The 72,089-nt window shown below is 42.1% G+C and overlaps 2 protein-coding genes across 3 annotated transcripts; both read left to right on the top strand.

Moving 5' to 3' along the window:
• Nucleotides 1–28,007: 28,007 nt before the first annotated feature.
• LOC129534922 (odorant-binding protein-like) lies at nt 28,008–36,629 on the top strand. 2 transcript variants are annotated; one of them, XM_088833833.1, is made up of 7 exons: nt 28,008–28,165; nt 28,924–29,063; nt 29,957–30,027; nt 32,383–32,493; nt 33,759–33,857; nt 34,065–34,106; nt 36,422–36,629. In XM_088833833.1, the coding sequence occupies exons 1-6, from the start codon at nt 28,085–28,087 to the stop codon at nt 34,082–34,084; spliced, it is 522 nt and encodes a 173-aa protein (XP_088689959.1). In that variant the 5' UTR covers nt 28,008–28,084; the 3' UTR covers nt 34,085–34,106; nt 36,422–36,629. The 2 variants fall into 2 exon arrangements, with proteins under 2 accessions (XP_088689959.1, XP_055249419.2); XM_055393444.2 differs by having other exon boundaries at nt 34,062–34,106.
• A 19,481-nt stretch (nt 36,630–56,110) lies between these two features.
• LOC129535081 (odorant-binding protein-like) lies at nt 56,111–69,057 on the top strand. The gene is made up of 7 exons (XM_055393669.2): nt 56,111–56,221; nt 56,767–56,903; nt 60,332–60,402; nt 64,396–64,506; nt 65,443–65,544; nt 66,791–66,834; nt 68,861–69,057. Exons 1-6 carry the CDS (start codon nt 56,144–56,146, stop codon nt 66,808–66,810), a joined length of 519 nt encoding a protein of 172 aa, XP_055249644.2. The 5' UTR covers nt 56,111–56,143; the 3' UTR covers nt 66,811–66,834; nt 68,861–69,057.
• Nucleotides 69,058–72,089: the final 3,032 nt, after the last annotated feature.

The following is a 72,089-nucleotide window of genomic DNA, read 5'->3' as shown; positions in this document are numbered from 1 at the left end:
ATATCTAGAATTATGACTAACAATATTCTACCAGAACATATCAGATTTTTAGGAACTCCATATATTCTCTAAACTATCATTTACAATATAACTTAAGATTTATTACTCATCTGAAAACACCTCCCTTGGCGTGTTTTGGGGGCCCTTTGAAGCATCCCAAAGTTAGATAGAGGTAATTTGATTTGAGAATTTTTTCAAAAGAACTAAAAAAAAAAAAATTTTTAAACACAACAGGCTTATAGGTCTCTGTGAGAGAAGTTATTTACTAAGCCAAAGTGATAATAAAAAAGTTCAAAGGCAAATACAGAACAGATTACTTAAAAAGGTAAAGAAACAACATTTGCTTTCAAAAGCAGAAATCTTTAGAAAACTTCCCTTTTTAAAAAGAAAAACAAATTTACATTTTGCATCTGCTTACTTTAAAATTTCATTTATTCAATTAAACTTGCTTTAAATTTACTCAGTGCTGAGTGATCAAGTACAAAACCCATTTTGGGGTTCCTTATCCACAAACCTTTGGTAACGTAATAGTTTCAGCATAATTTTAACTTCTAAGTTGTATAATATCTGGAGAGATCCTAAAGAGCAGAAGCCTTTCTACAAGTTCACTCAAAACTCCTGCTTCATTTGCATAATTTCCTCAAAATTTCTTCACATTGAGTTACTTTCCTTGCTCACAGATTTGTAAGAGATATATTAAGATTTTATTTAGCTTCTGTAAAACATCAACACAATTCAAATATTATCAGTTGAGTTCAGTCGTTCAGACGTGTCCACTTCTTTGCGACCCCATTGACCCCAGCAAGCCATGCCTCCCTGTCCATCACCAACACCCGGTGTCCAAACAAACCCATGTCCATTGAATCTGTGATGCCATTCAAGCATCTCATCCTCTGTCGTCCCCTTCTCCTCCTGCCATCAATCTTTCCCAACATCTGGGTTTTTTCCAATGAATCAGCTCTTTACATCAGGTGGCCAAAGTATTGGAATATCAGTTTCAGCACCAGTCCTTCCATTGAATATTCAGGACTGATTTCCTTGGGTTGAACTGGTTGGATCTCCTTGCCATCCAAGGGACTCTCAAGAGGCTTCTCCAACACCACAGTTCAAAAGAATTAATTCTTCACCACTCAGCTTTCTTTATAGTCCAACTGTCACATTCATATATGGCTACTAGAAAAAGCATACCTAAAGTTATATCTTTCTGTTCATTTCCAAGGCAAACCATTCCATATTAGAGTAATCCAAGCCTATGCCCCAACCAGTAACGCTGAAGAAGCCAAAGTTGAACGGTTCTATGAAGACATACAAGACCTTGTAGAACTAACACCCAAAAAAGATGTCCTTGTCATTATAGGGGACTGGAATGCAGAAGTAGGAAGTCAAGAAACACTTGGAGTAACAGGCAAATTTGGCCTTGGAGGACGGAATGAAGCAGGTCAAAGGCTAATAGAGTTTTGCCAAGAGAACGCACTGGTCATAGCAAACACCCTCTTCCAACAACACAAGAGAAGGCTCTACACACGGACATCACCAGATGGTCAAAACCGAAATCAGATTGATTATATTCTTTGTAGCCAAAGATGGAGAAGCTCCATACATTTAGCAAAAACAAGACCGGGAGTTGACTGTGGCTCAGATCATGAACTCCTTATTGCAAAATTCATACTTAAATTAAAGAAAGTAGGGAAAACCACTAGACCATTCAGATATGACCCAAATCAAATCCCTTATGATTATACAGTGGAAGTGAGAAATAGATTTAAGGGACTAGATCTGATAGATAGAGTGCCTGATAAAATATGGATGGAGGTTCATGACATTGTACAGGAGACAGGGACCAAGACCATCCCCATGGAAAAGAAATGCAAAAAAGCAAAACGGCTGCCTGAGGAGGCCTTACAAATAGCTGTGAAAAGAAGAGAAGTAAAAAGCAAAGGAGAAAAGGAAAGATATAAGCATCTGAATGCAGAGTTCCAAAGAATAGCAAGGAGAGATAAGAAAGCCTTCCTCAGCGATCAATGCAAAGAAATAGAGGAAAACAACAGAATAGGAAAAACAAGAGATCTCTTCAAAAAAATTAGAGATAACAAAGGAACATTTCATGCAAAGATGGGCTCGATAAAGGACAGAAATGGTATGAACCTAACAGAAGCATAAGATATTAAGAAGAGGTGGCAAGAATACACAGAAGAACTGTACAAAAAAGATCTTCATGACGAAGATAATCACGATAGCGTGATCACTCACCTAGAGCCAGACATCTTGGAATGGGAAGTTAAGTGGGCCTTAGAAAGCATCACTACGAACAAAGCTAGGGAGATGATGGAATTCCAATTGAGCTATTTCAAATCCTGAAAGATGATGCTGTGAAAGTGCTGCACTCAATTGCCAGCAAATTGGGAAACTCAGCAGGGGCCACGGGACTGGAAAAGGTCAGTTTTCATTCCAATCCCAAAGAAAGGGAATGCCAAAGAATGCTCAAACGACCACACAATTGCACTCATCTCACACGCTGGTAAAGTCATGCTCAAAATTCTCCAAGCCAGGCTTCAGCAATATGTGAACCATGAACTCCCAGATGTTTAAGCAGGTTTTAGAAAAGGCAGAGGCACCAGAGATCAAATTGCCAACATCCACTGGATCATGGAGAAAGCAAGAGAGTTCCACAAAAACATCCATTTCTGCTTCATTGACTATGCCAAAGCCTTTGACTGTGTGGATCACAATAAACTGTGGAACATTCTGAAAGAGATGGGAATCCCAGACCACCTGACCTGCCTCTTGAGAAACCTGCATGCAGGTTAGGTAGCAACAGTTGGAACTGTACATGGAACAACAGACTGGTTCCAAATAGGAAAGGAGGACGTCAAGGCTGTATACTGTCACCCTGTTTATTTAACTTATATGCAGAGTACATCATGAGGAACGCTGGGCTGGAAGAAGCACAGCTGGAATCAAGATTGCCGGGAGAAATATCAATAACCTCAGATATGCAGATGACACCACCCTTATGGCAGAAAGTGAAGAGGAACTAAAAAGCCTCTTGAAGAAAGTGAAAGAGGAGAGTTGAAAGTTTGCCTTGAAGCTCAACATTCAGAAAACGAAGATCATGGAATCTGGTCCCATCACTTCATGGGAAATAAAAAGGGAAACAGTGGAAACAGTGGCAGACTTTATTTTTCGGGGGCTCCAAAATCACTGTGGGTGCTGATTGTAGTCATGAAATTAAAAGACGCTTACTCCTTGGAAGGAAATTTGTGACCAACCTAGATAGTATATTGAAAAGCAGAGACATTACTTTGCCAACCAAGGTCCATCTAGTCAAGGCTATGGTTTTTCCAGTGGTCAAGTATGGATGTGAGAGTTGGACTGTGAAGAAGGCTGATCGCCGAAGAGTTGATGCTTTTGAACTATGGTGCTGGAAAAGACTCTTGAGAGTCCCCTGGACTGCAAGGAGATCCAACCAGTCCATTCTAAAGGATATCAATCCTGGGTGTTCATTGGAAGGACTGATGCTAGAGCTGAAGCTCCAATACTTTGGCCACCTCATGAGACAAGTTGACTCACTGGAAAAGAGTCTGATGCTGGGAGGGATTGAGGGTGGGAAAAGAAGGGGACGACAGAGAATGAGATGGCTGGATGGCATCACCGACTCAATGGACATGAGTTTGAGTGAACTCTGGGAGTTGGTGATGGACAGGGATGCCTGGCGTGCTGTGATTCATGGGGTTGCAAGGGTCGGACACGACTGAGCGACTGAACTGAACTGAATTGAATGTTGATGATCAAGACAGGTCTATATTAATTGGATCAACAAACTTAAAAATTAATGCCAGATACTAATTTAATATGCAATATACTGGTTCATGTGAATGTGACATCTGTTTAGCATTTTTTTTCTTTTATTTTGAATTGTTTGGTTTGTATATTTGTGAGCACTAACATTCACTTAAGTTAATTAAATAGAGCTCTTTTATAAATCAACTGTGGCAGCGTTATAAACACAAAGATGCATACACACAGCTACAAAGAGGCCTCAGTTTATACTTCAAAAATTCAGTCCTAAGTCAGGTAGGGCAATGTGGAAACCAATCAATTTGCAAAAGAGTTTAGATTCAAATAGGGTTTCTGACAAATGAAACAAGTCATGCTCACTTGGCTAGATGGCTGAATATTTGCAGAAAAAGATATTTATAATTATCTTGTACAAGTCAACTTCTAACTATGTTGCAATCTCTTAAATTGGCATGTACAAAAGGCAGCCCAGATGAGTGTTCCTGAGAAGACCAGATGGGACATTTTCATCTCAAAACTACAGGCAAATTCTTTCTAGGATGAATTTGTTTCCCCCGTGTTTAATATTCACAAGCTTCTTAAGACAAATGGGTAAGGTTTTGGAGTGGTAAAGGATTTTTGGAGCTACCCTTGGGTCCTGAAAAGGCTTCATTTGTAAAACAAAGACAGTTTTGTTTTTCTTTTTGAAAGAATTGGACACGGTTTCCTCAATGAAACTGAAGGACTTGACATACCCGTTACCTATGCGGGAAATCTTTACTTTTACTCATTTAGCTTAGGGGAGAAGACCTCTCGGGAAGGCTCAGAGGCAACATTTAGGCTCCTGTACATCAACCTGGACTGAAGGGGAAAGAGGTGAATGTACCAGGAAAGACAGACTGGGAAGTTTGCATAGTCCTGACAGGAAGGCAGCAGGTAGGGGAATTTGGGTCAGTGATTTGCTTGAACCAACATGTACCTCATTTGCACGGAAGTCCTGAGGACAAATGATCTCCGCAGATAGGGTTTGCCCAAATACTTTCTGATCATGGTCAGCTAGCCTCAAGCAGCTAGGCTCCTAGCTGTCTAAGCTAGATTTCTTATCAAGTCCAAGCTCCCTCTGGTCACCACACAACAGGCCACTGTATTACTAGGCCATGAAGCCAGGAATATGACTTCGTTGAAAGCCAACTGAAGGAGAAGATGGCAGACTAACGTCTCAGGACAGCCATCTTCTTGGGGTCTGCATGCCAGGTTCTTTTTTAGAGTCAGATGGAGAGAAGCAATGAGGAACTCTTATCAAAAGGCAAAACACAGGGTGACAGATAGTGAGGAAGTAAAGTAACCTGTGTCTTCAGTCTGGCAAGACATCTCTGGGAAGGCCCAGCATTTGGAAGGGGTGTGTCTATCCCTTCTCTTTTGTAGCCACTCACCGGTGGTCAGGTTCAAACGATCTCTCTATGAACTGAAGAAAGGCACTTGAATTTACAATCATGCAGAGCGTCAGTGTCCTTTGAGAAGGTCGTTATGTATCATTGAGCTTTCCTGGTGGCTCAGGTGGTAAAGAATCTTCCTGCAAAACGAGAGAGCCAGGTTCATTCCCTGGTCAGAAAAGTCCCCTGGAGGAGGGAATGGTTATTTACTCCAGTATTCTTGCCTGGAAAATCCCATGGATGGAGGGGCCTGGCAGGTTACACATTTCGTGGGGTCACAAAGAGTCAGATATTACTGACTGAATAACAACTTTGACTTTGGTTATATTATATATGGTTATAATAACAGCAGCAGTGAAAAGCAAGTCAAAGAAAGAGTTCCAGCCTGGGGTCAGAATTGCTACATCTCTGAAGCAGTTGGGGCAAACAGGCTCAGTAGAACATCGTGTGGACTTAGCTTCCATGGAGCACTGGGGTCTAAGTTCCACATCTAGGGACAGAACCTGTGGTCTCCTGCATTGGAAGACTGATTCTTAGCTACTGGATCACCAGGGACGTCCCACAAACATAGGTTTTGAGATCTGACATTGATAACCTTCTCTGCAGAGTGCTCTCAAAGGGGAAGATGCTCAGTGATCCCACACAAGGTGACACATGCCACTGGTTCTGATGGAGCATGTTTAATGTTAAGACTGAACCTGCATTAAGAAACAAAAAGTTTTTTAATGAATTTATTTATTTTAATTGGAAGCTAATTACATTACAATACTGTAGTGGTTTTTGCCATACACTGACATGAATCAGCCATGGGTGTACTCGTGACCCCATTCTGAACCTCTCTCCCACCTCCCTCTGCATCCCATCCCTAAGGGTTGTCTCAGTGCACTGGCTTTGAGTGCCCTGTTTCATGCATCGAACCTGGATTGATGTTTCAATACTATTCCCTCAAATCATCCCACCCTCACCTTCTTCCCTAGAGTCCAAAAGTCTATTCTTTATTTCTGTGTCTCTTTTGCTGTCCCACATATAAGGTCATCGTTACCATCTTTCTAAATTCCATATATATCCATTAATATGATGTGTTGGTGTTTTACTTTCTGACTTACTTCACTCTGTATAATAGTCTCCAGTTTAATCCACCTCATTTGAACTGATTCAAATCCTGCACCTGCATTTCTAACAAGCAACCCAGGAGATGCCATCGCTTCTGGTTCCAAACCATAGACTTTTCAACAGGAAATCTTCTCAAAGCTTGTCCCCTTTTTAAATGTTCCCTGCCTTACCATTTCACTGTGTAGATTTATCTGTCCTTAACCACCAGCTTTGGTTTGGCCAGACCCAGAAAGTTTTTTCTAAAGCTGTTTTTAGGGTATTGCTTCTCAACCAGACGTGTTGTGGCTCCCAGGAGAGACACTTGTGTACGGTGACGTTTCTGGTTGCCACAGTGGGAGACATGGCAGTTGACACCTTCTATCTGGTTGTTAGAAAAGAATCGGGCTACTGAAGTGCCTAAAATGCACAGGACAGTAGCTCACAGAGATTTATCCAGTCGTGTCCATCATGAGGAGGTTAAAATCTCCTGGATCACCTGAGTTTGCCTGATGCTCTGACCCAGAAGGAAGCCTCAGTCCTTCTAGGAACCTGTAGATTTTTTACAGGACCTGGTCTCCCCTCCGTGTCACAGACTCACACTCCCTAAGCCCTCCTGCTTCCCCCTTCATCATCTCTTATTCTTTTCATAAGCAGTCTTCACTCCCTGATGAGTAACTTCCATATTGTCATGGTCTTTGCATTTGATGTTGGCTGAATCTCCAGAGCTAGAGCTGGTGAGTGATGAGTCAGGGTGTTTCCTCGGAGGTTTTTGCTCTCAGTGGGCAAATTTAGGCAACCATGTGTACAAGAGGGCGCATTTCTTGGTGAAAATAAATATCACCCGGACATCAGAGAGGCAGGTTCCACAAACAAAACTTCCATTGTGACTCAACTCTGTGTACTTTTGGTTTTTTCTTCCTGACTTGGTATTTATCCGTTGGTGTCTGTTTGTTTCCCGTTCCGTGTGTGTGTTTGTTAATTCCTGTGTGGGTATTGCAGGCAGTCAAGCTTTGGCTGTAGTCCTTGATCAAAATGTTTCATCATTAATATGAATTATATATACATTAAGATCCCTCCCCCCCACCCTACTCTTATCATTGGTGTCTGCTAGCTAATGCCAGGTTGGAACCCAAAGCCAGCATCAAGAATAGTCAACCTCAGTTTTTGCCCTTCTCAAGTGTGTGCACCAAAGGAGACAAGAGTTTCATTTTTTGCAGAATGTCTTGATTTCTCCTTTTCCTGACAGGAACAGACTAGAGATTAAGTTCAGTACAATGTGTTGTGAATTTCCCCTACATGTACATCATAAAGAATGAGTGTTTTGTAAGATTCCTCCTCTCCATGCTTTGTCCTGAATTCAGCAAATACAGATTTAATGCCTACAACTGCCTAAGCCTGAGAATTTAGCAAGAAGCTGAAAGACTCAGTACATCATCCAGTGGGCAGCCTTGTTGTGAAAGGAGACAGAATATATAAGAGCTTAACAAATAATCCCTGGTGACTCAGCTGGTAAAGAATCTGCCTGCAGTGCAGGAAGGCCTGGGTTCCCTGGGTTGGGAAGATCCCCTGGAGAAGGGAGAGGCTACCCACTCCAGAATTCTAGCCTGGAGAATCCCATGGACTGTATTGTCCACGGGGTCACAAAGAGTCAGACACGACTAAGCAACTTTCATAGCACATGTTTATAAGCTGTGGGAGGAAGAATAAAGAAAGCTGGGGAAAGGGTACTGATGAGCATGTTTACAGGGCTTGAATAGAGATGCAGAGATAGAGAACAGATATGTGGACCCAAGGAGGCAAGCAGACGGTGGGACACAGTGAACAAGAAGCACAAACATATATACATTGCTGCTGCTGCTTCAGTTGTGTCCGACTCTGTGAAACCCCATACATGGAAGCCCACCACCCCATACATGGAAGTAATTCTCATTACTCCTCTGTCCCTGGGATTCTGCAGGCAAGAACACTGGAGTGGGTTGCCATTTCCTGCTCCAATGCATGAAAGTGAAAAATGAAAGGGAAATCGCTCAGTCATGTCCAACTCTTAGCAACCCCATGGACTGCAGCCTACCAGGCTCCTCCGTCCATGGGATTTTCCAGGCAAGAGTACTGGAGTGGTGTGCCATTGCCTTCTCCAATATATACTCTACTACATGTAAAATAGATTGCTAGTAGGAAGCTGCTATATGCACTAGGAGCTCAGCTGGGTGATCTGTAATGACTGAGAGGGGTGGGATGGCGGTGGGATGGAGGTTCAAGACAGAGACAGTATATGTTTACATATAGCTGATTCACGTTGTAGTACAGCATAACCAATCCAACACTGTAAACCAGTAACACTCCAATTAAAAATAAATTTAAAAAAACTAAATGCTGCATACACATTGATAAGTAAAATACGGATGTTATATGGGGAAAACAATCAAATTTTAAAAAAAGATATGTGGAAACTCATAGTGTGTTTGAAGTCTAATTTCAGAAAGAAGGGATATTTCCATAGGGAAGGTTTTGAGTGACCCTAATTCTTTGGCCACCTCATGCGACGAGTTGACTCCCTGGAAAACACTTTGATGCTGCGAAGGATTGGGGGCGGGAGGAGAAGGGGACGACAGAGAATGAGATGGCTGGATGGCATCACCGACTCGATGGACATGAGTCTGAGTGAACTCCGGGAGTTGGTGATGGACAGGGAGGCCTGGCGTGCTGTGATTCATGGGGTCGCAAAGAGTCGGACACGACTGAGCGACTGAACTGAACTGAACTGAACTGATGGGGATCATTAGAAGAGTGAGCTAAGTGTGAATCTGTGAGAAGAAAACATATCACTTGAGAATAGGACATCCAAATGAGTTTTGAAAGGATCCCTTGGTTGCATCTATCAAAATTCTAGAAATGCATTTCATTTTTTTCTCAATGGTTTTTTCATGTGGAGTATTTTTAAAGTCTTGTTGAATTTGTTACAACATTGCTTTTGTTTTTTAAGTTCTGTTTTTTGTTTTTTTCCCTTGGCTATGACACATGTGGGTTCTTGGTTCTCTGACCAGGCATTGAACCCACACCCCCTACACTGAAAGGCAAAGTAGTAGCCACTGGACCATCAGGGTTGTCCCCAAAAGTACATTCACTTCGATAAGGGATTCGATTAAAATAAATTTTGAATCAATTGATAGACATAAAAACCATTAACTGATCTGTTGATTGCAATGTTCGAACATGTAGAAATAAATTTAACAGTCTAGCAGCTGTGACACAGTGATAGTGAAAAATACAATAATTGGATTCATACATTAGTTCTCAATGAATGAATATCATCTGTGATATATATGGACTTGAAATAAACAGAAATACAGTTCTCTTTATATTTTAATTCTTACGTATGTGTAAAACAAAGGTTGCTCTCCAGTATATTAATATGTTTGTGTGCTAAGGGAAAAGTATGTGTATGTATATAGAATTTTTAGAAAATGTGTTGGAATATAGTTTCTTTTCACTGTTGTGTGGTTTCTGCTGTACAGCAGTATGAATCAGCTCTACATATACATGTATCTCTTCTTTTTTGGATTTCCTGCCTATTTAGGTCACCACAGAGCATTGAGTAGAGTTCCCTATGCTCTAGAGTAGGTTCTCATTAATTACCTATTTTATACATAAAATCGATAGTGTATATGTGTCAATCCCAATCTGCCAGTTCATCCCGCCCCCCTGCTCCCTTGGTGTCCATACATTTTTTTCTACATTTATTGTCGTTACTTCTATTTTGGAAATTGATTTATGCATTATTTGTCTTGATTTCACATATATGCATTATTATACAGTACTTGTTTTGCTCTTTCTAACTTCACTCTGCGTGATAGCGTGAAGGTCCATCTGCATTTCTGCAAAAGGCTGAGTAATATTCCATTGTGTCTATACACACACACACACACATATACCACATCTCTTTTCATTCCTCTGCTGATGGATGCTTAGGTTGCTTCCATGTCCTGGTATCTTAAACAGTGCTGTTGTGAACATTCGGGTTCAGTTCAATTCAGTTCAGTCACTCAATAATGTTCAACTCCTTGTGACCCCATGGACTGTGGCATGTCAGACTTCCCTGACCATCACCAACTCCTGAAGCTTGCTCAAACTCATGTCCATTGAGTTGGTGATGTCATCCAACCATCTCATCTTCTGTTGTCACCTTCTCCTCCTGCATTCAATCTTTCTCAGCATCAGGGTCTTTTTGAATGAGTCAGTTCATTGCAGCAGGTGGCCAAATTATTGGAGTTTCAGCTTCAGCATTACTACTTCAATGAATATTCAGGACTGATTTCCTTTTGGATGGACTGGTTGGATCTCCTTGCAGTCCAAAGGTTACTCTCAAGAGTTTCTGCAACACCGCAGTTCAAAAGCATCAATTCTTCAGCACTCAGCTTTCTCTATAGTCCAACTCTCACATCCATATATTAGGGTATATGTACATTTTAGAATTATGGTTTTCTCTGGGTATATACGATTTAAACAAAACTGTCAGGAAAACATAATTCTGTCTATGAGGTTAAATAGCAAGTTAAGATAGAAAAAGGAGATCCAACCAGTCCATTCTACGGGAGATCGATCCTGGGTGTTCATTGGAAGGACTGATGCTAAACCTGAAACTGCAATACTTTGGCCACCTCATGCGGCGAGTTGACTCACTGGAAAAGACTCTGATGCTGGGAAAGGTTGGGGGCGGGAGGAGAAGGGGACGACGGAGAATGAGATGGCTGGATGGCATCACCGACTCTGTGGACATGAGTTTGAGTGTACTCCGGGAGTTGGTGATGGACAGGGAGGCCTGGCGTGCTGTGATTCATGGGGTCGCAGAGAGTCGGACACGACTGAGCGACTGAACTGAACTGAACTGAACTGAACTGAAGATAGAAAATGATTTAATATGAACTTATGTGATCATGTACCTATGTATGACTTTTTGTAAGTTTAGTGATATTTCTTCTTTACTTGTTCGATAGCTTTCAATTCAATATCCTTGACCTCCAACTTTATGGAATATTCTATTCAATTTCTTTAATAGAGAAAAGACAATAGAAGTCTTCTGTTTCCCCATGTCAATTTTAGTTCCATGTCTTTCAAGTAATGTGTCTACATTTCATCTGGATTATTAATTCAAATAACATAAATCTGTTTCTAGCTACCCCATGATATTTATCTGTTGGACTTGTGGTGTTAATTTGTTTTTGTCTATTAATATTGATAAAACAAATACACATATATGTATATATGTGTGTATATATATACATACATGTATGCATATGATATTTCACAGTTTATGACTTGTTTATGCCAGGTCTTGACTTTCAATAGCTATTAAGAGATTCACCCCATAACTCTGTGTTCTGTTGCTTCTGTGTGTTTCCACCCATCCAACCCAGCATTTGCAGAAGTACTGTGAAGACCAGAGTCAGAGTTGCAACTGTATACACTCTGCTTTACAAGTAGGAGAACTTAAAGAAAGCCCTTGACCACTATTAGTACGAACTAAGCCACGGAAGCATTCATTCTTGGTACCTTTGACACTGACCAGTTGTAGCCCATTTGGACGTCATGTCTATACAGGAAGTAAAACATTTATTCTGTGACATATCACTAGGTCTAGTATTATTTTCCCAGGACTTGGAGCAGATCTTTAAACTTTTGTCCAACCTTTTAAATAAGTTCTATATCTTTATGTTTTTGAGGAAAAAGAAATAGTTGTTTGTTGCTTTTGGCTGCTCTGAATCTTAGTTGCTGCACTGGCTTTCTCTAGTTGCGGCGAGCCAGGGCTACTCTCTAGTTGCAGTATGCAGGCTTCTTATTGTGGTGGCTTCTCTACTTGGGGAGCACACGCTCCGGGCACATGGGTTTCTGTAGTTGTCATGCATGGGCTTAGTTTCACTGCGGCATGGGGGATCTTACAGGATCAGGGATTGAACGTGAGTCCCCTGCAAAGCAGGTGGATTCCTTACCACTGGACCACCAGGGAAGCCCTGTAAGTTCTATATTTTGAGTGCTCGCTGGATCTTTTGGATTCTAAATACCTCGGTGAGTGTGCTCTCCCCATTGCCATGGGAATGCGCAAACCACGGAAATGCTACTGTCTGGAGCTCTTTGAACCACAAGTGGCTGAAAGAGCATCTTTAGATCCTGTGAATGTGGATCAGTTACAGCTGCCTCATTTTGCTCCCAAGTGTCAGCTGCTGCCCCATCTTTGATTCCTTCTGTTGCAGTCATTAAGAAATATGAGTCCTTCACCTCAATTGCAGAAACGTTGGTGCTGTCGAAAGAGGCATTTCCCCTCGATTAGGATAAATGTCCTCTGACACTTTCTGTGTGTACATCCTAGTAAATCCGAACAGGAGTATCTTTCCCTGTAATGAGTAACATGCTTTCTGGGAGCATCTTTTCTGACCAGACTGACCCCTCACACTAGAATAAGAGCATCCATAACCCTGTCCCCTGTCCAATGATGGGTTAGTTTTTTCCTCCTTCTCCCGTGGACACCTCTAGGACATTTCTAGTTATTCCTCCTGAAGAATATCACTGATGAATATTGTCTCTGAATATCTCTCCTGAAAGTGAGAGTGTTAGTTGCTCAGTAGTGTCTGACTCTTTGCAACCCCCATGGACTGTATCCCACCACAGTCCCCTGTCCATGGAATTCTCCAGGCAAGAATACTGGACTGGGTTGCCATTCCTTTCTCCAGGGGAACTTCCCAACCCAGGGATTGAACCCACATCTCCTGCACTGCAGGCAGCTTCTGTACCAACTGAGCTACCAGGGAAGCCCATCTATCCTATTAAAGGCATATGTTTCTGTATAGTTAAATTAAATGCATATATTTTTGTGTTTTAAATCAAGTGACTTTTGCACAGACACCCATGTGCAGGGATGATATTAAATCAGTTTATCTAAACCCTCAGAAATCAAATACCACCAAATAGGATGGGATTAGTGACCAGGAGAGGAGAAGGCAATGGCAAGCCACTCCAGTACTCTTGCCTAGAAAATCCCATGGATGGAGGAGCCTGGTAGGCTGCAGTCCATGGGGTCGCTAAGGGTCGGACATGACTGAGAGCCTTCACTTTCACTTTTCACTTTCATGCATTGGAGAAGGAAATAGCAACCCACTCCAGTGTTCTTGCCTGGAGAATCCCAGGGACGGGGGAGCCTGGTGGGCTTCCATCTATGGGGTCACACAGAGTCGGACACGACTGAAGTGACTTAGCAGCAGCAGCAGCAACATTGACCAGGAGAGATGAGATTGAAGAGGGAGTGTGAGTATGAGAAGGATCTTGTTACTTAGGAACCAAGAAAGTCATCTTCGTGTTGATCTTGATTCCACGGAGATGAGGATGTGTCTGAGCTCAGGGACTCTTTCTTTAGATGAGTAAAACAGAACCAAAGGTTTAATAGAGTCGACTCTGTGACGGCTGACAGGGGTGTGCCTAAGGCAGTCGGCTGTCCAGGGTACAAGAGCTGGGAGGTGATCCAATGTCAGAATCCTGGTGGACCTCAGTACTCCACATCTCTGTGGTGTTGGATTCCCTGTTGAATATTTCCCAGGTTGTACATATGGTGTAACCTTTTATGTACCAGACGCAATCTAGGAGTAATGATTTCAGAATGCATGTTCATGGTGATGGTTCATATTAAGATGGTTTACAGACTCTGTGATTCTATTGGGCACCTCTGATTCCACAAGTTTTGTCTTTAGGGGCTTCAAGAATTAATTTTTTTTATTTTATGTTGGATTACAGTTGGTTAACAATATTGTTTTGCTTTCTGCTCTACAGCAAAGTTATTCACACAAACATGTATATATATGTGTGTGTGTATATGCACACACACATATATATATTCTTTTGCATACTGTTTTCCATTATGGTTTATCCCAGGACATTGAATACAGTTGCCTGTGCTCTACAGTAGGTCCTTTTTGTCTATCCATCCTGTATGCGATAGTTTTTATCTCTCTGTTAATCCCAAACTCCCAATCCATCTCCTCCCCTCCCGTTAGTAACCACAAGCATGGTGTCTGTGTCTGTGAGTCTGGGTTTTGCAGATAAATTCATTTGTGTTGCATTTTAGAATCCACACATAAATGGTATCATATGCTATTTAATATTTCTCTCTCTGACTTACATTACTTAGTATGGGCTTCCTGGTGTCTCAGACGGGAAAGAATCTTTCTGCGATATGGGTGATCTGGGCTTGATCTCTGGGTCAGGACATTCCCTTGGAGAAGGAAATGGCAACCCACTCCAGTATTCTTGCCTGGAGAATCTTTTGAAAAGAGGAGCCTGGTGGGTCGCAAAGAGTCGGATACGACTGAGCAACTAATATTCAATATTCAGGTACTTAGTATGATCATCTCTAGATTCATCCACGTTGCAGCAAATAGTATTATTTCATTCTTTTTTATGGTTGAGGAATATTCCATCATACCTATGCATTACATCCTTTCTTTTTACCATATTCATGTGGAAGATAGTGTTTTTATTTCCTTTATTTCTTCCATTTTGCCTCCACAGCAAAATAGAAGCCAGAGTTTAACTTAGATGAGTGCCATTCTCTGACGCTGTCTTAGTTTAGAAAGTTTAAAGATCACACTAAGACAAATTGCCTACTGAGGGGGAATATAAAATAAATGCAAGTCTCAGACTGTGGTTGGAAGGCCTTACAGACAGGTTCTGTAAGAATTATGTGAGATTGAATAGTGGATTTGAAGGACACGTGAGTTCTCTTTACTCACCATTCTCCTGGAGGAGGGGTGTGTGTGGACAAATGTGAGGTCAGGACTGATGGGAACACAAGTTTCCACCAACTTGCAGGGATTCCTGATTCTCTCTGATGACTCTGGTCTGCAAGATTCCTTCAGATTAAAACTTTCTCACCAAAGCGACTTAGTATTAATCAGCCAATCATTTGGAACTTTAATATGACTCAGTGCAGTTCAGTTAAGTCACTCAGTTAAGTTGTGCCCAGCTTTTAGCAACCACATGGACTGCAGCACACCAGACTTCCCTTCTATCACCAACTCCCGGAGCTTGCTTAAACTCATGTTCATCGAGTTGGTGATGCCATCCAACCATCTCATCCTCTGTCGACCCCTTCTCCCATGTTCCATCTTTCCCAGCATCAGGGTCTTTTCCAATGAGTTGGTTCTTCAGAGGAGGTGGCCAAAGTATTGGAGTTTCGTCTTCAGCATCACTCCTTCTAATGAATATTCAGGATTGATTTCCTTTAGGATGGACTGGTTGGATCAAGGTTGCAAAGTCCTTGGATCATTGCAGTCCAACGGACTCTCAAGAGTCTTCTCCAACACCACAGTTTCAAAGAATCAATTCTTCGGTTGCTCAGCTTTCTTTATAGTCCAAGTCTCACATCCATACATGACTACTGGAAAAACCATAGCTTTGACTAGATAGACATTTGTAGGTAAAGTGATGTCTCTGCTTTTTAATATGCTGTCTAGTTGGTCATAGTTTTTCTTCCAATGAGCAAGTGTGTTTAAACTTCATGGCTGAAGTCAACATCTGCAGTGATTTTGGAGCCCCCCAAAATAAACTGTTTCCACTGTTTCCCTATCTATTTGCCATGAAGTGGTGGGACTGGATGCCATGATTTTAGTTTCCTGAATGTTGAGCTTTAAGCCAACTTCTTCACTCTCTTCTTTCACTTTCATCAAGAGGCTCTTTAGTTCTTCACTTTCTGCTATAAAGGTGGTGTCATCTGCATATCTGAGGTTTTTGACATTTCTCCAAGCAATCTTGATTCCAGCATATGCTTCATCCAGCCTGAAGAGGGAATTCATAGGGCCTGGACTCCATCTTAGGCCTGTTCATGCTGATCATGCTCAGCCACCTCTCCAGTGGACTCTGAACTCTGTGCTTAGTGCCTATGGAAACTGCAATAGAAAGATAAGACCCCCTCTGGACCGGGAATCTTGAAGATCACATGCATGTTACTCATCGCCTAAGAGAAAACATAGTCTAATCACCCCTGCCTCCGGACAGGTCATAAACTCATTTCGTGTCTATCAGAATGTAATCACAGTCTTATTGAGTATTAACAGTTTGAACACCTAACACATGAATGATGGGGTTATTGTGATTGTATTTACCCTTCCTTTGTTTTAAATAAGTCTCAAGGAAACTGGGGTGGTGGATTCAACGAACACATAGGGTATAAAAGATTTTCGCAAATGGTGGTCGGGGTCCTTGGTTAAAAGGAGACTCTGCCTTGGGCCCACTGGTGTAATAAACTGAACTCCACTATCTGCATTGTCCTTCTGAGTGAGTTTGTTTCCCGGAACTTGTGGCTATAACAAGCCCAGCGTTTTTCACGATGTACTCTGCATATAAGTTAAATAAGCAGGGTGACAATATATAGGCTTGACGTACTCATTTCCTGATTTGAATCCAGTCTGTTGTTCTATGTCCAGTTCTAACTGTTGCTTCCTGACCTGCATACAGGTTTCTCATAAGGCAGATAAGGTGGTCTGGTATCCCCATCTCTTTAAGAATTTTCCACAGTTTGTTTTGATCCCTAAAAGTCAAAGGCTTTGGTGTAGTCAATAAAGCAGAAGTAGATTTTACTGGAACTCTCTTGTTTTCTTGATAATCTAACAGATGCTGACAATTAAATCTCTGGTTCCTCTGCCTTTTCAAAATCCAGCTTGAATATCTGGAAGTTCACGGTTCATGTACTTTTGAAGCTTGGCTTGGAGAATTTTGAGCATTACTCTGCTACTGTGAGATGAGTGCAATTGTGCGGTAGTTTGAGCATTCTTTGGAATTGCCTTTCTTAGGGACTGGAATGAAAACTGACCTTTTCTAGTCTTGTTGCCACTGTTGAATTTTCCAAATTTGTCGGCATATTGAGTGCAGCACTTTCACAGCATCATCTGTTAGGATTTGAAATAGCTCAACTGGAATTCCATCACCTCCACTAGCTTTGTTTGTAGTGATGTTTCTGAAGGCCCACTTAACTGCATTCCAGGATGTCTGACTCTAGGTGAGTGATCACACCACCATGATAATCTGGGTCATTATCTTGTTTTGAACAGTTTTTCTGTGTATTCTTGCCACCTCTTCTTAATATCTTCTGCTTCTATTAGGTCCATACCATTTCTGTCCTTTATTGTGCCCATCTTTCCATGAAATATTCCCTTGCTATCTCTAATTTTCTTGAAGACATCTCTAGTCTTTCCCATTCTATTGCTTTTCTCTGTTTCTTTGCACTGATGGCTGAGGAACCCCTTCTTATCTCTCCTTGCTAATCTTTGGAACTCTGCATTCAAAGGGATATGTCTTTCCTTTTCTCCTTTGCCTTTAGCTTCTCTTCTTTTCTCAGCTATGTGTAAGATCTCATTAGAGAATCATTTTGCCGTTTTGCATGTCTTTTTCTTGGGTATGATCTTGATCACTGCCTCAGGTACAATGTAATGACCTCTGTCGATAGTTCTTCAGGCACTCTGTCTATCAAATCTAATCTCTAGAATCTGTTTGTCACTTCCATTGTATAATCATAAGGGATTTGATTTAGGTCATACCTGAATTGTATAGTGGTTTTCCCTACTTTCTTCAATTTAAGTCTGATTTTGGCAATAAGGTGTTCATGATCTGAGCCACAGTCAGCTCCCGGTCTTGTTTTTGCTGACAGTATAGATCTTCTCCATCTTTGGCTGCAAAAAATACAATCAATCTGATTTCGGTGTTGACCATCTCGTGATATCCATGAGTAGAGTCTGATCTTGTGTTGTTGGAAGAGTGTTTGCTCTGACCGGTGCATTCTCTTTTCAAAACTCTCTTAGCCATTGACCTGCTTCATTCCGTACTCCAATGCCATATTTGCCTTCTACTCCAGGTAGCTCTTGACTTCCTACTTTTGCATTCCATTCCCTTGTAATGAAGAGGACATCTTCTTTGGGTGTTAGTCCTAGAAGGTCTCGTAGGTCTTCATAGAACTGTTCAACTTCAGCTTTTTCAGCCTTACTGGTCAGGGCATAGACTTGGATTACCGTGATATTGAATGGTTTGCCTTGGAAACAAACAGAGATCATTCTGTCGTTTTTGAGATTGCATCCAAGTACTCCATTTTGGACTCTTTTGTTGACTGTGATGGCTACTCCATTTCTTCTAAGGGATTCCTGCCCACAGTAGTAGATATAATGGTCATCTGACGCTTGCTCCTTGGAAGGAAAGTTATGACCAACCTTGATAGTATATTAAAAAGCAGAGACATTACTTTGCCAACCAAGGTCCGTCTAGTCAAGGCTATGGTTTTTCCCGTGGTCATGTATGGATGTGAGAGTTGGACTGTGAAGAAGGCTGACCGCCGAAGAATCGATGCTTTTGAACTGTGGTGTTGGAGAAGACTCTTGAGAGTCCCTTATACTGCAAGGAGATCCAACCAGTCCATTCTAGAGGAGATCAATCCTGGATGTTCATTGGAGGGACAGATGCTAAAGCTGAAACTGCAATACTTTGGCCACCTCATGCGACGAGTTGACTCACTGGAAAAGACTCTGATGCTGGGAAAGGTTGGGGGTGGGAGGAGAAGGGGACGACGGAGAATGAGATGGCTGGATGGCATCACAGACTCTGTGGACATGAGTTTGAATGAACTCCGGGAGTTGGTGATGGACAGGGAGGCCTGGCGTGCTGTGATTCATGGGGTCGCGGAGAGTCGGACACGACTGAGCGACTGAACTGAACTGAACTGAACTGAGTTAAATTCACCCATTCCAGTCCATTTTAGTTCACTGATTCCTAGAATGTCGATGTTCACTCTTGCCACTCCTGTTTGACCACTTCCAATTTGCCTTGATTCATGGACTTAACATTCCAGGTTCCTATGCAATATTGCTCTTTGTAGCATCAGACTTTCTTTCCATCACCAGTCACATCCAAAGCTGGGTGTTGCTGTTGCTTTGGCTCCATCTCATCATTCTTTCTGGAGTTATTTTCCCACTGATCTCCAGTAGCATATTGGGCACCTACTGACCTGGGGATTTGATATTTCAGTGTCCTATCTTTTTGCCTTTTCATACTGTTTATGGGGTTCTCAAGGCAAGAATACTGAAGTGGTTTTCCATTCCCTTTCTCGAGCAGACCACATTTTGTCAGAACTCTTCACCGTGACCCGTCCATCTTGGGTGTTCCTACACGGCATGGCTCATAGTTTCACTGAGTCAGACAAGGCTGTGGTCCATGAGATTAGATCGGTTGCTGCTACTGTTAAGTCACTTCAGTCGTGTCTGACTCTGTGCGACTCCATAGACAGCAGCCCAGCAGGCTCCCCCGACCCTGGGATTCTCCAGGCAAGAACACTAGAGTGGGTTGCCGTTTTCTTCTCCAATGATTGGTTAGCTAGATTGGTTCTCTGTAATTGCAATCTGTCTGCCCTCTGATGGAGAAGGATAAGAGGCTTATGGAAGATTCCCGATGGGATAGACTGACTGAGAGGGAACCTGGATCTTGTTCCGATGGGCGGAGCCATACTCAGTTCAGTTCAGTTCAGTTGCTCAGTCGTGTCAGACTCTTTGCGACCCCATGAACCACAGCACGCCAGGCCTCCCTGTCCATCACCAACTCCCGGAGTTCACTCAAACTCATGTCCATTGAGTCGGAGATGCCATCCAGCCATCTCATTCTCTGTCGTCCCCGTCTCCTCCTACCCCCAATCGCTCCCATCATCAGAGTCTTTTCCAGTGAGTCAACTGGTCTCATGAGGTGGCCAACGTATTGGAGTTTCAGCTTTAGCATCAGTCCTTCCAATGAACACCCAGGATTGATCTCCTTTAGAATGGACTGGTTGGATCTCCTTGCAGTCCAAGGGACTCTCAAGAGTCTTCTCCAACACCACAGTTCAAAAGCATCGATTCTTCGGCGATCAGCTTTCTTCACAGTCCAACTCTCACATCCATACATGACCACGGGAAAAACCATAGCCTTGACTAGTGGGACCTTGGTTGGCAAAGTAATGTCTCTGCTTTTTAATATGCTATCTAGGCTGGTCATAACTTTCCTTCCAAGGAGTAAGCATCTTTTAATTTAATGGCTGCAATCAGCATCCTAAGTGATTTTGGAGCCCAAAAAAATAAAGTCTGACACGGTTTCCACTGTTTCCCCATCTATTTCCCATGGGCCATACTCAGTAATTCGTTAATCCAATTTTCTGTTGATAGGTGGAACTGTGTTCCCTCCCTGCTATATGAAGTGAAGTGAAGTGAAGTGAAGTGAAGTGAAGTGAAGTTGCTCAGTCGTGTCCGACTCTTTGCCACCGCATGGACTGCAGCCTGCCAGGCTCTTTCATCCATGGGATTTTCGAGGCAAGAATCCTGGAGTGAGTTGTCATTTCCTTCTCCAGGAGATCTTCCCCACCCAGGGATTGAACCCAGTTCTCCCGCATTGTAGACAGACGCTTTACTACCTGAGCTGCCACCCTGTTATTCACCTGGGGCCAAACTGTGGTGAAGGTAATGAACTTAATGGCGACCTGCTTCAAAACATCCCATGCATGTACTGCTACACTCAGAGCCCCAACCATGCAGCAGGCCTCCACCAACCCACACCTCAGCCAGAGAGTCCCGAACACCCACAGGCAAATCCAGGACAGTCTACTGTAGGGTCACTGCTCCTTTCTCCTCGGTCCTGGTGCTGAAGTTTGTGTTGTGCCCTCCAAGAGACTATTTCCCAGTCCTGTGTACGTTCTGGCAGCTCTGTTGTGGGGTTAATGGTTACCTCCTCCAAGAGGGCTTATGCCATACCCATGTGCTGCACCCAGAGCCCCTGTCCCTGCAGCAGACCACCGCCGACCCATACCTCCACAGGATACACTCAAACACAGTTCTGTCTCAGTCTGTGTGGGGTCCCTGGGACCTCGTGCCCACAAGGTTTGTTTGAGCTCTCCGAGCATTTCTGGTGGGAATGAGGTTTGATTCTAAACGAGAATTCAACCCTCCTATCTGAATGCAGAGTTCCAAAGAATAGCAAGGAGAGATAAGAAAGACTTCCTCAGTGATCAATGTAAAGAAATAGAGGAAAACAACAGAATAGGAAAAACAAGAGAGAGACCTCTTCAAGAAAATTAGAGATTCCAAGGGAACATTTCATGCAAAGATGGGCTTGATAAAGGACAGAAATGGTATGGACCTAACAGAAGCAGAAGATATTAAGAAGAGGTGGCAGGAATACACATAAGAACTGTACAAAAAAGATCATCACGACCAAGATAGTCACAATAACGTGATCACTGACCTAGAGCCAGACATCTTGGAATGTGAAGTCAAGTGGGCCTCAGAGAGCATCACTACGAACAAAGCTAGTGGAGGTGATGGAATTCCAGTTGAGCTATTTCAAGTCTTGAAAGATGATGCTGTGAAAGTGCTGCACTCAATATGCCAGCAGATTTGGAAAACTCAGCAGTGGCCACAGGACTGGAAGAGGTCAGTCTTCATTCCAATCCCAAAGAAAGGCAATGCCAAAGAATGCTCAAACTACCGCACAATTGCACTCATCTCACACGCTAGTAAAGTCATGCTCAAAATTTTCCAAGCCAGACTTCAGCAGTATGTAAACCGTGAACTCCCAGATGTTCAAGCAGGTTTTAGAAAAGGCAGAGGCACCAGAGATCAAATTGCCAACATCCGCTGGATCATGGAGAAAGCAAGAGAGTTCCAGAAAAAACATCTATTTCTGCTTCATTGACTATGCCAAAGCCTTTGACTGTGTCGATCACAATAAACTGTGGAACATTCTGAAAGAGATGGGAATCCCAGACCACCTGACCTGCCTCTTGAGAAACCTGTATGAAGGTCAGGAAGCAATAGTTAGAACTAGACATGGAACAACAGACTGGTTCCAAATAGGAAAAGGTGTACGTCAAGGTTGTATATTGTCACCTTGCTTATTTAACTTATATGCAGAGTACATCATGAGGAATGCTGGGCTGGAAGAAGCACAAGCTGGAATCAAGATTGCTGGGAGAAATATCAATAACCTCAGATATGCAGATGACACTACCCTTATGGCAGAAAGTGAAGAGGAACTCAAAAGCCTCTGGATGAAAGTGAAAGAGGAGAGTGAAAAGGTTGGCTTGAAGCTCAACATTCAGAAAACGAAGATTATGGCATCTGGTCCATCACTTCATGCGAAATAGATGGAAAAACAGTGGAAACAGTGTCAGACTTTATTTTTTGGGGCTCCAAAATCACTGCAGATGCTGATTGCAGCCATGAAATTAAAAGACGCTTACTCCTTGGAAGGAAAGTTATGACCAGCCTTGATAGTATATTAAAAAGCAGAGACATTACTTTGCCAACCAAGGTCCGTCTAGTCAAGGCAATGGTTTTTCCCATGGTCATGTATGGATGTGAGAGTTGGACTGTGAAGAAAGCTGATCGCCGAAGAATCGATGCTTTTGAACTGTGGTGTTGGAGAAGACTTATGAGAGTCCCTCATACTGCAAGGAGATCCAACCAGTCCATTCTAAAGGAGATCAATCCTGGATGTTCATTGGAGGGACTGATGCTAAAGCTGAAACTGCATTACTTTGGCCACCTCATGCGGCGAGTTGACTCACTGGAAAAGACTCTGATGCTGGGAAAGGTTGGGGGCGGGAGGAGAAGGGGACGACAGAGAATGAGATGGTTGGATGGCATCACCGACTCGATGGACATGAGTTTGAGTGAACGCCGGGAGTTGGTGATGGACAGGGAGGCCTGGCGTGCTGTAATTCATGGGGTTGCGGAGAGTTGGACAAAACTGAGCGACTGAACTGAACTGAACCGTCTCGCTGGGACTTCTCCTTTGCCCTTGGACATGGGGTATCTCCTCAGATACTCAGATAGGCTACCAAATACAGAGTGTCAGGTTAATCTCTTAAGAAATGTTGAAAAGCACTGCCTTGCATAAACAAGTCAAAATATTCTGAAACATCATATGCCTACATATGCATTAATGTATATAAAAAAAAGCAGAGACATTACTTTGCCAACCAAGGTCCATCTAGTCAAGGCTATGGTTTTTCCATTGGTCATGTATGGATGTGAGAGTTGGACTGTGAAGAAAGCTGATTGCTGAAGAATTGATGCTTTTGAACTGTGGTGTTGGAGAAGACTCTTGAGAGTCCCTTGGACTTCAAGGAGATCCAACCAGTCCATTCTAACGGAGATCAGTCCTGGGTGTTCATTGGAAGGACCGATGCTAAAGCTGAAGCTCCAATACTTTGGCCACCTCATGGGAAGAGTTGACTCACTGGAAAAGACTCTGATGCTGGGAGGGATTGGGGGCGGGAGGAGACAGGAACGACAGAGAATGAGGTGGCTGGATGGCATCACCGACTCGATGGTCATGGGTTTGAGTGAACTCCGGGAGTTGATGATGGACAGGGAGGCCTGACATGCTGTGATTCATGGGGTCACAGAGTCAGACATTACTGATGGACTGAACTGAACTGAACTGATAGTTATATGTGTGTGTGTGACTGTATGAACTTGTGATAACTATTACTAAAAAAAAAAAAAAAAGGATTATCACCACAAATCCAGAAGACAAAGAACACGACAAAACTATAAACAGATGTTGTTTTTCAAATTAACACTGAAGATGAAATTTACACATTACCTCAAAGATGTGTTACTAAAATTAAAACACAGTGAAACAGAAACTTTCTAATGTCCTTTATCTATTAAAGAAATTGAGTACAATATTCCAGAAATCTGCAAGGCAAGAAGACTTAATTGAAAATTTTCCAAGAGGTAAAGAAGAAATATCTCTAGACTCAGACAAAGCCATCCATGTGGTCATATGAGTTACAATTAAAGTATTTTCCATTCAAATTTGATCCTTAATCCCCTAGACAGAATTAGGTACTTCTGAAAGTTTTCATTAAAACCTATCTATGCAGAGAAAACAATAATTTCAAAATGTACATCCACACTAATGTACAACAGCAGTATGTTCAATAGCCAGGAAATGGAAGTGAACTAAATGTTCACCAACAGAGCAATGGATAAAGAAAACTTTCTAACAATTCTGTATACATATAAATGTTTTTTCATTAATGCACAAACATACTAACCTACTGGAAAGATGTCTTTGTTATATACATACATGAGAATTAAAATATAAAAACAGTCATATTTCTGTTTATTTCAAGCACTAATATTTTTACAGATTCTGTGAACTTATAGAGATCTAATGCATGAATGCAATTACTTATATTCCCCCTATGAATATTTCAGAGCTGCTGCTGCTGTTGCTAAATCACTTCAGTCGTGTCCGACTCTGTGTGACCCCACAGACAGAAGCCCACCAGGCTCCCCCGTCCCTGGGATTCTCCAGGCAAGAACCCTGGAGTGGGTTGCCATTTCCTTCTCCAATGTGTGAAAGTGAAAATTGAAAGTGAAGTCGCTCAGTCGTGTCCGACCCTTAGCGACCCCACGGACTGCAGCCTACCAGGCTCCTCCATCCATGGGATTTTCTAGGCAAGAGTACTGGAGTGGCTTGCCATTGCCTTCTCTGATTTCACAGCTACTAGATTGTAAAATCTATTTGTAAATGATTTACCACCATAAGCAACAAACCAGTTAATGGTTTTTGTATATATCGATGGTTTCATCATTTCTTTTAATTAAATGCCTTATCAAAGTGAATGCACTTCTAGAATCTTCCTTGTGGATCCAGTGGTTAGAACTTCACCTTTCAATAAATAGGCTGCAGGTCCCAACACTGATCGGGAGCTAAGACCCTACATGTATCATGTTACAAAAACAAAAACTTAAAATAGAAACAGTATTGTAACAAATTCAATAAAAACTTTAAAAGCGGTGCTGCTGCTGCTGCTAAGTTGTTTCAGTCATGTCCGACTCTGTGCCACCCCACAGACGGGAGCCCACCAGGCTCCCCTCTCCCTGGGATTCTCCAGGCAAGAACCCTGGAGTGGGTTGCCATTTCCTTCTCCAATGCAGGAAAGTGAAAAGTGAAAGTGAAGTCACTCAGTTGTGTCCGACTCTTCACGACCCTATGGACTGCAGCCTACCAGGCTCCTCCGTCCATGAGAGTTTCCAGGCAAGAGTACTGGAGTGGGTTGCCTTTAGGGTACACGTTAAAAAAAAAAAAAAAATCTTTAAAAAAAAAAAAAAGGGTGAATGGACTTGTAGAATTTTGATAGATAAACCAACCAAGGGTACTTTTCAAAACACATCTGTGCTTTCTTATCTTGTCATATTTTGTTCTTCTCACAGATTCACACTTAACTCACTCATCCAACTATCCTCAGAGCATCGCTGAAAACCATCTCTATGGAAATATTCCCTTCCTCGGAAACAGGACTAAACTCACTCTAGTTCTCACCTTTCTTTATTCTTCATCCTGCAACATATAAAGAGGGAGAGGGTAGTGAAAAGCTGACTTAAAACTCAACATTCAGAAAACTAAGATCATGGCATCTGCTTACATCACTTCATGACATATAGATGGGGAAACAACGGAAATAGTAAAAACTTTATATTCTTGGTCTACAAAATCACTGAGAACAGTGACTACACCCATGATATTAAAAGACACTTGATCCTTGGAAGAATAGCTATGACAAACTTAGACAGTCTATTAAAGAGCAGAGAGATTACTATGCCAGCAAAGTCCATATAGTCAAAGCTACGGTTTTTCCAGTAGTCATGTATGGATGTGAGAGTCAGACTATAAAGGAAGCTGGGTGCTGAAGAATGGATACTTTTGAACTGTGGTGTTGGGAGAAGACTCTTGAGAGTCCCTTGGACTGCAAGGAGATCCAACCAGTCCATCCTAAAGGAGATCAGTCCTGAGTGTTCATTGGAAGGACTGATGCTAAAGCTCCAATACTTTGGCCACCTGATGTGAAGAACTGACTCATTTGAAAAGACTCCGATGCTGGGAAGGATTGAAGGTGGGAGGAGAAGGGGATGATAGAGGATAAGATGGTTCGACGGCATCACCAACTCAATTGACATGAGTTTGAATAAACTCTGGGAGTTGGTGATGGACAGGGAGGCCTGGCCTTCTGCAGTCCATGGGGTCGCAAGGAGTCAGACATGACTGAGCCACTGAACTAAATTGAGGTAGAGAGCTTCTCCAGGATCAGACCTTAAAAGATGGGCTTGCGGTTCTTTATTTCAACTTAGATTCTAAGTACGCTGAACCTTGGTCAGGAGTCCATGAGGGAACCTGGGTGCTCTTGGTGACCAAGGGCACAAGTTAGCTTGCATTATTTAGATAGGAGTTGCATAATCTAAGACATAAAAACGGTGACCACAGAGAAACATTAAATTAAGACAAAATGAATAAATTGGGTAAGAGAGGCTTCGTACTTCCAGAAATCTGGAGAATCAGAGGAGACACCAGGAAGATGTACCAAGCATGGTTTATCATTATTGGTTGGGGGACTACAAGATTATTGTTTGAGTAAGATGATTCTGCTTTATTAATAAATTTGTTGCATAGATTTTTTGTCACTATTTATGAAGGAGACTGGATTAAAGGTCCTATGACTTCCTTTCGTTACAAACAAGCAGAACTGCTAAAATCTGTTGCAATAACCTCTTGGAGAAACTGTGTTTAATACCCCCCCTCACTTGACTGGCAGTTAGAACGGTCTTTCTGAGATGGGATGGTCCAAGAACACACTCCCAGGTGACATGTGTTGGTAAGAATCTGAAAGGAACACGTGAGAATGTTAGAGGTGCCTAAGGAGAAACGGAAGGGTGATGACGGGTAGATAAGAGGTGTTAGCTGGGATCACACTCCTGTTAAAATGATCTGAATCACGATGACCCTGGTGGTCCCAGGGTTAAGACTCAACACATCCACTATGTGAAGTGATGATTCCACCCCTGGTTGGGGAACTAAGATCCCTGGTTGAGGAAAAAAACAATACAAAGTAGAGATTCTTTGGCTATTTGAGTGACCTTGATAGTAATGAGATGTATAGAGTTAGGAAATTTCCTTTCTTATTTTAAATTCTACAAGTTACAAGAAATACAGTCTGGCTTTTTCACTTCCTTAGAAACAATTGACTCAATGAGTAAATGATATATCACAGATTAGATGGACAAAGGATGTCTTGAAGGGGAGAGATGAACAGAATTGCTCACATGCCTTTTTCAGACACGAGGGTAAGGGGCATTTGGACAGAAGCTCCTCTTAGCTATAAGGAGGACAGGGCTCGCTGTGGGGCAGGAAGAGGTGATAAACACTTTGTGCTGATGTGTTCTTCCCCTCAGAGAAACAGGAGGCTTTCCAAAGGTCTCTTCAGAAATATTTTTAACTTTGTTAAATCACACACTCAACTGAACTTTAGAAAATAAATTTTAGACTATCTCCTAAATGTTAAGGAAACAATACAGGAGTTGGAGATATGTACCTTGGACAGATTATCCCAGCTTTACCTCAGGATACAAAGGTAAATAAATATTCCTGGCCTTGAAATATCAGAGTGTATTGTGATATCTCACTCACTCTGTCACATGTCGTGATCCTCTTAAGCTTCTCTTAAAACAATCCTCATAATAAAGATAACAAAATGATATAACAGCCAGTCCCTGCCAAACAGGATACTGAAGTTGACTTCTGTGTAACCTTGGGCTTAGGAGGAACAACCATTGCTTCGTGACACGTCACACCAACATAATGATCCTATAAAAAGTGGCACAATTCAGACCCTCTCCAACCACTGGGACACACTCAATCTTGACAGACGAAGGACCACGAGAGACAAGATGAAGGTTCTGTTCCTGACTCTTCTCCTTGGTGTGGTTTGTGCCGCCCAAGCAAAGGAAGCTGAGCAAAATCTCTCAGAGGTACCAGGGACGGTGTGATCTGGGACGGGGCCTTGGGTGTGTGGATATGTTTGCGTGTCCCTTTTGTAGTTTTGATATACGAACCCATGAGCCGATCCTTCTCCCTTTGACTCAATACTGCTCCATTAACTGACTCTAGACCTGCTCCATTTTGTCTCTGTATCATCTCTGCTGCTGCTTCTAAGTCGCTTTAGTTGTGTCCGACTCTGTGCAACCCCATAGATGGCAGCCCACCAGGCTCCCCCGTCCCTGGGATTCTCCAGGCAAGAACCCTGGAGTGGGTTGCCATTTCCTCCTCCAATGCATGAAAGTGAAAAGTGAAAGTGAGGTCGCTCGGTTTGTGTCCAACTCTTCATGACCCCATGGACTGCAGCCCACCAGGCTCCTCTGTCCATGGGATTTTCCAGGCAAGAGTACTGGAGTGGGGTGCCATTGCCTTCTCCAACTTTATCATCTCTACTGTGTATTAATTGACTCTCATGCATTTTTACTAGTCTTGTAACAGAAAAAGAGGATCAGCCAAACAGCTGTTGATTTTGAGATTTTTATTTGACATGAGAACTCAAGCTATCTCAGAAATGTCTCAATTCCTTCTTTCACGCTGACTCAGCTTTGTATTATTTCATAAATCCTTCTTTGTCCAGTCAAGGTAGATAATGTGTGCTGACTTGCACTGGGGATGGGAAAGTGATGACTGATGATGCTGGATGAAATAAAAAGAGAAGGACTACACTTTTTTAGGGGAATTTTGCTTTCAGCTTTCAGATCAATGGAGAACAGTGTACATGGGATCCACTAACCCAGAGAAAATCCAGGAGAACGGACCATTCAGGACTTACTTCCGTAAAGTTGTGTTGCATGATGAAAAGGGCACACTGGACTTATACTTTTATGTCAAGTAAGTAAAAATAACCAAGAAGGAAAACACATATGCAAAAAAAAGACACAACTGAGCAACTATCACACACACACACACAAACACACTTTTGAATTTTCATATGGCTAATCCTTCTGAATTCAACTTTATTGAAGTGAGCATGTGGCTTCCTAAGTTGTTTCATAAGTGTCTGACTCTTTTCTAATATATGGCCTGTAGACGACCAGGCTTCTCTGTCCATGGGGATTCTCCAGGCAAGAATACTGGAGTGGATTGCCGTGCCCTCCTCCTGGGCATCTTGGCAATCCAGGGATTGAACCTGCATGTCTTGTGTCTCCTGCCTTGGCTGGTGGGTTCTTTACCACTCGCACCTCCTGGGAAGCCCATGAGCAATTATTATATGCAGTTTTGTGGAAGACATAGGGCTTCCCTGGTGGCTCAGATGGTAAAGAATTTGCCTGCAATGCAAGAGAACTGAGTTTGATCCTTGGGTCAGGAAGGTCCCCTTGAGAAGGAAATGGCAACCCACTCCAGTATTCTTGCCTGGAGAATCCCATGGACAGAGGATCCTGGTTGGCTACCATCCATGGGGTCGCCAAGAGTCAGACGTGACTTAGCAACTAATTCTTTCTTTTGTGGAGTGCATAGTTGAATGTGTTTTGACAGGCGCACATCTCTTTTCGTGAACTCCACTGCGCAGATACAAAATTTCTCCATCGCTGCCCAAACTATCCTCTTCCTCAAAATTAGATGTCTACCCACTGAGTCACAGGTTAACAACAGATCTGCTTATCGTCTCCTCTCTTACAACTTCAGATGACAAGATTACCCGTGGGGATAAAACAAAGAGAATTCCAAGTATATGTCTACTTTTTTCATTGCTTCAACCACCCTGTATATGTTTTGTTTTTAAGGCGGAATGGAAAATGGGAGAATGTACATGTCACGGGAACAAAGCAAGATGATGGTACTTTTGCTATTGACTGTAAGTAGGACTGCTTCACTGGTCAGAGTACATTTGGGTAGAAATGTTGGCACAATTGCCTTCAATAACCCACACACACATGAACTCTACTCCTACTAATGATTAGAGGGTTGAGCAGGCTCCAGTCCTTAGGACATTCAAGCACTTCGCTTTGTTATGAGACGACGATTCAAACACACGGCTTGAAGGTCTCCTCCCAATCAGGAGTGTTAACCACTGAGAAGAACATGTGTAGACCTGTATTTCATACGCTTCTCAGACAGTTTACAACAGCCTTGGGAATTAATGTCTCATGGGTCTATCTTGAGTCTTCACACCAGTGTCAGTCGCTTTTTTCAAACAATTTTAAACATCTTAACGCATCCAAAGTACAGAGGATGAACTTGAACCCAAGGAAATCATCTTGAGTTCAACCATAAAGGAAACTGTTGGTTAAAGCAGTAGGGATGCTGGCTAAGATTTTAAAGTTCTTTCTAATGGCCCAAAACTACCTTCCTAATTTTAAACGTCCTGAGGAGTACATATTTGACTACGATTTAAATGTACCAGCATGTGACGACAACCCGTGCCTAAACGGAACAGTGGCACAATGCTTATACGATGAACACAAACCAGTGACATTTATGCCTGAAAAATTTCCTGGATGGCTTTTAATATTTGACAACTTTTAAATTATGCTTTTATTTTCTTACTTTTCCTTTGGCTAAATCTCAGTGCTTCCGCTGTCTTTACTTTTCTCCAGTTTTGTAATCCTTTTTAGCTGCAGTGTTTACAGAGTGACTCAAGAAGGGAGAAATAGGTTATAATCCCTTCTTGTAAGGTCTCTTGGGGACCAGCAATTGCTACCCCCCAAGTGTGTTTTGGGGACTGCGATGTGTACCCACATCAAGCCCAGCACGAGTAGTGGCCTTGATGGTGACCTGACGCCCATAAGTTTGCTCTCACTGTCCCATCGCCATCATGAATGTCACAGCCAATTCAGTGATGCTGCAATGCCCACCTTGCTGAAGTCATGGTCAACCACAGGTGGTCACTGATCATCTCAGGACCTGCCTGATCTGACTTAAGTTGTTCCACCGTGACCCCAGCTTCTAGACTCATAGTGGGCTTGGGCACATCGCATGTAACATCTAGGGGCTATGAGACTATGAAGCTGCTTTGGCTGCTATTTTTTTCTTCTTCTCCATCACACTAATAATTTTCAGCGTTTCAGATACTGAGCAATGGCGTTGGCATGTTTCAGGTACAAAGGTGGGTGGTTTTACCTCCCGTCTTTCTTAGTGATTACGATTAGGTGCGATGGAAGCCAGGAGAGACAAAATGGACGTAGACAGTTTAGACGTGACACACAGTAAGTCAGAACTTCTTCTTGTCCAGGCACATGGTGGGGCAGAGTGGACGGGCGGGGCAGAGAGGAGAGGCAGCCCTCCAGATTGGGATGGAGATCACTGCCTGCACTTCCCAGCAAGTGAACTGTCTTCACACCAATAGACATGTCATACCCTAAGCTCAAGGGCAAATGAAGCAGAATAACCAATATGAAGTGTTCATAAAGTTGCCTGGCACAGTCTAGGCACTCGAGAACACACACTATTATTGTTTTTTCTTTCATTAACTATTTTTAAAATTTGATAACTACGATTTTAACTGCATATTAATTACTTAAATAGCAACTCTAGAAAACACCTCTAATTGTCCCAAATTTCTTTTTCATTTACTTTTAATTGTAGGATAATTGCTTTACAATGTTATGTTAGTTTCCACTAACAAGGTACAAGGTCAATCAGGTATATGTGTATATATATCCCTTCCCCCTTGAGCCTCTCTTCCCTTCCCCCATTCCACCCCTCAAGGTCATTACAGAGCACCGAGCTGAGCTCCCTGTGCTATCCCGCAGCTCCCCACTAGCTGTCCGTTTTACGCATACTAGTGTATACATGTCCATGCTCCTCTCTGAAATGGTAAGTCAATTTTGGTCCTAGAGAAAAATCAGTTCCACGGCTGGAATAACAGAAATACAAGTAATTTTGCATCTTGGATTTGATAATACACTCTTGTTTTAAAAAAAACAAGAACAATCCTGTTGGGTTCATTATAGCACATGTTGTAGAAGACACTTGAGGAACAAGGCAGAGTGACCAGTTAGTTGTATGAGAAGGTGGGAAAAAGGGAAAGCCTTGACTGTTCCTGCTCTCCTTGCCACCATAGCGGCTGTAGGATTCAGCCCACCCATGGAGTGAGACACACATCCGTGCCAGATGTGCTATTGCTATTCCTCTCAATTTGCCATGATGAATCTAACTGAAAATAGATCAAGGTGGAGTCCTATATATGTGCGTATTCTCTCTCACACAGATGAGGGTCAAAATAAATTTAAAGTGATCTCTGCGTCGGAAACGCATCTGGTAGCACAAAATGTCAACGTGGATGAACGCGGGAAGAAGACAGAATTCACCGGACTATTTGGTATGTATGACATCCTCCCATTCACATCAGCATTGTCATGGAGCACTTGCATTGTCAGTGCTGTCATCCATAAAACCATCAAGTGGTGATGATATCTATTGTGCAGCCCACAGGACCTACATCTTTCTGTTCATGGAGATAAGGGCCCTGGAACAAAACCTACCAAGAAAGAGGAGCTCATAGGGGTTGAAGAGATCATATCATCAGACATTTCTAAATAATTCCCATTTGCTGAAATTAAAAATAACAAAGGAGTTTTAGCGGAAATAGTATGGTTTGTTTAAATTTTTCTTTTTTTAAAATTTATTTATTTTAATTGGAGGCTAATTGCTTTATTTATTTTTTTTTTTTAATTGGAGGCCAATTATTTTACAATATTATATTGGTTGGTTTTGCCATATATTGACATGAATCCGCCCCAGGTGTACATGAGTTCCCCTTCCTGAACCCTCCTCCCACCTCCCTCCTCCCCTTATCCTCCCACGCAATAATTTTCCTTTACTGCAATACAAATTTACTTTACATTATTGTATTGCACTGAAAGAAAATTATTGTGTGGGTTTCTAGTTTTTTTTTTTTTTTTTTTTGCACTTGAACTAATTTCAAGATATGGCTATAAGGAAACTACTCTCATCTGTTGAGTTTATACCAGTTTCTCAATAAACTCTAACTTGGAACAGAAACTTCTTTTTTTTTTTTTTTTAATATTTCTCCTGTGCAATGTTTCAAATGCACTGCTGTTATGAACACTGACAGAAGCCCAAATACCTACAGAGACACTGAGAGGAGTGTACACTATTGGAACAACACATGTCCCGTGAAGGAAAGGTTCTGAGCAGAATAGTGGGTTAATTAAAGGATAAAGTCTCTCCCATTTTCATGTGTGATGACGTGAGTGCACAGGGAGAACTCTGTTTGCTTTTTATCTGGGTCAGAACAAGACTGAGCGGCAGGTACAGATACTCAGAAGTTGGTCAGCAAGCAGGTCAGTTCATACTGTAATGGATGAGGCCCCCAAATCCATGGAACTCCTGCGAGTCTTTGAGATACTCCTGCTGATGCTGGGGTGGGGGTTCTAGGTACAGAGTTGGCTGGGGATTAATTCTTAAGACAGACAGACAGCAGACATCTGAGTCATAAAAGGGTACCTGTTTGAGCCTTAATTTACACTGAGTGAAGATCTGCCTTGGGCACTCCACTTCTTGTTCTGCATTCAGAGCGGGTTCTGAGGGGCAAAATTCTGCTTTCTATGTGGTGTTTTTCAGTTAAACTGAATATTGAAGCCAAAGAAGTGGAGAAATTCAGGAAGCTGACGAAAGCCAAAGGAATTGATGAGAAAAATGTTGTGAATTTCATTGAAAATGGTAATGGAATTCTATTTTTTCTAAGTGTATCATTCGTCTTATATACAAATATACTATCAGGAAACAAATCAATTTTTTGGTATCTATTTCTCCATAAATATTATTTTATATAATGTTACTTTAAAAAAAAAAAAGTCTTGGAAATCCTGTGGAATGGTACTAATTGGTGGATCTTTCTTTCCTGTCCATTTGATTTTCCCCCAGAAGACCATCCTCACCTTGGGTGACAAGGTCCGAACAAACATCAGTGTAAGTAAAAATAATCTCTTACTAATGCTGTTCCATTAAATAAATCAATTAGGACACGTGGTGATTTAGTATCTGCCAAATTTTGTAGATAACAATTATTTTTGGCCCCACAGCTCGCATTTGATCACTTGAGAAATATCACTGTCACAGCAGGTAATTCCTCTTCTCTCTAGTCATATTAAACTACTATTTGGTTGGTTGATTCATCCTGAGCAGCTTTGATGAGAAAGCCTTATCCTGCAGGAATATTGCAGACCAGAGTCGTCAGGGAGAAGCAGGAATGACCATGAGTTGGTGGAAACTTAACTAGCTTTCCCCTCTATACTGACCTCATGGTTGTCCACATACATCCCTCCTCTAAAAGAACCAGGATTGAAGAGTGCTCACATTGACTACAAGACAAATATTCAATCTCACATAATTCTGACAGAACCAGTAGAGGTCTTCCCATCACACTGTCTGAAACATGCATTTGAATTATATTCCCCTTCACAAGATGATTTTCTTAAAGTGAGATTTTTTAACTTTCTAAAATAAGACAGTCTCAGAAAAGGACACACATCTAGGATAAAGTGTGGCTTTTAATTTTCTGTTGAGAAAAAAAGAAAAAAGCAAAGACAAACGCTAGCTTCCAGGCAAATATGACAAGAAAGATGTACATATATCCAATGGAATATTACTCAGTTATATAAAAGAATTAAATAATGTCATTTGTAGCCACATGGATGGCCATAGATATGATCAAACTGAGTGAAGTCAGAAAGGGAAAGACAAATATCACATGATATCACACATATGTGGAATCTAAAATATGACATGTGAAAATTGCTCAGTCATGTCCGAGTCTTTGTGACCACGTGGACTGTCATCCATGAAATTCTCCAGGCCAGATTACTGGAGTGGGTAGCTTTTCCCTTCTCCAGGGGATCTTCCCAAGCCAGGGATCAAACCTAGGTCTTCTGCATTGCTGCTGGATTCTTTACCAGCTGAGCCACAAGGGAAGCCCAAGAATTCTGGATTGGGTAGCCTATCCCTTCTCCAGGATATCTTCCTGACCTAGGAACCGAACTGGGGTCTCCTGCATTGCCGCCAGACTCTTTACCAACTGAGCTGTCAGGGAAACCCAACAATATGACATGGAGGAACTTATTTAGAAAACAGAAACAGGGTCACAGACATAAATAACAGACTTGTGGTTTCCAAGGGAGAAAGGCTGGAGAAGAGATGGAATATTTGGAGTTAGAAGGTGCACGCTACTACATGCAAGATGGATAGACCAAAAAGTCCTAAAGGATAGCACAGGGAACTATACGCAATACTCTTTAAAAGCCTACATGAGAAAAGAATCTGAAAAAGAATAGATGGATGTACTTTACAATATTGTATTGGTTTTGCCATACATGGACATGAACCTGAAGTAATTAGCCTCCAATTAAATAAATTTAAAAATAATAATAATAAAAGAAAGAATAGATGTATGTATGTATAAACTAACCACTTCACTGCACACGTGAAACTGATGCAGCATGGTTGATCAACTATACTTCAATATGAATTAAATTTTTAAAAATTATTTCTTGAAGACCCTAAAGGCAAAACTTGTAGAGTTAGAGGAATTAACTCTAATCACAGAACCTGAATGTGCATTCTGAAACCATTACTCCTATAATGGATCATATAGATAAGAGGTCACCATATGTACATCCTGGGGAAAATTCCGCATGGATTCCCAACCTACATCAGAGATGTGGAGTACTGAGTTCCACCAGGATTCTGACATTGGATCACCTACTAGAGTCTGTAGCCTGGACAACCTACTGCCTGAGGCTCACCCCATCAGCCATCACACAGTCGACCCTACTAAACTTCAGTTCAGTTCAGTTCAGTCACTCGGCTATGTCCAACTCTTTGTGGACACAGAGTGCCCATGAACTGCAACACACCAGGCTTCCCTGTCCATCACCAACTCCTGGAGGTTACTCAGACTCATGTCCATCGAGTCAGTGATGCCATCCAACCATCTCATCCTCTGTCATCCCCTTTTCTTCCTGCCTTCAATCTTTCCCAGCATCAGGGTTTTTTCCAGTGAGTCAGCTCTTTGCATCAGGTAGCCAAAGTATTGGAGTTTCACCCTCAGCATCAGTCCTTCCAATGAATATTCAGGACTGATTTCTTTTAGGATGGGCTGGTTGGAACTCCTTTCAGTCCAAGAGACTCTCAAGAGTCTTCTCCAACACCACAATTCAAAAGCATCAATTCTTCAGTGCTCAGCTTTTTATCAACTAAACATTTGGTCCTGTTTTATTCACCTACAGAAATAGTCACGGAGACCAGACATGTCCTCTTCTCCATGGAATCAAGATCAACACGAAGATGACTTCTCTGGTTCCTGATTAACATCATCCTTCTCTCTTCACAGTCACACTCCCTTTCTTATCTCATCTCTCCTGGTCACTTGTCACATCCTGTCTGGTGGTGTTTGATTTCTGAGGGTTTAAATAAATTGGTTCAATTTATAGTCAAGTTACTTGTATTTGTACCGAAAGTCCTTATTTTCAAACACCCAAAAATGCACATTGAATTTAACTATCCAGAAACATATGCCTTTAATAGGATAGGTGTTCCGTCAGAGGCAATTCTGAGGAGGAGTATATAGAGATTCCTAGAGGTGTCCAGTGGAGAAGGAAATGGCAACCCACTCCAGTGTTCTTGCCTGGAGAATCCCAGGGATGGGGGAGCCTGGTGGTCTGCCCTCTCTGGGGTCGCACAGAGTCAGACACGACTGAAGTGACTTAACAGCAGTAACAGCAGCAGAGGTGTCCAGGGGAGAGGGGGAGAAAGACATGGGATAGGGACAGGTTTATGGATCATCTTAACTGCAGTGAGAAGAGGTAATCTTGTCAAGAAAGATATCCCTGGAAAGCATCGTATTCATGATATGGAAAGGAACTGTGCTCCAGTCTCTGATCTTCACAGAGAGATAAGATGCCATGGGTCACAATGTAAGGGAAACGTATATTCTGATGACACCAACACTTCTCCAGCTGAGTTGAAGATACTTCTTAATGACTTGGATCACTGAGAATTAAAGCTGGGCAGAATCTGCACTTTGGTCAATTTGTAGTATTATAAAGTCAGTGTAGTGCTTGGAGGAACAAGATGATTGACAGCTCAGGCAGGAAGCTGCCAATGTTTACAACATCCAAAGATGTTTCTTCCAGCCTCTTATGCTTCAAAGAGCAGTTCAGTTCAGTTCAGTCGCTCAGTCGTGTCCGACTCTTAGCGACCCCATGAACAACAGCACGCCAGGCCTCCCTGTCCATCACCAACTCCCGGAGTACACTCAAACCCATGTCCATTGAGTCGGTGATGCCATCCAGCCACCTCATTCTCTGTCTTCCCCTTCTCCTCCTACCCCCAATCGCTCCCGGCATCAGAGTCTTTTCCAGTGAGTCAACTCGTCGCATGAGGTGGCCAAAGCATTGGAGCTTCAGCTTTAGCATAAGTCCTTCCAGTGAACACCCAGGATCGATCTCCTCTAGAATGGACTGGTTGGATCTCCTTGCAGTCCAAGGGACTCTCAAGAGTCTTCTCCAGCACCACAGTTTAAAAGCATCAATTCTTCAGCGATCAGCCTTCCTCACAGTCCAACTCTCACATCCATACATGACCACGGGAAAAACCATAGCCTTGACTAGACGGAGCAGTAGGTGTTAGTAGTTTGAAGGAGAAGCCATTCCCGCTGTCGTGGGGAGAGCACACTGATCAGATCTCCTTGTTGTTAACAATCTATAAAATTGAATACCCTCAAGATATAGAACTTATGGGACTTGCCTCATGGTCCAATAGTTAGGAATCCGCCTGTGGATGCAAGGGACAGGGGTTCGATCCCTCATCTTGGAAGATCCCACATACCAAGGGAAAACTAAGCCAACGGAACACAGCTACTGAGTTCGCACACCTGGAGCCCATGCTCTGAAGAGAAGGCACCACAAAGATGAGCTTGGTTACTGCAACTAGAGAGTAGTCCCCATTCCCTGGAGAAAGAGAAGGCCCAGGCAGCATCGAAGACAGCACAGCCCAAAATTAATCGTTAAATCTTTTTGTTTTTTTAATGGTGAAGATGGTGATTGTAGCCATGAAATTAAAAGACGCTTACTCTTTGGAAGGAAAGTTATGACCAACCTAGGCAGCATATTACAAAGCAGAGACATTACTTTGTCAACAAAGGTCCATCTAGTCAAGGCTATGGTTTTTCCAGTAGTCATGTATGGATGTGAGGGTTGGACCATGAGAAAGCTGAGCACCAAAGAATTGATGCTTTGGAAGTGCGGTGTTGGAGAAGACTCTTGAGAGTCCCTTAGACTGCAAGGAGATCCAACCAGTCCATCCTAAAAGAGATCAGTCCTGAATATTCATTGGAAGGACTGATACTGAAGCTGAAACTCCAATCCTTTGGCCACCTGATGAGAAGAGCTGACTCATTTGAAAAGACCCTGATGCTGGGAAAGATTGAGGGCAGGAGGAGAAGGGGACGACAGAGAATGAGATGGCTGGATGGCATCACCGACTCAATGGACATGAGTTTGGGTGAACTCCGGGAGATGGTGATGGACAGGGAGGCCTGGAGTGCTGTGATTCATGGGGTCGCAAAAAGTCGGACACGACTGAGAGACTGAACTGAACTGCCATGTAATATTTCCATGGTCAGTATTTTCAAGCAAAAAATTGGTATGTGCTGACAATTTCCTTTATGCAGTGTACAAGGCCCGTCTCTTTATGTTCACTGAGCCAAATCCTGGAATGTAATCTACCACGAAAGAGTAGCTCGGGGTGGGTGGCAGAGGCAGAACCAGATCATCAAACATTTCAAAATAATTCCCATTTGTTGGCGTTAAAAAATGAAATTTTACTAGAAGATTTTTTTTTCTTTTTTTAAAGTGCCAACTTATTTCAAGCCAAGGTTGAGGCTGTCCTTCACTAGTTCATTTTATACAGTTGTAAAATGCATTCTAACCCTTGGAACAGAAACCTTTATAATGAATCTTCATCCTATTCAATTACTCAAATGCACTGCTTTTATGAACACTGACATCACCCCAAATACCCACACTGAGAGGTGTGTGTGCCACTGGAATAACACATATCTGTTTCAAAACAGGTATTGGCTAGAACAGTGGGTTAATTGAAGACTAAACCATCTCCCATTATTTTGTGAGACGAGGTGAGTGTGTTTCTGTCAGGGGAAACCCTGTTTCCTAGTTATTATGGTCAGAACAAGACCTGAGTGGCAGGTACAGATACTAGGAAGTTGGTAAAGGAGCAAGTTAGTTCCATACTAAATTCATGGAGCTCCTGCAAGTCTTCGGGGCCCTGCTTAGGACACTTGTAGTGTCTAGTTACAGGGTTGCACTGAAATTAATTGTTAAGACAGACAGCAGACATCTGAGCTATGGGAAATGACAACTGCTTGAGGCTTAATGTATAACAAGGGAAGATCTGAATTTCACACTCAACTTCTTGTTCCGTATTCAGAAGTTTTTCTGGGTTCTCAGGGGCAAACATTCTCCTTTCTCCGTGGTATTTTTCAGTGAAAGGAAGTGATATTGAAGACGAAGCCTTGGAGAAGTTCAAGGAGTTTACAAGAAAGAGAGGGATTAAAGAAGAAAATATCATGCATATCAAAAAAAGTGGTAAGGGAATGACACTTTTTCCTAACTATATCATTTATTTACCTGGTATGTAATTATGCTATCAAGATACAGATGAGTTTATTTAAAACTTCTTTCTCCATGAATAAACTTTTACATAAGCCCCAATAAAAGAAAAACTCTGGAAATATTGGAGAATGGTTGTAAACAATGAATCATATATTTCTTCCCCTGGATAACTGTCTTCCTGGTAAGAGGGAAAAGGCTTCACAATAACCTCAATGTAAACGAATATTTGTGTGTTTGTGCTCAGTCGCCTCTGACTTTTTGTGACCCCATGGACTGTAGCCTACCAGTCTCCTCTGAACATGCGATTCTCCAAACAAGAAAAATAGAGTGAGCTGCCTGCCATTCCCTTTTCTAGGGGATCTTCCTCACCTAGGGAGTCCAGCATTGCAGGCTATACTGTACCATCAAATATATCAGTAAGGACACATGGTGGATTTCATATATGCTACATTTTGCAGGCAGCATTTTTTTTGTCCCAATGACTTACTTTCTACCACTAGAGAAATTTCTCTGTCACAGTAGGTGATATCTCTTCTCTTGAGTCATATTAAATTGCCAGTTGGTTGGCTGATTAATGCTGAGCAAATTCGGTGAGAAAACCTTAACCTGCAGGAATCATGCAGACCAGAGTCATCAGTGAAAATCAGGACTCACCACAAGCTGGTGGAAATTATTTAATGTCCCCATCACTCCTGATCTCACAGTTATCCATACACAGCCCTCCTCCAGGAGAACTGGGATGAAAGAAAACTCATGTTTCCTTCAAATCCACTGTTTAATCTCACATAATTCTGACAGAACCAGGAAAGGCCTTTACTGCATGGTCTGAAGCATGCATTTATATTCCCCCTCAGTAGGAGATTTTGTCTTAATGCGATGTTTAAGCTTTCTAAACTATAAGACAGCCTCAGAAAATGACACTGATCTAAGCTAAAGTGTGGCTTTTATTTTTCTGTTGAGATAAATGGAGGAAATAAAGCAAATAAAAAAGCTATCTTCCAGGTGTATATGGTAAAAAGAAAAGCTGTAATATATAGGTACAATGGAATACTCTTCAGCCATAAAAAAGAATAAAATAGTACTATTTGCAGCAATGTGGATGGACCTAGAGATGATCATATTAAGTACCTGAATATTGAATATTAGTTGCTCAGTTGTATCCGACTCTTTGTGACCCCATGGACTGGAGCCCACCAGGCTCCTTTGTCCATAAGATTCTCCAGGCAAGAATACTGGAGTGGGTTGCCATTTCCTTCTCCAGGGAATCTTCCTGACCGAGAGATCGAACCCAAGTTGCCCACATTGCAGACAGATTCTTTACCATCTGAGCCACCAGGAAGCCCATGCTAAGTAATGTAAGTTAGAGAGAGAAAAATAAATAGCATATGATATCATTTATGTGTGGATTCTAAAATACAACACTAATGAATTTGTCTGCAAAACACAGACTCACAGACACAGACACCATGCTTGTGGTTACTAAGGCAGGAGGTAGAGAAGGATTGGGAGTTTAGGATTAACATAGAGATAAAAACTATCACATACAGGATGGATAGACAAAAAGGACCTACTGTAGAGCACAGGGAACTGTATTCATTGTCCTGGGATAAACCATAATGGAAAAAAATATGCAAAAGAATGTATATATGTGTGTGTATATATACATGTGTGTGTGAAAAACTTTGCTGTACAGCAGAAAGTAAAACAATATTGTTAATCAACTGTAATCCAACATAAAATTTAAAAATTGACTCTTGAAGCCCCTCAAAGACAAAACCTGTGGGATCAGAGGTGCTTACTCCAATCACAGAGTCTATAAACCATCTTAATATGAACCATCACCATGAACATGCATTCTGAAATCATTACTCCTAGACTGCATCCGGTACATAAAAGGTTCCACCATATGCACATCCTGGGGAAAATTCCACAGGGACTCCAACACCACAGAGATGTGGAGTACTGAGGTCCACCAGGATTCTGACATTGGATCACCTCCCAGCTCCTGTGCCCTGGACAGCCAACTGCCTGAGGCTCACCCCTATCAGCTGTCACAGAGTCAGCTCAAATCTTTGGTTCTGTTTTACACACATAGAGAATGAGTCCCTGAGATCAGACACATCTTTCTCTCCATGGAATTGAGATCAACAACATGAAAACGACTTTCCTGGTTCCTGATTAACACAATCCTTCGCTCTTCAGACTCACACTGCCTCTCCCATCTCATCTCTCCTGGTCACTTAATCATGTCCTGCTTGGTGGTATTTGATTTCTGAGGGTTTAAATAAACTGATTTAATATCTTCCCTGCACATGGGTGTCTGCACAAAAGTCATTTGATTTACACACAAAAATATGCGTTAAATTTAACTATACAGAAACAAATGCCATTAATAGGATAAATGGGCTTCCCTGGTAGCATAGTCGGTACAGAATCTGCCTGCAGTCCAGGAGATGTGGGTTGGATCCCTGGGTTGGGAAGTTCCCCTGGAGAAGGGAATGGCAACTCAGTCCAGTATTCTTGACTGGAGAATTCCATGGACAGAGGACTGTGGTGGGATACAGTCCATGGGGGTTGTAAAGAGTCAGACACTACTGAGCAACTAACACTTTCACTTTCAGGAGAGATATTCAGAGACAATATTCATCAGAGATATTCTTCAGGAGGATTAACTAGAAATGTCCTAGAGGTGTCCACGGGAGAAGGAGAAAAAAACTAATCCATTATTGGACAGGGGACAGGGTTATGGATGCTCTTATTCTAGTGTGAGGGGTCAGTCTGTCAAGAAAGATGTCCCCAGAAAGCATCTTCTTCATTATAGGGAAAGAAACGTGTGTTTGGAATTACTAAGATGTACACACAGAAAGTGTCAGAGGACATTTATCGTAATCGAGGGGAAATGCCTCTTCCGACAGCACCAACGTTTCTGCAGTTGAGGTGAAGGACTCATATTTCTTAACGACTGCAACAGAAGGAATCAAAGATGGGGCAGCAGCTGACACTTGGGAGCAAAATGAGGCAGCTGTAACTGATCCACATTCACAGGATCTAAAGATGCTCTTTCAGCCACTTGTGGTTCAAAGAGCTGCAGACAGTAGCATTTCCGTGGACTGGGCATTCCCATGGCAATGGGCACAGCACACTCACCGAGGTGTTTAGAATCCAAAAGATCTAGCACTCAAGATATAGAACTTATGAGGCTTCCTTGGTGGTCCAGTGGTAAGGAATCCACCTGCTTTGCAGGGGACTCACGTTCAATCCCTGATCCTGTAAGATCCCCCACGCCGCAGTGAAACTAAGCCCATGCATGACAACTACAGAAACCCATGTGCCTGGAGCGCGTGCTCCCCAAGTAGAGAAGCCACCACAATGAGAAGCCTGCATACTGCAATTCGAGAGTAACCCTGGCTCGCCGCAACTAGAGAAAGCCAGTGCAGCAACTAAGATTCAGAGCAGTCAAAAGCAACAAACAACTACTTTTTTCACAAAAACATAAAGATATAGAACTTGTTTAAAAGGTTGGACAAAAGTTTAAAGATCTGCTCCAACTTCTGGGAAAATAATACTAGACCTAGTGATATGTCACAGAATAAATGTTTTACTTCCTGAATAGACATGACCTCCAAATGGGCTACAGCTGGTCAGTGTCCAAGGTACCAAGAATGAATGCTTCCATGGCTTAGTTCATACTAATGGTGGTCAAGGGCTTTCTTTAAGTTCTCCTACTTGTAAAGCAGAGTGTATACAGTTGCAACTCTGACTCTGGTCTTCACAGTACCTCTGCAAATGCTGGGTTGGATGGGTGGAAACATACATAGGCAACAGAACACAGAGTTATGGGGTGAATCTCCTAACGGCTATTGAAAGTCAAGACCTGGCATAAACAAGTCATAAACTGTGAAATATCATATGCATACATGTATGTATATATACACACACACATATACATATATGTGCATTTGTTTTATCAATATTAATAGCAAAAACAAATTATCACCAAAAATCCAACAGATAAATATCACGGGGTAGCTAGAAACAGATTTATGTTATTTGAATTAATAATCCAGATGAAATGTAGACACATTACTTGAAAGACATGGAACTAAAATTGACATGGGGAAACAGAAGACTTCTACTGTCTTTTCTCTATTAAAGAAATTGAATAGAATATTCCATAAAGTTGGAGGTCAAGGATATTGAATTGAAAGCTATCGAACAAGTAAAGAAGAAATATCACTAAACTTATAAAAAGTCATACATAGGTACATGATCACATAAGTTCATATTAAATTATTTTCTATCTTAATTTGCTATTTAACCTCATAGACAGAATTAGGTTTTCCTGACAGTTTTGTTTAAATCCTATATACCCAGAGAAAACCATAATTCTAAAATGTACATACACCCTAATGTATGGATGTGAGAGTTGGACTATAGAGAAAGCTGAGTGCTGAAGAATTGATGCTTTTGAACTGTGGTGTTGCAGAAGACTCTTGAGAGTAACCTTTGGACTGCAAGGAGATCCAACCAGTCAATCCTAAAGGGAATCAGTCCTGGGTGTTCATTGGAAGGACTGATGTTGAAGCTGAAACTCCAATATTTTGGCCGCCTGATGCGAAGAACTGACTCATTAGAAAAGACCCTGATGCTGAGAAAGATTGAAGGCAGGAGAAGGTGACGACAGAGGATAAGATGGTTGGATGGCATCACCAACTCAATGGACATGAGTTTGAGCAAGCTCCGGGAATTGGTGATGGACAGGGAAGTCTGGCATGCCACAGTCCATGGGGGTCACAAAGAGTTTCACATTATTGAGTGACTGAACTGAATTGAACTGAACACGAATGTTCACAACAGCACTGTTTAAGATACCAGGGCATGGAAGCAACCTAAACATCCATCAGCAGAGGAATGAAAAGAGATGTGATATATATATGTGTGTGTGTATTATATATATACACACACAATGGAATATTACTCAGCCGTGCAGAAATGCAGATGGACCTACATGCTATCACTCACAGGGAAGTTAGAAAGATCAAAACAAGTCCTGTATAATCATGCATATATGTGAAATCGAGACAAATAAGGCCTAAATCTATTTCCAAAATAGAAGCAACGACCAAAAATGTAGAAAAAATATATGGACACCAAGGGAGCAGAGGGGCGGGATGAACTGGGAGATTGGGATTGACACATATACACTATCGATTTTATGTATAAAATAGATAATTAATGAGAACCTACTCTAGAGCATAGGGAACCCTACTCAATTCTCTGTGGTGACCTAAATAGGCAGGAAATCCAAAAGAGAGGTGTTACATGTATATGTATATCTGATTCATATTGCTGTACAGCAGAAACAGCACAACAGTGTAAAGAAACTATATTAAAACACATTTGCTGAAAATTCTATATGCATACACATACTTAACCCTTAACACATGAACATATTAACATACAGGAGAGCAATCTTTGTTTTAAACATACATAAGAATTAAAATATGAAGAGAATTGTATTTCTGTTTATTTAAAGTACAAATATATTCACAGATGATATTGATTTATTGAGAACTAATGTATGAATCTGATTATTATATTTTCCACTATCACTGTGTCACAGCTGCTAAACTGTTAAATTTATTTCTAAATCTTCCTACATTGCAATCAACAAATCAGTTAATGGTTTTTATGTGCATCAATTGCTTCATAATTTATTTAAATCAAATCCCTTATCAAAGTGAATGTACTTTTGGGAACAATCCTGTTGGTTCAGTGGTTAAGACTTTGCCTTGCTATGTAGGGGGTGTAGGTTCTGGTCAGAGAGCCAAGAACCCACATGTGTCATAGCCAAGAGAAAAAAAAAAAAAAAAGAATATAAAAAACAGAAGCAATATTGTAACAAATTCAACAAGACTTTAAAAATGCTCCACATGAAAAAAGCATTGAGAAACAAATGAAATGCATTTCCAGAATTTTGATAGATGCATGCAACCAAGGGATCCTTTCAAAACACATTTGGATGTCCTATTCTCAAGCCTTATGTTTTCTCCTCACAGATTCACATTTAGCTCACTCTTCCAATTATTCCCATCAGTTCAGTCGCTCAGTCGTGTCCGACTCTTTGCGACCCCATGAATCACACACAGCACACCAAGCCTCCGTGTCCATCACCAACTCCCGGAGTTCACTCAAACTCATGTGCTTTGAGTCGGTGATACCATCCAACCATCTCATCCTCTGTGGTCCCCGTCTCCTCCCACCCTCAATCTCTCCTAGCATCAGACACTTTTCCAGTGAGTCAACTCATTGCATGAGGTGGCCAAAGTATTGGAGTTTCAGCTTTAGCATCAGTTCTTCCAATGAACACCCTGGATCGATCTCTTCCAGAATGCACTGGTTGGATCTCCTTGCAGTCCAAGCGACTCTCAAGAGTCTTCTCCAGCACCACAGCTCAAAAGCATCAATTCTTCGGCGATCAGCTTTCTTCACAGTCCAACTGTCACATCCACACATGACCACGGGAAAAACCATAGCCTTGACTAGATGGACCTTGGTTGGCAAAGTAATGTCTCTGCTTTTTAATATGCTATCTAGGTAAGTCATAACTTTCCTTCCAAGGAGTAAACGTCTTTTAATTTCCTGGCTGCAATCACCATCTTCAGTGATTTTGGAGCCCAAAAAATTAAAGTCTGACACTGTTTCCACTGTTTCCCCATCTATTTCCCATGAAGTGATGGGACCAGATGCCATGATCTTTGTTTTCTGAATGTTGAGCTTCAAGCCAACCTTTTCACTCTCCTCTTTCACTTTCATCAAGAGGCTTTTGAGTTCCTCTTCACTTTCTGCCATAAGGGTGGTGTCATCTGCATATCTGAGGTTATTGATATTTCTCCCGGCAATCTTGATTCCAGCCTGTGCTTCTTCCAGCCCAGCGTTCCTCATGATGTACTCTGCATATAAGGTAAATAAGCAAGGGTCACTCAAAACCTTCCCTATGGAAATATTCCTTCTTTCTGATATTAGACTTCAAACACACTATGAGTTTCCACCTATCTTTTCTTGTTTGTTTCCTTTCCCCATATAACATCCATATTTTACTTGCCAATATGTATGCAGTATTTACTTTCTTTAAATTTATTTTTAATTAGAGTGTTATTGGTTTACAAGGTTGGATTGGTTTATGCTGTACTACAACGTGAATCAGCTATATGTATACATATATTGTCTCTGTTTGAACCTCCATCCCACCACCATCCCACCCCTCTCAGTCATTGCAGATCACCCAGCTGAGCTCCTAGTGCAATATAGCAGCTTGCCACTAGCAATCTATTTTACATGTAGTAGTGCATATATGTCTGTGCTTCCTGTTCACTGTGTCCCACCGTCTCCTTCCCTCCTTGGGTTCACATGTCTGTTCTTTATCTCTGCATCTCTATTCCTGCCCTGTAAATATGCTCATCAGTACCCTTTCCCCAGCTTTCTTTATTCTTCCTCCCACAGCTTATATACACGTGCTTTGAAAGTTGTTCAGTCGTGTCTGACTCTGTGTGACCCCATGGACAATACAGTCCATGGGATTCTCCAGGCCAGAATTCTGGAGTGGGTAGCCTCTCCCTTCTCCAGGGTATCTTCCCAGCCCAGGGATTGAACCCAGGTCTTCCTGCACTGCGGGCAGATTCTTTACCATCTGAGCCACGAGGGAAGTCCAATTATTTGTTAAGCTCTTACATATTCTGTCTCCTTTCACAGCAAGGTTGCTCACTGCATGATATACAGAGTCTGTCAGCTTCTTGCTAAATTCTCAGGCTTAGGCAGTTGTAGGCATTAAATCTGTATTTGCTGAATTCAGGACAAAGCATGGAGAGGAGGAATCTTACAAAACACACATTCTTTATGATGTACATGTAGGTGAAATTCACAACACATTGTACTGAACTCAATCTATAGTCTGTTCCTGTCAGGAAAAGGAGAAATCAAGACATTCTGCAAAAAATGAAACTTTGTCTCCTTTGGTGCACACACTTGAGAAGGGCAAAAACTGAGGTTGGCTGTTCTCGATGCTGGCTTTGTGTTCCAACCTGGCATTAGCTAGCAGACACCAATGATAAGTGTAGGGTGGGGGGAGAGGGGATCTTAATGCATGTATAATTGATATTAATAATGAAACATTTTGATCAAGGACCACAGCCAAAGCTTGACTGCCTGCAATACCCACACAGGAATTAACAAACTCACACACGGAACGGGAAACAAACAGACACCAACGGATAAATACCAAGTCAGGAAGAAAAAACCAAAAGTACACAGAGGTGAGTCACATGGAAATTCCATTTGTGGTACCTGCCCTCTCTGATGTCTGGGTGATATTTCTTTTCACCAAGAAATGCGCCCTCTTGTACACATGGCTGCTGAAATTTGCCCACTGAGAGCAAAAACCTCCGAGGAAACACCCTGACTCATCACTCACCAGCTCTAGCTCTGGAGATTCAGCCAACATCAAATGTGAAGACCATGACAATGTGGAAGTTACTCATGAGGGAATGAAGACTGCTTATGAAAAGAATAAGAGATGATGAAGGGGGAAGCAGGAGGGCTTAGGGAGCGTGGGTCTGTGACACCAGAGCGGGGACCACATTCTGTAGAAAATCTACAGGTTCCTAGAAAGACTGAGGCTTCCTTTGGGTCAGAGAAGCAGATTAACTCAGGAGATCCAGGATATTTTAGCCTCTTCATGATGGACACAGCTGGATAATTCTCTGTGACCTACTGTCCTGTGCATTGCAGGCTCTTTGGGAGCCTGATTCATTTATTTCTTTCTTTTTCTTTTTTTTTTTTTTAATGGAGGCTAACACTGGAAAAGAGTCTGATGCTGGGAGGGATTGGGGATGGGAGGAGACGGGGACGACAGAGAATGAGATGGCTCGATGGCATCACCTACTCGATGGACATGAGTTTGAATGAACTCCGGGAGTTGGTGATGGACAGGGAGGCCTGGTGTGCTGTGTTTCATGGGGTCTCAAAGAGTTGGACATGACCGAGCAACTGAACTGAACTGAACTGAACTGAATTACTTTACAATATTGCATTGGTTTTGCCATACATTGATATGAATCAGCCCCGGGTGTACATGTGTTCCCCATCTTGAACACCCCCTGCCACCTCCCTCCTCATATCATCCACATAAACACAATGGATTATTACTCAGCCTGATTCATTTCTAATGACCAGATGGAAGGTGTCAACAGCCACTTCTCCCACTGTGATAACCAGAAACATCACCGTACACAAGTGCGTCTCCTGGGAGCCACAGCACGTCTGGTGGAGAAGCAATACCCTAAAAGTAGACTTGGAATAAATCTTTCCGAGTCTATTCAAACCAAAGCTGTGTGTTAAGGACAGAGAAATCCACACGGTGAAATGTTATGGCAGGGGACTCCTAGAAAGGGGACAAACTTTGGGAAGACTATTTGTGACCCCCATGAACTGTGTAGCCTTCCAGGCTCCTCCATCCATGGGATTTTCCAGGCAAGAATACTGGAGTGAATAACCATTCCCTTCTCCTGGGGACTTTTCCAACCAGGGAATGAGCCTGTCTCTCATATTGCAGGAAGATTCTTTACCTCCTGAGCCACCATCAAAGGGCAATGATCTATAACGATCTGCCTCAAAGGACACGTCCCCTCTGCGTGATGGTAAACTCAAGTGCCTTTCTTCAGTTCATAGAGAGATCGTCTGAACCTGACCACCGGTGAGTGGCTACAAAAAACGAAGAGATAGACACACCCCTTCCAAAGGCTGGTCCTTCCCAGAGATGTCTTGCCAGACTGAAGACACAGTTTACATTACTTCCTCACTGTCTCTCACCTCTGTTTTCCCTTTTGATAAGAGTTCCTCATTGCTTCTCCCCATCTGACTCTATAAAAGAACGTGGCATGCAGACCCCAAGAAGATGGCTGTCCTGAGACGTTAGTCTGCCATCTTCTCCGTCACCTGGCTTTCCATGAAGTCGTATTCTTCATATTCTTGGCTTCCATGCCTCGTCTCTCAAATGCAGTGGCCTCTTGTGTGGTGACCAGAGGGAGCTTGGACTTGGTAAGAAATCTAGCTTAGCTAGCCAGCCAGCCAGGAGCCTAGCTGCTTGAGGCTAGCTGGCCATGATCAGAAAATATTTGGACAAACCCTATCTGCGGAGATCATTTGTCCTCAGGACCTCCATTCAAATGAGGCAAATATTCGTTCAAGCAAATCACTGATGCCACTTCTCCCTGCCTGCTACCTTCCTGGCAGGACCATGCAAACTTCCCAGTCTGTCTTTCCTGGTACCTTCACCTCTTTCCCCTTCAGTCCAGATTGATTTACAGGAGTCTAGATGTTGCCTCTGAGCCTTCCCAAGAGGTCTTCTGTCCTAAGCTAAATGAGTAAAAGTAAAGCTTTCCCACATAGGTAACGGGTATGTCAAGTCCTTCAATTTCATTGAGGAAACCGTCTCCAAATCTTTCAAAAAGAAAGACAAACCTGTCTTTGTTTTACAAAGGTAGTCTTTTCAGGACACAGGGTGGCTCCAAACCTTACCCATTTATCCTAAGAGGCTTGTGAATATTAAACAAGGGGAAAACAAAGTCATCCTAGAAAGAATTTGCCTGTAGTTTTGAGATGAAAATGTCCCATCTGGTCTTCTCAGGAACACTTATCTGAGCTGCCTTTTGTACATGCAAATTTAAGAGAGTGGAACAAAATTTAGAAGTTGGTTTGTACAAGATAGTTATAAATATCTTTTTCTGCAAATATTCAGCCATCTAGCCAAGAGAGCTTCACCTGTTCCATGTCAGAAACCCCATTTGAATCTAAACTCTTTTACAAACTGATGGGTTTTTAGATTGCCCTACCTGACTTAGGACTGAATTTTTGAAGTATAAACTGAGGCCTCTTTGTTGCTGTGTGTATGCATCTTTGTCTTTGTATAACGCTGCCACAGTTGATTTATAAAAGAGCTCTATTTAATTGACTTAAGTGAATGTTAGTACTCACAAACATACAAACCAAACAATTCTAAATAAAAGAAAAAAATATGCTAAATGAATGTCACATTCACATGAACCAGTATATTGCATATTAAATTAGTGTCTGGTATTAATGTTTAATTTTGTTGATCCAATTAATATAGACCTGTCTTGATCATCAGCATTAGATATGACTTTAAGTATGGTTTTTCCAGTGGTCGTGTATGAATGTGAGAGTTGGACTATAAAGAAAGCTGAGTGGTAAAGAATGGATGCTTTTGAACTGTGGTGTTGGAGAAGACTCTTGAGCATCCCTTGGACTGCAAGGAGATCCAACCAGTCCATCCTAAAGGAAATCAGTCCTGAATATTCAATGGAAGGACTGGTGCTGAAGCTGATGTTCCAATCCTTTGACCACCTGATGCGAAGAGCTGACTCACTGGAAAAAATCCAAATGTTGGGAAAGATTGAGGGCAGGAGGAGAAGGGGAAGACAGAGGATGAGATTGTTGGATGGCATCACCGACTCAATGGACATGAGTTTGAGCAAACTGGGAGTTGGTGATGGACAGGGAGGCCTGGCATGCTGCAGTCCAAGGGGTCACAAAGAGTCAGACACGACTGAGCAACTGAGCTTACTGAGCTGAATTGATAATATTTGAATTGTGTTGATGTTTAACAGAAGCTAAATAAAATCTTATTATATGGCTTACAAATCTGTCAGCAAAGAAAGTAACTCAATGTGAAGAAACTTTTGAGGAAAGTATGCAAATGAAACAGGAGTTTCGAGTGAACTTGTAGAAAGGCTTCCGCCTTTTAGGATCTCTCCAGATATTCTACAACTTAGAAGTTAAAATCATGCTGAAACTATTACGTGACCAAAGGTTTGTGGATAAGGAACCCCAAAATGGGTTTTGTACTTGATCACTCAGGACTGAGTAAGTTTAAAGCAAGTTTAATTGAATAAATGAATTTTTAAGGTAAGTGGATACAAAATGTAAACACGTTTTTCTTTTAAAAAAGGGAAGTTTTCTAAAGATTTCGGCTTTTGATAGCAAATGTTGTTTCTTTACCTTTTTAAGTGATCTGTTCTGTATTTGCATTTGAACTTTTTTATAATCACTTTGGCTTGGTAAATAACTTCTTTCACAGAGACCTATAAGCCTGTTGTGTTTACAAAAATTTTTTTTCTGAAAGTTCTTTTGACAAAATTCTCAAATCTAATTACCTCTACCTAACTTTGGGATTGGCAGGCCACTCCAGTACTATTGCCTAGAAAATCCCATGAATGGAGGAGCCTGGTAGGCTGTAGTCCATGGGGTCGCTAAGGGTCGGACACGACTGAGCGACTTCACTTTCACTTTCACACACTGGAGAAGGAAACGGCAACCCACTCCAGTGTTCTTGCCTGGAGAATCCCAGGGACGGGGGAGCCTGGTGGGCTGCCGTCTATGGGGTCACACAGAGTCGGACACGACTGAAGTGACTTAGCAGCAGTAGCAGTAGCAGCAACTTTGGGATGCTTCAAAGGGCCCCCAAACACCCCAAAGGAAGATACTGACCTAATTAAAACTCACTTGGTATGTTAAACTGCATAGGAGGTGTTTTCAGATTAGTAATAAATCTTAAGTTATATTGTAAATGATAAAGATAGTCTAGAGATTATACAGAGTCCCTAAAAATCTGATATGTTCTGGTAGAATATTATTAGTCACAATTTTAGTTGTTATCTGAAAGTGTTGTATGTCACAGCAGTAATCGGGTTGGTTTGTCAATTGCATTGTAACCAGATTTAAACTTGACTTCTGAAGTCTTTGCTCATTATAGACAGCTATGGTTTCACTCTTATGCCTTTGGAGAAATGCTTTCCATTCAAGAACAGTGATTAAAAAAAAGAATTTTGGATAAACACAAGTTTCTGACATTCAGACTATAATACTGAACTGATTTAAAAAATATATGAAAGAATTCTAATGGGAAATCTGAAGGCTTCATAAAGCTCTTAACATAAAGAATTACATACATAGCCCTGAGTGAACTAATACATACGGCTATAAATTTTATGGTTTCTATATAAAAATTTACTGGTTTAAATCTGTATTTTCCAGGTGTAAGAAAAATCTTCTCTTAAAATTATTATGACTTATACTAACTTGATAAATTATGACTTTTGTGAGTCAAGCTGAAACATCTATCTTTTTCTCTCTACCTAGTTGATTCTGTCAGTATAAGCTTGTCTCAAACAATGATTTGAGTCCCTCATTGCTTCTGTCTGGCTGTATATAAGATCACGGCATCGGACCCTGACAAGATGATTATTTGGGGACATTAGTCTGCCATCTTCTCAGTCCAGCTTTCTGAATAAAGTCATATTTCTTGCCTCAATACCTCATCTCTTGGATTCATTGGCCTGCTAGTGATACAACTAGACAGTCCATGCACCATAATTAAAAACCAGCCATAATGAAACAAAGATTCCATGTGCCTCAACTAATACCTGAAACAAATAAATAAACGTAGAAATAAATATTTTAAAAATATCTTTTTGGTAATATAAGCTACATATGCAAGTATTTTCTTTGAAAAAAGTGGTCTTGTGGTTTATGATGTCAAATTAAATTCTAATTGCATGGAACCTTGCTCATGAATGCTAGAGGGAATGCAGCGTTCTTGGTAGCCAAGCTCAATATCCTTCCACTGTTTAGATAGGAGTTGTGCAATCTACAATGTAAAGAGAGTGCTATCAGAGAAAACAGACAAGCAAGACAAAAGTAATATACTGGGAGAGAGAGGCTTCCTAGTTACAGAAATGTGGATAAATTCCAAAAGGAGACATAGGAAGCCGAGCTTTAGCATTATTTTTCACTCGTTGCAGAGTTAACATTTGAGTAAGACGTTTGTCTTTTTATTTATCATTAGATTATCTGTAATTTGACCACTATTCATGACATAGTTTGTATTAAAGGATGTATGACTTCCTTTTGGTACAGAACAATAGGATTTTTTTTGTTGTTGTTAATGAATTACCTTTTGAGTGGCAATTTTCTGTTTTTAGTTTATTTTTTAATTGGAGAATTGCTTTGCCATGTTATCTTCATACCTTGTATACAGCAAGCTAATCAGTCAAAATCGTCCTCACATCACCTCTCTTTGGAGCCGGTCCACTCGCTCTATCCCACCCCCCTAGGCTGTCATAGAGCACATGGCTGGGCTCCCTGTGTGAAAGCAACTTCTCAGCAGCTTGGCAGGGAAGGAGTGGAGACTCAGATACAGAGAAGAGACTTGAGAACACAGTGAGGGGAGGAGGGCGTGAGACGAACAAAAGACAACAGGATTTTCACAGCTGTTAAGACGAACTGATGTTTAATTTCCCTGGATGGGCAGACGGTGAGGCCTGCCTGAGGTGCGATGGTCTTCGGATACATTCCGAGGGGACACATGTTGGTGGGAACCCAAAAGAAAAACCTGAAAATGCTGGGAGTGCAGAGGTAGAGATGGAAGGGTGATGATGGGAAGATAAGAAGTGCTAGCTGGGATCACATCCCTGCTTGAAATGCTCTGATTCAGGGACTTTCCTGGTGGTCCAGTGGTTACCATCCTGCACTTCCGCTTCGCTGGGTACAGGTTCTATTCCTGGTTGGACAAGTAAGAACCTGCATGCTGCTGGGTGCAGCCAAAAGAGACAAACAGCCAAAAAAGCCAAATTATTATCTGGATCGAAGACCAAAGAGAGGGAAATATTTCAGGGTCCTTTGAGACATGAAAGCCTTCAATCACCCAGATTTCACAGCCAAAAAGTACAAGATACTATACAGAGAAATGTGTGAATGAAAGACAAAAAATGACATGGCAACCAAAAGAAAAGAATGAGGACAAAACAAAAGATAACACTGTTGTTCCACGTAAAGACGGAAAGGATCAACTGAAGTGAGCTGAAGACATTCTTGAGCAAGGTTCAATCAAACAATAGGACTCTCAGCTCTGATTTGTCCCAGAAGCAGCCAGTGCTGGTGAGCCCTCTGGGGATTGTCCCTCAGCTGACTTGGGAAACACTGCTTCTTCATTTCTATACTCAAAACAAAACTAAACTTTTACTGTATTTATTTGATAAATCACTATCAATGAAGATGAACATAAGTAATTTTTTTAAAATTTTAATTGGAGGCTAATTACTTTACAACATTGTATTAGTTTTGCCAAACATTAACATGAATCCACTCTGGATGTACATGTGTTCACCATCTTGAACCCCCCCTCCCACCTCCCTCCCCATCCCATCCCTCTGGGTCATCCCAGTGTACCAGCCCCAAGCATCCTGTATCATGCATCGAAAATGGACTGGTGATTCATTTCACATATGATAATATTTTAATTAATAATACAAAACAATAGATTCTTTCATATGAAGCTAGGAAAATAACTAGACGTATAGAGTTAGGAAATTTACTTTTCCCATTTAAACTCTAAAAATGACGAGAACTACTATCCTGCCTTTTCGCTCACCTGGAGAAACAACTTTGTCAGTGATAAGGTGGGTAAAGAGTGTCTTGGTTAAGGAATAATGAAAATGAATTTTTGACCTGCCAAGCGGGGACTTGAACCCTTCCTGCAGTGTTTGTATCAGATGGTGCCCACTGAGCCCAGAACCTGAAGGTACTGGGTATTAGTATAGGGTTAAGGGCATTTGAATGGATCTTCCTCTTAGAAGTTAGGAGGAAAGAGCCAACTATGGGACAGGAAGAGGCGATAAATGCTTTCTGCTGACATGCTCCTCACCTTTGAGAAACAGGAGGCTTTTCAAGGGTCACTTACAAAACGGATTTTACTTGGCTAACCCACACAGTCAATATTGACTTTTACATAATAATTTTTAAACACTCTCCTCTGTTAAGTGAACAATATTGGGGGGGGTTGCAGGCGATACATACCTTGGACAGCTCATCTTATTTTCGATCTCTGGATATAAAGAAAAATAAATATTCCTGACCTTGAAATTGTCAGATATGTACTGTGATTTCTCACTTATTCATAAGCTTCTCTTGAAACAAATCTCATTATGAAAATACAAAATGCCAGATCCAAGTAAGCTTCTCTTAAGATGAATCTCATTATTAAAATGACAGAGTGCCAGGAAAGCTTATCTCTACCAACCAGGAAACTGAAGATGACATCTATGTAACTTTGATTGTATGAGGAACAACCATTGGCTCGTGATGCATCATGCCAACAGATGCACGCTATAAAAGAGGCACCGGTTTCGCATCCTCTCCAACCACTGAGACACCCTCAGCTTCTACAGAAGGAGAGACAGCGAGATGAAGGTTCTGCTGCTCGGTGTTGTCCTTGGTCTGCTGTATGCAGGCCAAGGTGAAGCTCAGCTACTTCTCGTACCGGTACCAGGGGTGGTGCAGGCTGGGAGGAGGTCCTGGGGAATATGTGTGCGCGTGTCCCTTTTGAGGTTTGGTCGTGTGGATCCCTAAGTCTGGCCATGTCGGTGGGACTCAAAGTTGTTCCATTCACTCTCTATATACCTGTTCTGCATGGCCTCCATGTCATCTCTGCCGTCTATTCGTTGGTCTCATGCTTGTTCACTGCTCTTGTAAAACAGAAGGAACCTCACACGGCTGTTGGTAGGGCTCTTGCATTTGACAAGACAGCTCAAACTATGTCAGTAATGCCTCAATTCCTTCTTTTGCACAGCTCAAGCTATCTCAGTAATGCCTCAATTCCTTCCTTTGCACAACTCAAGCTATCTCAGTAATACCTCAGTTCCTTCCTTTATGTGAGTTGCGTTTTCACATGATTTTATACCTAGGACTGTGTCCATGAAGATAGGTAGCTTCTGCCCAAGTGAAAGGACAAGGGAAACTCCTGAGGGATGATGGAGGGCAGAAATTGCAGAGAAGGCCGAAGCTTCCTCACAGGAATTTGACTTTAGTTTTCAGGGGAATGGAAAACCCATTACATCGCAGCCAGTAACAAAGACAAGATTACTGAGGACGGGCCATTCCACATTTACGTACGTCATATTCAGTTTCATCCAGACAACACGGTTGATGTCGACTTTTATATCAAGTAAGTAAAAATCACCCCATACGTTCTAGAGTCTGGTGGAGGGTGTGGCTTCTCCATCTGCAGGGAACTCTCTGGATGCTGTTGAGAGCGTAATGCCATGAGTTGTGGATGAGCAGGGTCTCAGAGCTGGGGTGCGGGCAGTTCACTTGTGAGCCTCCAAGGGAAGTCCTGGTGCTTTTGCTTAGAAGAGGGTGGGAGTTCCAGAAGCTCCACTGGCATCAACTCATTAAAGGAAAGAAGCACTCGGCAGCAGGAAGAGGCTCGTGTCCTGGAACCAAGCAGGGGCTTGAACCCTTCCTGCAGAGTTTGTAAGAGACGGTTCCCACCGATCCCAGAACCAAGGGTACAGAGAGAGTCCACAGTGAGTTTTGTTCTGCCTGGCTTCCTAACGAGAGATTTCATCACCACTGAATCTACTAAAATCCTCACAGCTTCCCAGGGGTAGGGAATACTGGGGTTAAAGAACATCGATTTCTCCTGGCAAGAATTCTGGAATGGGTTGCTATTCCCTTCTCCAAGGGGATCTTTCCGACCCTGGGATGGGACCCTGGTCTCCTGCATTGTAGGCAGATTCTATACCACTGGGCTGAGATACTATATATACAGTCAAATTATAACCACACATACAGAAACAGACTCATACAAACACGCAGATATATGTCACACACACATATATATACACGTGTGTGTCACTAATATTTTAAGAACACCTATTATCATCCTCTGCCGTCTTTACAATTTGTGTGCCCTGTGTTTAACTTTTCACGTGGCCACCATTTCTGAAACTGGCTTTACTGAAGTGTATTTATGCATAATCTGCACCTTTGTCGAGGTCTTAATTCAATGAGTTTTCATATATCCACATCTGTTCCATGAGGTCCACAGTCGAGATACAGAATTCTGGGCTTCCATGGTGGCTCAGGGGTTAAGAATCAGCCTGCCAGTTCGGGAGACACAAGTTGCATCTCTTGTCGAGGAAGATCCCACATGCTACGTAAAAACCAGGCATGTGTGACCCAGCTGCTGAGCCTGTACTCTAGAGCCCATGTTCCAGAGCCTATGTTCCACAAAAGAAGTCACCAGAGTGACAACCCTGAAACTCCAGAGTAGCCCTGGCTCACTACAACTAGAGAAAGACCTAGCAGTAAAGACCTGCTGCTGCTGCTGCTGCTGAGTCACTTCAGTCGTGTCCGACTCTGTGTGACCCCATAGACGGAAGCCCACCAGGCTCCCCCATCCCTGGGATTCTCCAGGCAAGAACACTGGAGTGGGTTGCCATTTCCTTCTCCAATGTGTGAAAGTGAAGTCGCTCAGTTGTGTCCGACCCTTAGCGACCCCACGGACTGCAACCTACCAGGCTCCTCCATCCAGGGGATTTTCCAGGCAATAGTACTGAAGTGGCTTGCCATTGCCTTCTCCGCAGTAAAGACCTAGCACAGTCAAAAATAAACATTAGGATTAATATATATATATATATATATACATAATTTCTCCATCACAACTCCTTTTCATCACTCATTATTCAACATCTACCTCTCAGGCAACAGGTAAGAACTGGCCAGTTTATTCTCACCTTTTCTGGATCTTCTGAAGACAAAGTTATTCACTCTGCATGATTTTCTTTGGTTTCTCTCACTGAACACAAAGGCTTTAAAATTTAACTTTGTGTCTGCATGTACAGGGAGCTGTGTTTTTCACCCACATGAAAGGGCTTGGTTTGCAAAGGTAAAATTTTGTATATTTGCAGCTTTTGGAAAATTATTCAGTACCCACCTTAAGGTTCTTTTCAGTAACTTCAGTGTATTTCCCAAAAGACTGATAAGAGTAAACTCAATTCACTGTGGATATTCCTTTACAAGGAGTCTGTTCAATATTAATCCAATTCTTGTTATTTCCATTTTAATATTAGTTTCTTGTGCATTCCATGTGCCAAATATACTTTTTTTTCCATGCACATGCACAGAGACAATATAGGAAGTCACCCAAACTCTTTTGTTACATAGGTGACAATATATACTTAACATATATTATATATGTGTAATTTCCTTATATCATATAAGCATATCATGTATTTGCTTGTGTGTCTGTATGTGTCAATGTGTAGACATGCACAGATGTGTCTTTAAAGCTTAATCCTTTTATGGTGTTGTGATGAAATATCAATAATCTCAGATATGCAGATGACACTACCCTTATGGAAGAAAGTGAAGAGGAACTCAAAAGCCTCTTGATGAAAGTGAAAGAGGAGAGTGAAAAGGTTGGCTTGAAGCTCAACATTCAGAAAACAAAGATCATGGCATCTGGTCCCATCACTTGATGGGAAATAGAAGGAAAAAGAGTGGAAACGGTGTCAGACTTTATTTTTTTGGTCTCCAAAATCACTGCAGATGCTGATTGCAGCCATGAAATTAGAAGACGCTTACTCCTTGGAAGGAAAGTCATGACCAACCTTGATAATATATTAAAAAGCAGAGACATTACTTTGCCAACCAAGGTCCATCTAGTCAAGGCTATGATTTTTCCCGTGGTCATGTATGGGAGAGTTGGACTGTGAAGAAATCTGATCGCCGAAGAATTGATGCTTTTGAACTGTGGTGTTGGAGAAGACTCTTGAGAGTCCCTTGTACCGCAAGGAGATCCAACCAGTCCATTCTACGGGAGATCGATCCTGGGTGTTCATTGGAAGGACTGATGCTAAAGCTGAAACTGCAATACTTTGGCCACCTCATGCGGCGAGTTGACTCACTGGAAAAGACTCTGATGCTGGGAAAGGTTGGGGGCGGGAGGAGAAGGGGACGACGGAGAATGAGATGGCTGGATGGCATCACCGACTCTGTGGACATGAGTCTGAGTGAACTCCAGGAGTTGGTGATGGACAGGGAGGCCTGGCGTGCTGTGATTCATGGGGTCGCGGAGAGTCGGACACGACTGAGAGACTGAACTGAACTGAACTGATCTAATGAATGAAGAGTGTGCCTTTTGAGTAAATTAAAAGTTTTCTTCTGACTCTTGGGGATATTTGGTTCTCATATTCTCTAATGAATCACTCCCAGGATTGTGAGAACGTCCAAGGTCTGTCATGATGGCTGTTCCTCTCAGTTTTCAGAAACCATATAAAGGAAAGTCTCATTTTTATTAGGTTTTCCTACAATTCTAGACGTCTCCCTGTCTGTTGGCTTTAAACAAGACCTATATTGTATTTGAAGTTTATCTTTGGAACTACTAGTCAGCTCTAATGTGCAGACAAACCATCCTTGTCACCTGATGGTTGCTTGATCCAAGACAACATATTTCTTCTCTGTGTTCACATTGCTCACAGGTGCTAAGGTTACACAAGCGCAATCTGGGGTGTGATGCAAAAAGAAATTCTAACTACATACCGAATTTTGCTATTTTAATAAAACAACTGAATATATTTTGTCTTTAAGGTCAAATGGAGAATGCGTAAAAAAACATGTCACAGGAGTAAAGCGAAAAACTGGAGTTTATGATGTTGAATGTAAGTATTTGATGTTGAATGTAAGAGAGTTTTACTGGGAGGAATGTGTTTGGGTGAAAATCTTGGTCTTGACTTCCTTCAGTTACCCCCGTACACCTGCATTCTACTCCTACTAGCAATTAGAAGTCAAGGACTGGACTGTCTCCACACAACTGAGGTTTACTCAAAATGACTAAAGCCAGACATCCTAGAATGTGAAGTCAAGTAGGCCTTAGGAAATATTACTATGAAAAAAGTTAGTGGAGTTGATGGCATTCCACCTGAGCTATTTAAAATCCTAAAAGATATTGCTATTAAAATGCTGCACATAATATGTCAGCAAATTTGGAAAGCTGAGCAGTGGCCACAGGACTGCGAAAGGTCTTTTCTGTCCTCATCCCAGAAACGGGCAATGTCAAAGAATGTTAACTACTACACAGTCATTCAAATTTCACATGCTAGTCAGTTTTTGCTCCAAATCCTTCAAGCTGGACTTCAGCAGCACGTGAACTGAGAATTTCCAGATGTGCAAGCTGGCTTTTGAAGAGGCAGAGCAACCAGAGACCAAATTGCCAACATCTGCTGGATCATGGAGAAAGTAAGGGAGTTCCAGAAAAGCACTAAGTTCTGCTTCACTGATTATGCTAAAATCTTTGACTAAAAGTTTCCCACAAACTGTGGACAATTCTTAAAGACATGGGAGTACCAGAACACCTTACCTGTTTCCTAAGAAACCTGTCTGCACAAGAAGCAACCATTAGAACTGCACAGGGAAAAATGCATTGGTTCCAAATTGGGAAAGCAGTACCTCGGGGCTGTATATTGTCACCCTGCTTACATAACTTGTATGCAGAGTGCATCATGTGAAATGCCAGGCTAGATGAATCACAAGCGAGAATCAAGATTGCCAGGAGAGATATCAAGACCTCTGATATGCAGATGATACCACTCAAATGGCAGAAAGTGAAGAGGAACTAAAGAGCCTCTGAATGAGGGTGAGAGACGAGAATGGAAAAGCAGGCTTGAAACTCAGCATTCAGAAAACGAAGACCGTGGCATCTGGTTCCATTACTTCATGACAAGTAGAAAGGGGAAAGTGTGGAAGCAATGACAGATTTTATTTTCATGGGCTCCAAAATCACTGCAGATGGTGACTGCAACTATGAAATGAAAAGATGCTTACTCCATGGAAGTAAAGGTGAGACAAACTTAGTGCATTAAAAGGCAGAGATTTTTCCAGTAGTGGTGTATGGATGTGAGATCAAAAAGTTCACGTGATGATTGGATCATAAAGAAGGCTGAGCGCCGAAGACTTGATACTTTTCAACTGTGGTGCTTGAGAAGACTCTTGAGAGTCCCTTGCACTGCAAGAAGATCAAACCAGTCAACCTTAAAGGAAATCAACCCTGAGTATTCATTGAAAGGACTGATGCTGAACCTGAAGCTCCAATCCCTTGGCCCCCTGATAAGAAGAACCAACTCATTGTAAAAGAACTCGATGCTTGGAAAGAATGATGGGAAAAGGAGAATGGGGTGGCAGGGGATTAGTTGGATAGATAGCATCACCTTCATGATGGGCATGAGTTTGAGCAAAGAGAGAGATAGTGGAGAACAGAAGAGCCTGCTTTGTATAGTCGTCAGATCGCAAAGAACCAGACGTGACCTAGCAACTGAACAACGAGAAAAACGAGACTAAGCACAGGTGTCAAACTTGCATTTTGTACGGCTCTCACGGAAAATTTACAAGAGCCTTATGAACTGATGTCTCAAGGTTCTGTCTTGAGTTTGCAAATTGGTGTCAATCACTTTTTGAAAACGGTCTTAAAACATCTAAATCCGACCAGGGTTTTGCAGAAGTACTTGAATACAAAGAAACTATCCTGAGTTCAATCATAAAGGCAGCTTGTGTTCAAAGCAATGGGGGTGCTGACTAAGATTTATATCCTTAAGTTCTCCACGCGGGCTCTAAGCACCATTCCTAATTTTAAGTGGCCTAAGGGGTACACGTTCGATGAACATTTGAATATATCCATATGTGATCGCAACCCTGCCTAAACGAAGTATTGGCACTGTTGCAAATGCAATGACCACAAAGAAGTAAAATTTATGCCTGAAATATTTCCCCATACTTTTGTGGATAATATCTAATAGTTGATGATTTTTAAACTATGCTGTCATATTTTTCAGTTCAGCTCAGTTGCTCAGTCATGCCTCTTTGCGACCCCACAAACTGCAGCACTGCAGGCTTCCCTGTCCACCACGAACTCCAGGAACTTGCTCAAACTTATGTCCATCGAGTCTGTGATGCCATCCAACCACTTCATCCTCTGTCTTCCCCTTCTCTTCCTGCCTTCAATCTTTCCGAGCATCAAAATTCCCATATTATTTTTTCCTTTGAATCATGATTGCCTCCACTGTTACTGTTTCCTTCTTTTTTGAAATACTTTTTAGCTGGATTTTTACAGAGCAAATAAGAAGGGAGAGAAACAGAATAGTTTGCCGTCTTGCACAAGGCACTTTCAAGAGCTAACCCCCAAGAGTGTTTTGTGGGGTGATGTGTCTCACATGAAGCACAGCACAAACGGCGACATTGACAGTGACCTGACTCCCAAAAGACAGATTTCCTCTGACGGTGCCATCGCTTCACAGCCAATTCAGCGATGCTGCTCTGCCCACATTGGTGAGGTCATGGCCAAGAACAGGTGGTCACTGATAATCTGAGGACATGCGTTGTCAGGATTAAATTATTCCAACGTGATCCAAGGTTCATGGACTTGTGGTCGGCTTGGGCGTGTTGTATATAATTTTGTTGTTATGAGACGGTGAAGCAGTTTCAGCTGCTATTCTTTTTTTTTTTCCTTCTCAAGCAGACTGATGATTTTCAGTAATCTAGACACCGAGGAGAGGTGTTTTCATATTTCAGGAACACAGTTTGGCAGTTTTACATCCCATCTCGCTGAGTGATTGCAGGAGATGTGATGGAGGCCAGTAGAGACAGAATGGACGTAGATAGTTTAGAGGGGACAGACACGCAGTAGGTCAGAGCTGCTTCTTGTCCAGGAACATGGGGCAGAGTGGATGGGCAGGTCAGAGAAGAGAGGCAGTGCTCCAGGGAGGACGGAGCTCACTGCCTGCACGTCCCCGCAGGTGAACTGTCTTCAGAAGAACAGACACTGCAGTGGGCTCTGCCATCCCCCAGATGGAGGGGGCAGAAAAAACAGAGAAACTAATGGAAAGTGTTCTGAAGGTTTCCTGGCACAGGCTAAGCACTCAGGAACACAAGCTTCTGAATGGTAGGCTGATTTTGGTCCAGAGAAATCAGTGCCCTGGCTGGGATAACAGGAATACAAAGGCTTTTCGAACTTCTGCTTGACAACACCCTCATGCTGTTGAAAGCACTGTTGGGGACTTCTCCGGTGATCCTGTGGATAAGATCGGCCGGCCAACACAGTACTCATGGATTGGATCCCTGGCCTGGGACGATCCCGCACACTGTGGTGCCCAAAGCCCTTGTGCCACAGCTACTGAGCAGGTGCTCTAGAGCCGGCGAACAGCAACGACAGAGCCCACGCCTCCTAGAGTCAATACTCAAGCAAAGAGAAGCCACTGCAACGAGAAGCCCATGTACCACAACTAGAGAGTGGTCCCCGGGTCAACGCAAGTAGAGAAAGCCTGTGGACGGTGACGACGATTCAGAGTAGCAAAAAATTAATTGAAATTAGATAAATTAAAAAAAAATACATCTCTTGGTTTCACTAGGACACAGGTTCTAGAAAGCATCTTAGTAAGACAGCAAGGAGTGACTGGTTAGCTATAGGAAATGGTGCGAATGAGACAAAGTCTTGCCTGCTTTTCTTGCTGTTGCAACCACGGTAGCATTCAGCGCACCTATGGAGTGAGGCAAACATCAGTACCGCACGTGCCGTTCATAATGCGCTCAGTCTGTCACAGTACATCTAACTGACAACAAATGAACACGGAGTTGTACATATGTATCTCTTTTCTCTCTCACAGATGCGGGTCAAAACGAAGTTACACTTGTTCAAGTGACACATGAAAGTATAATAGGATATATTCACAATGTGGATGAAGAAGGAAAAGAGACAGACTTGGTTGGAATAATCGGTATGTGTGGCTTTCTAAAATCCCCATTGCCATTGACATGCCACATGTCCATGTCTGAACTTTCATTCAGAAAATCATGAGGTGGTGACAATATTCACTATTCAGTGTACAAGGTCTTCGTATTCGTGTTCATGGACTTAAGTATCCTGGAAGGTAATCTACTATGAAATAGAGGCTGAAAATAATTTTCAAACATTTGAAAATAATCTCTTCTGTTGATATTAGAAAAATAATTTGTACAGAGTATTTTAAAAAAATGCATCAACTAAGCTCAAGCCATGGCTGTAATGAGGCTGGCCTGAATTACATCATTTTTATATCAGTTTTCCCATGCATTATAACCTCTGGAACAGAAACTTGTAAAAAGAATCTCCATCCTGTTCAATTATCACAATGCACTCTTCTTATGAACAGTAACATGACCCCAAATGACCACACAGAAGCACTGAAGTGAGTGTTCCATTGCGATAGTAGATGTCTATTTCAGAAAAGCTACTGTGTAGAGTGGTTGGCTAAGGAGTAAATTGTCTCCCAAGTGGATGCGATGGGGTTAATCTGTCTCCGCAATGGGAAAACCCTGTTTCCTGTTAATTTGGGTCCAGAGCAAAACAGGAGTGTCAGGTACAGGTTCTGGGAAGCTGATAAAGAAGCAAGTCAGTTGCCTACTGTGATGGGTTAACTCTCGAAGTCATGCAGCTCCTGCAACTCTTTGGGGGTCCTACTGCTGATGCTGGTATGGTTTAGTTACAGAGTTACAGGGAAATAAAGTCTCAGGACAGCAGACATCTACAAAATGGGCCATGGAAACTGTTTGAGGCTGTTTTAAATTATGCAGGTGGAGATCATATTGGCACATTCAGTTCCTTGTTCTGTATGTTTGGAAATTTCTGTGTGTTCTAGGAGACAATATTCTCCTTTTTGCATGGTGATTTTCAGGCAAACGTGACAAACTTTCAGACACAGACTATCAGAAGTTCAAAAAGGAGACGAGTGACAAAGGGATTCCAGAAGAGAATATCGTGAATTTCACTGATAATGGTAATGAAAACATACTTTTTCCTGACTATATCATTCACCTGGGATGTAAATATCAGGAAACAAATCAACTTATTTAAAATTTCTTTTTCCATAAATAGCCTCATGTAGAATGGTTGTTGTTGGTGGTCTAGTGGCTAAGTCATATCCAACTCTTGTAAGTCTATGGACTGTAGCCTGACAGACACTTCAGTCCATAGGATTTTCCAGGAAAGAATACTGGAGTAAGTTCACATTTCCTTCTCCAAGCCAACTTTCAGACCCAGGGGTAGAACCTGGGTGTCCTGTACTGCAGGAAGATTCTTTATTGAATGAACTACCAGGGAAGCTCGTATTATAAATTACCTTACTCAAAAAAGAAAAGAAATCTTAAAAGTACTAGGAATGGTAGTAATCCAGAGGCTCTTTTATTCCTCCTATTTCGTTTATCCACAGATGAATGTTGAGCTTTAAGCCAACTTTTTCTCTCCCCTCTTTCACTTTCATTAAGAGGCTCTTTGGTTCTTCTTCACTTTCTTCCATAAGGATGGTGCCATCCAGTACTATTACTTCATGACAAATAGAAAAAATGTAAGCAGTGACAGTTTTCGTTTTCTTGGGCTCAAAAATCATTGTAGACACTGACTGCAGCCATAAAATTTAAAGATGCTTGCTCCTTGGAAGAAAAGCAATGGCAATCCTAGACAGTGTAGTAAAAGGTGCAGAGTTCACTTTCCAGACAAAGGTCTGTGTAGTCGAAGTGACAGTTTTCCTGTAGTCATGAACAGAAGTGAGCTGCACCATAAGGAAGGCTGAACACCGAAGAACCGATGCCTTTGAATTGTGCTGTTGGAGAAAACTCTTGAGAGTCCATTGGACTTCAAGGAGACCAAACCAGTCAGTCCTAAAGGAAATGAATGCTAAATATTCATTGGAAGGACTGATGCTGAAGCTGAAGCTCCTATACTTTGACCCCCTCATTGGAAGAGCCCATTCAGTGTAAAAGACTGATGCTGGGAAACTGAAGGCAAAAGGAGAAGGGGGCGACAGAGTATGAGATGGATAAACAGCATCACCGCATCAAAGGACATGAATTTGACAAACTCTGGGAGACAGTGAAGGACAGAGGCCCCTGGTGTGCTAGTGTCCATTGAGGTGAAAAGATTCGGACACGATTTAGCGACTGAATGACCAGAACGGGCCTAAGCGCAGGTGTAGAATTCATATCCCATAGGGTTTTCACATTTTCTCCTATTTCGTTTTACCACAGATGACTGTCCAGAAGAGTGAATAAAATTGACTTCAACACTTTCTGTAAGTAAGCATCGTTCATTATTAATGTTGCCCCACCAGATAAATCAATAAGGACACATTGTTATTTTATGCCTAATGCCTCATAAGTGGCTTCAGTTGTGTCAGTCTCTGTATGACCCCATGGGCTTTAGCCCACCAGGCTCCTCTGACCATGGGATTCTCCAGGTGAAAATACTAGAGTTGGTTGCCATTCCCTTCTCCAGGAGTACTTCTCAACCTGGGGATCAAACAAGCCTTTTACATTCTCTGTATCAGCAGGTGCGTTCTTTACCACAAGCGCCTATTTCATACATGCCAAACGTTCTACGTAACAATTATTTGTCCCAATAACTTACATTCTAGCACTAGAGAGCTTTGCCTGTTACATTAGGTAATTTCTCTTTCCTTGAGACATATGCAATTACCAACTGTTTGCTTGATTATTGCTGAGCAGCTTTGGTGAGAGAGCCGTAACCTGTAGGAATTTGCAGACCAGACTCATCAGAGAGAAGCAGGAATCCCCACAAGTCGGTGCAAACTACTTAGTGTTCCCGTCAGTCCTGACCTGATAGTTGTCCACACACGTCTGTCCTCCAGGAACACCGGGATTAAACAGTGCTCACAGTTTCTCAAGACAGGGGTTTAATCTCACACGATTCTTACAGAATTTAAATACCTTCCAACCACACTGTCTGAAATATGCATTTGAATCATATTCGCCTTTAGAAGGTAATTTCTGTTACTGGGATCTTTAAGGTTTCAAAAGGAGGACAGCCTCAGAAAACAACACTGATCTCAGCTAACGTGTGACTTTAATTTCCTGTTGACCTAAAAAAAAAAAAAAGAAAGAAAGAAAAATGGCAAAGACAAGCACCAGCTTGCAGATGAATATGATTTTAAAAATGCTACAAATATTCAATGGAATATTACGCAGCCATAAAAAGAATGAAATCATGCCATTTTCAGCAACGTGGTTGGGCCTACAAATTGTCATACTGAGTGAAGTAAGTCAGAAAGAATAGAGAAATGCAATATGTATCACTTATGTATGGAATAAAAAATAAGAGATGGAGGAGGTTATTTACAGCACAGAATTAGTCTCAGACTTGGATAACAGACTCACTGTTGCAAAGGGTAAGGGATATGGGAAAGATATGGATTGGGAGTTTGGGTCAGCAGAGGCAAACTATTATGTACAGAATGGATAGACAACAATGTACAATTGTATAGCTGCTGCTGCTAAGTCGCTTCAGTCATGTCCGACTCTACGAGACCCCACAGAGGGAAGCCCACCAGGGTCCCCCATCCCTGGGATTCTCCAGGCAAGAACACTGGAGTGGGTTGCCATTTCCTTCTCCAAAGCGTGAAAGTGAAAAGTGACAGTGAAGTCGCTCAGTTGTGTCTGACTTTTAGCGACCCCATGGATTGCAACCTACCAGGCTCCTCCATCCATGGGGTTTTCCAGGCAAGAGTACTGGAGTGGGGTGCCATTGCCTTCTCCAGGACAATTGTATAGCACAGGGGACTAAATGTGATACTTTGTGAAAATCTAAATTGGAAAAGAAAGTGAGAAACAATCAATATTAATATATGTATGTATAAACTTTAATCAGGTTCTAGTACCCCTGAAATTAACACAACATGATAACCACCTATATTTCAAAATGAAATTAAAAATAAAACAAAAATTAGTATTTGAAGACCCAAAGGATAAAATTTATGGAATTAGGAGAAGAATGTAACTCAACTACATTGACAGTAAGCCACCTTTAGATGCAACGTTACCATGAGCATGCATTCTGAAATCATTACTCCTCAAGTCAATCCCAAATGGAAAATCCTCCATCATATGTACATTCTGGGGAAATTACTCCACAGGGAACCTGCCATCTCAGAGATGTGGCATATCGACGTCCACCAGGATTCTGTCCACTGGATCCCCTACCAGCTCCTGTACCCTGCACAGCCTGTTGCCTGAGGCTCAACCCTGACAGCCATCACTCAGTCACCTCTACTAAGCTTTTGATCCTGTTTTATTCACCTACAGAGTCGCTGAGACCAGGCACATCCTCTTCTGCATGGAATCCAGATCAACTACACAGATGACTTTCCTGCTTCCTGATTAACAGGATCCTTCTCTCTTCACACTCACACTCTCTTTCCCATCACACTTCTCCTGCTCACTGGTCATGTGCTGTCTGGGGGGATTTGACTTCTGAAGGTTTAAATAAATTGATTCAATATGTGCCCTGCAAATATGTGTCTGTGCAAAAGTCACTTGATTTCAAACACACAATTTTCCACTTTATTTTTTTTTTCCACTTTAAATATCCAGGAAATGTGAAAGTCACTCAGTCATGTCTGACTCTTTGCAACCCCATGGACTATATCAGTTCAGTTCAGTTCAGTTCAGTAGCTCAGTCATGTCCAACAATTTGTGACCCCATGAATCACAGCACGCCAGGCCTCCCTGTCCATCACCAACTCCTGGAGTTCACCCAAACCTATGTCCATCGAGTCGGTGATGCCATCCAGCCATCTCATTCTCTGTCTTCCCCGTCTCCTCCGGCCCCAAATCCCTCCCCGCATCAGAGTCTTTTGCAGTTAGTCAACTTGTCTCATGAGGTGGCCAAAGTATTGGAGTTTCAGCTTTAGCATCAGTCCTTCCAATTAACACCCAGGATTGATCTCCTCCAGAATGCACTGTTTAGATCTCCTTGCAGTCCAAGGGACTTTCAAGAGTCTTCTCCAGCACCACAGTTCAAAAGCATCAATTCTCCAGTGATCAGATTTCTTCACAGTACAACTCTCACATCCATACATGACCACGGGAAAAACCATAGCCTTGACTAGATGGACCTTGGTTGGCAAAGTAATGCCCCTGCTTTTTAATATGCTATCTAGGTTGGTCATAACTTTCCTTCCAAGGAGTAAGCGTCTTAATTTCATGGCTGCAAACAGCATCCGCAGTGATTTTGGAGCCCCAAAAAATAAAGTCTGACACTGTTTCCACTGTTTCCCCATCTATTTCCCATGAAGTGATGGGACCAGATGCCAATATTTTTGTTTTTTGAATGTTGAGCTTCAAGTCAACCTTTTGACTCTCTTCTTTCACTTTCATCAAGAGGCTTTTGAGTTCTTCTTCACTTTCTGCCATAAGGGTGGTGTCATCTGCAAATCTGAGGTTGTTGATATTTCTCCCGGCAATCTTGATTCCAGCTTGTGCTTCTTCCAGCCCAGCGTTCCTCATGATGTACTCTGCATATAAGTTAAATAAGCAGGGTGACAATATACAACCTTGCTGCTAAGTCACTTCAGTTGTGTCCGACTCTGTGCGACCCCATAGACGGAAGCCCACCATGCTCCCCTGTCCCTGGGATTCTCCAGGCAAGAACACGGGAGTGGGTTGCCATTTCCTTCTCCAATGTGTGAAAGTGAAAAGTGAAAACGAAGTCGCTCAGTCGTGTCCGACCCACAGCGACACAACCTTGGTGTATTCCTTTTCGTATTTGGAACTAGTCTGTTATTCCATGTCCAGTTCTAACTGTTGCTTCCTGACCTGCATATAGTTTTCTCAAGAGGCAGGTCAGGTGGTCTGGTATTCCCATCTCTTTCAGAATTTTCCATGGTTTATTGTGATCCACACAGTCAAAGGCTTTGGCATAGTCAATGAAGCAGAAATAGATGTTTTTTTGGAACTCTCTTGCTTTCTCCATGATCCAGCAGATGTTGGCAATTTAATCTCTGGTTCCTCTGCCTTTTCTAAAACCTTCTTGAACATCTGGAAGTTCACGGGTCACATATTGCTGAAGTCTGGCTTGGAGAATTTTGAGCATGACTTTACTAGCATGTGAGATGAGTTCAATTGTGTAGTAGTTTGAGTATTCTTTGGCATTGCCTTTCTTTGGGATTGGAATGAAATCTCCAGGCCAGAATACTGGAATTGGTAGCCTTTCCCTTCTCTAGGGAATCTTCCCAAACCAGGGACTGAACCCAGAACTTCATCATTTCAGGTAGATTCTTTCTCAGCTACCAGGGAAACCCCAGGCAACTGTGCCTTTATGAGGACAGGTGTTCATCAGAGGCAATTCTGATGAGGATTCAATAGAGATGCATTCAGGCGTCCATGAGAGAGAGAGAGAAAAAAAAGACTAAACAACCATGGGAGAGGAGACAGGGGACATGATCTTCCCTTGTCCTCTTAGATGCAATTAAGACTACATGCCTCTTCGTGTCTGCATATGCAAGGAGTCATGTTTTTCAAGCCAATTGAAAGGACTTGTTTGCATAGATAAAGTTTTGTGTATTTGCAGTTATTGGAAAATTATTCTTAAGCAGGAATCATAGTTCCCTGACCAGGGATGGAACCTGCCCCCCCCCCGCCCCCCCTGCTGTGGATCAGCAAGAAGATCCAAGTTTTACTGAATGATGGACAGTTGAATTCCTTTGTGAGCATTTGAATTAGTCGGCCTCTTGACTTAGTCCTTTTTCAAAGTGTGTTATTATTAAAATCAATTATATAGGAATTGGAGTTTTCTACCCTCCACCCTATGTAATAATGAGTGAGTGTTAGCTAATGTTGCTGCTGCTGCTGCTAAGTCGCTTCAGTCGTGTCCAATGCTGTGCGACCCCATAGACGGCAGCCTACCAGGCTCTCCCGTCCCTGGGATTCTCCAGGCAAGAACACTGGAGTGGGTTGCCATTTCCTTCTCTGATGCATGAAAGTGAAAAGTGAAAGTGAAGTCACTCAGTCATGTCTGACTCTTAACAACCGCATGGACTGTAGCCTACCAGGCTCCTCCATCCATGGGATTCTCCAGGCAAGCTTACTGGAGTCAGGTGCCATTGTCTTCTCCATTAGCTAATGTTAGGTTGGAAACAAAAGCGAGCACAACAGTGGAAAATCTCAGACCAGCATTTCTCAACGTGTGGGCATGACTGAGAGAAATGTTACAATCTCTGCAGGTGTCTTGATTTTTCCTTTCCCTGATGGCAACAGACTAGAGAAAAATTCACTTGTGCAATGATGTACAAACTTGTACTGTCATGCACATCATAAAGAATGTGTGTTCTGTAAGATTCCTCCTTGTCCACGCTTTGGTCTGAATTCGGTAAATACAGATTTAATGCCAACAGGTGCCTAAGCTTCAGAATTCAGCAGGAAGCAGACAGACTCAGCACAGCATCCAGTAAGCTGTCTTCCTGTGAAAGAACACAAATATGTATTAATACAAGAAGCAAGAAATTGCCACATAAATCCTTGTTTATACGTTGCA

This window comes from Moschus berezovskii, chromosome X (assembly GCF_049115385.1).
Source record: "Moschus berezovskii isolate FMDL1 chromosome X, NW_MosBer_1.0, whole genome shotgun sequence".
NCBI classification, from domain to species: Eukaryota; Metazoa; Chordata; class Mammalia; order Artiodactyla; family Moschidae; genus Moschus; species Moschus berezovskii.
This window is presented reverse-complemented; position numbering and strand designations above follow the sequence as displayed.

What these genes read in the sequence shown, in the direction of transcription:
- LOC129534922 (XM_055393444.2), top strand. Translation starts at nt 28,085, where the DNA reads ATGAAGGTTCTGTTCCTGACTCTTCTCCTTGGTGTGGTTTGTGCCGCC. An exon ending in CTGAGCAAAATCTCTCAGAG is followed by an intron (nt 28,166 to 28,923) that starts GTACCAGGGACG and finishes TTTTGCTTTCAG; the next exon opens with CTTTCAGATCAATGGAGAAC. An exon ending in TGTGAATTTCATTGAAAATG is followed by an intron (nt 33,858 to 34,061) that starts GTAATGGAATTC and finishes ATTTTCCCCCAG; the next exon opens with AAGACCATCCTCACCTTGGG.
- LOC129535081 (XM_055393669.2), top strand. Translation starts at nt 56,144, where the DNA reads ATGAAGGTTCTGCTGCTCGGTGTTGTCCTTGGTCTGCTGTATGCAGGC. An exon ending in GATGTCGACTTTTATATCAA is followed by an intron (nt 56,904 to 60,331) that starts GTAAGTAAAAAT and finishes TTTGTCTTTAAG; the next exon opens with GTCAAATGGAGAATGCGTAA. An exon ending in TGGAGTTTATGATGTTGAAT is followed by an intron (nt 60,403 to 64,395) that starts GTAAGTATTTGA and finishes TCTCTCTCACAG; the next exon opens with ATGCGGGTCAAAACGAAGTT.